The following is a 72089-nucleotide window of genomic DNA, read 5'->3' as shown; positions in this document are numbered from 1 at the left end:
ACGGTTGAAGTACTTGGATTTGTCACCTGTCCGGGCTTGTGGACGCTGACGTAGGTCATTCTGATGAGACCACCGGTGTAGTAGGCTTTTTGATTCGCTTGGAGCACCGGTTTATCAATTCTGACCACATGGCTTGCCCCTACTTAGTTGAACAACCCTTTAGACAATGCCAAGGGGCGCCAAAGTTTTCTGTGCCTATATAGAGGCGCCGAAAGCATTAATCCGCCTCTGTTGAGGGGTATGGACCTGGTTGATTTGACCTGGAATGACTCCAGTGGATTTTGTAAAAAGGTACCATTATTTCAACAAACACTATATTAACAGAGACTTGCAGGTCCTGGCTCTCGGAAATATTACTTCTTGGTAATTTCCTTGAAGATGTTTTATTGAAGCGTCTATTGAATAATTATTATTCTTTATCAGCTTTTTCGGCTAGTCTTTTTTATAAGCTCTACACATTTTAATAAGCCTCGCGAACTACAACACCGTAGCTTAGTAATGATCCATCATTACTTAAAAATAATTAATTCCTTCTTTTAACGTTTTATTTCAGCTCCCGTATAAACTTACTGCAATAAAACGATTAAAAATAAGTATAGTTGTAAGTTGAAAAATTAACGTGGCCTTTTTTCTAGAACATTTTCCGTATTTTTCAGAAAAAAAGAAAAAAAAAACGTTTTCATTCCATGATTAGCCTAATATTGTTCTCAAATTTAAATTTTGCGGCATTTTCACCTCATTTTATCGAATCCTAAACCTTTAGACTAGACTAGTCTAAAATAATAACCCTGAAAAAATAATATGTTTAATTTTTTTTTCCGATCCGCAATTCTGGAAATTTTCCACATTTAATTTTTTCGGGAAATTAACAACTCTAAAAATAAGGCAAATTTAGTACTTAAATTAGTTTTGTGGCAAAATATAAAACATTAATTCATTTTTTTGGGGTTAATAAGATTAATAAAAAGTACACAAATTAATTATTGATTCAATAAAAAATACACAAACCATTTTTAATCTTAAAATTAAGCCCAGTTCACACTATACAATTAATTGGGCCACTTTATTGAAACCAACTAGTTGTAAGCAAGAAAATTGAATAGTGTGAACAGAAAAAGTGTAACCATTGTTCCAACTTTTTCTGTTCACACTGTAGAATTTCCTTGCTTACAATTAGTTGGTTTCAATTAAGTGGCCCAATTAATTGTATAGTGTGAACTGGGCTTTACTTTGAACTACATAAATACCATAGAGTAATCCACTCACATAAAAATAGAAGGCTATCAGAGAAACTTGTTAACAATTTTCGTACGCAACTTGTGAAATTAACAAGTTGGCCTAAAGGTCATGTACAATATCTGGATAAAAAATATAAAAACAACACCATTGCTCTTCGGACATTGATTCACGCCTCGAAAACAAGTTGCCCCGTTAGGATTAATGTTTCATGCGCTTCAATAGAGTGTTGTCGTCTGATACGTATTTGAAAACTTGTAACGTCACAGCTGTAGTGTTAATAGTGGCCGCCATGACAGTTACCGTTTTTTATCAATAGGCAAATTACAATGGTGACGTCGCAGGGTTTCAGATGACAACACTCTATAGGGCCTTCCACTCTATGTGAGTAGTTTTGTCTATGATCTCGGCATTAAATCTCAGCATCCCATACGTTTGATTTCGCCCTCGAGAAAAAAGTCACAAGCCCAAGCGAACTTCACTTTAATCGGTATCTTCGCGCAATAGCATTTTGGCCATTTTAATTTGGTCTATCTTTCCGTAACTGGTCCAGCAAATACGATCATTGAAAATGTAGTGCTTATATATTTTATCGAACCACGTTTTGTTATCGGCATTGGACGCGTATTCGAAAGAATCCAGCCATTCAAATAATTCCCTTCCGATGTCGCATCTAATTGTTTAATAGTATGTTCGGTTAACGAATGCTGTGGAATTTTCTTCGGTACTTCTTTTTCCGTTGTTTGACGGTTGTCTAGGTAATCGTTTCGTACTTTCGGAACGTAACTCTGAGGCATACATCGGCGGCTCCGACCTCCAGTCTCCAGTCCTCCGACCTCTGAGGTCGGAGACTCAATATTCCTGCGGAGACTGGAGGCCTGGAGACCGGAGGTCTCTTAGTCGCTGCGGAGGCCTCTTATTCGCTTCGGAGATTGGAGACCAGAGACCGGAAACCCTAACCGAAAATTGTCGTCTGCCGTCTCATTCCTCAAACTGAAGTCGCTGCGTTTAGCTCATATAGAAGTATATAATTTAGTATATGCGGTAGCTACAACATACGTCGATGTAAATAATATCAAACATTTATAAGATACGTCTACGAGAAAAGTCACATGTTGTTAATTTAAAAAATTTAGACCATCCTATAGCTAAGATCGCAAACCACATACCCCAATGGACCCCTAGTGATTCGAAACCAGATCTTGCAGTGAAGAATGGAGGAATGGAGACCGGAGACCAAAGTTCCTGGTAGAGGTCTAGAGACTGTAACGCTTTTCTACTACTAATATAGGCCTATAGGTGCTCAGCATTGACATATAATACTACTATGCTACTAGATTAAAATGGTTAGTAAGGACGCTAATGATTTATTAAATAAGGACAAGTTTTTGCCATACCCAGATTCTGATTTAATGATCAACAATTAAATTTACTATTAGACAAACATATCGAATCGAACTACTAAATAAAACACAAACAATACGGCTAACAAATAAAATACTACTAGATTAATTTACAAGACCCCCAAAATAACTACACGCAGCATGCACTCGATCAATGCCAGACTACTAAAAATACGCGGTTTACTATATACACTAATTGCGCCATATAAAAAGTACTCATCACTATTCTTGATTATCGTTTGTCTCGAGACTTGAAAATAAATGAAATATGTAGATGCGAGGAGAGAGTTCGTAGAGTTGAAGAGACGAGTTGAAGGCTTGAGACGATGGAGATACGATGAGGCTACTACTATCGTCTACGAGGTGTCGTGGTGGTGATCGGCAGAGGAAAACCATGGTCCGGCGATAACTGATCAATTGGCTGGAAACATTCATAGATTGCGACCAGCGCGAAAACTAGATTCCTTTTATTAAGGTCATCTGGAGCGGTGGTTTAAGATCATCCTTTCCTTTCGGTGCGGAGATACCATTTTTTCTTCTTGTCTCGCAGTTTTGTTGTATCAGCCACGTGACTTTTTGGGTCTATCCTGGTTTTTAGTTACCCAATCGAATTACTATGACGGGCTGTCACGTGGAGGGACACTATGATTTGACCAATCACCAAATTTCAACGTAGGGCTTTATTTCAAGCGCCCATGTGTTTCACTTTCTTGAGATCACAAGACGCGCACACATTCGGTGACAATTACACCAGACAATAATATCGAGGCGCACTACTATAATTGTAAGCATTTTTCGAGAAAATCTGGCAAAGGTTCGAGTTCAATAATAAATACACGTGGCATGCACACTATACGCTAGTCACCGTCGATTCTAAAGACGATCGTAAAACTATAAATCAGTGGCTGGGTTGACAGGAGGACAATTTCGGGCATCTATAGAGATTCCTTTTAGCAGAGTAGTAACAATGGAAACACGTTGGATCCCTCTTTTGGCCTTTCGCTAACTACTTCCCATTCCTACAAACTATCCAACGCGACCATATGGGGATGCCGAGAGACGTAAAATAATTGTTTCCCTAACAAAATCTAATAGAGGGGTAACGTATTGGAAAATATTCGTTACAAGACTGGAGACCAAATCTTCCAGTGGAGGCTAGAGAACTGGAGACCGGAGACTAAATCTTCCATTGATGGTTGGAGTACTGGAGACCGGAACCAAATCTTTCAGTTGAGGCTGGCAGTGGCGGCGTAATTGGGGGTGAGGGGGGTGGTCCACCCTGGGTACCAGGGTAGCTAGGGGTGCCATTTGCCTGTCAAAACGTTCGGTAGAGTGGCGGGCATAGCTAGGCAGGGGTGGGCGAAGAGGCCGCTCCACCGACGAAACATTGCCGCGCCGGGAATCCAGCCATCTTAAGCCGCCACTGGAGAACTGGAGACCGGAGACTAAATATTCCAGTGGAGGCTGGAGGACTGGTGACCTATGCTCTGAGGATAAAATGTCTTTAGAACTGCCGGAGTCCTCCATAAGCTGAGTGATATTCCAAGAAGTGAAATTTATTTGAGCATCCAAAATCGATGTTAGGCATTGGTTTGCTCATTTCACCACTACCTGAAGCCATCTTCTAAAACAAAAATAAAATATCATCAATTTGAGTAAGTGGTGGTTCTAAGGTGGATGTTACAATGTTGTTTTCGGCTATATGTCCAACCCGAAGATTGTTTCTCATGCCAAAAATAATTTACAACTCGTACCCTAGATTCGAAATGATAGCCTAGCGCGTAGTTAATAGCGTTGACCCACTTCCTGCCGGAACTCCGTAAATATTAGCTCCATAGTTACCATGGTAACCAACTATATATATAAGACTTATTTAAGGCTGCCTTAACTTCCAATATCCGTGACAATTGGAAAGCCATTTGGTCACACATTAAACGTTTCCGCACTACCAGAACTCCCATTTCCGAGCTTAAACATTTTGATGGTACTTTTACCACTTCCGTGTCTGAGGCGGCCTCGGTGCTCAACGATTTTTTGGCCTCCACTGTTAGGTCTATTGGTGTACCTGCATATCCTTTACCCCAGCCTACCAATAACGTATCTGCTTCTGCCCTCACTCTAACGAAATTCACTTGCGAACCATCTGACATTTTTCTTTTGTTTAATAAAATCAATACCGGTAAATCTAGTGGCCCTGACAGTATCCACCCTTTTCTTCCCAAGCAGCCTACTGTTGTCCTTTCTTTTCCTTTATACATTTTAATTTATCGTTCTTTTGCCAATTGTGAACTTCCTTCTTCCTGGAAGGAGGCCAATATCACCCCATCTACTTATCGCCTAATTATTAACTTAAATCAAGTGCTTAAATTTAACGAACAATTTAGTACGGGTAAAGGAGGCCCTAAAAGGGCACTCCAGCGGCAAAATTCGTCCCAACTTGCAATGTGGCCTAAAAATTCCATTGTGGTGTCTACTTGAGCAATGTTTATACAACGTTGGAGGTGTAAATGCCAATTTTATAACTTTTTGAAAAAAGCACCAATTATGTTCCGCACATTTGTCGTTATACGTTGGAAACGATTCATCTTACGGACTTTCGGTTGGTCTCATTCGATTCGGCACTAAATAATACGTAAGATCCGAAAGTATGGTCGGTCCTGGCTTAAATCCTGATATAACCCTTCAATATTTAGTGAAATTTCGCTCCAAAACTATTACTCCTAGTGACCCGCGGTGTGTCACATTTGACTCAGCGTTAAAACATGCCTAAATTTAAAATTTTTGGATTTTTTTTGCATAATAGAGAAAAAAACCACGTCGTTCAGTACAAATTCGGTCATAACTCGGAAACGGTTCATCCGACGGACCTGTGGTTGGTCTCATTCGACTCAACGCGAACAGTTTCATCGGGAACAACACCAAACATGGTCGAATTCGCAACGGTCCACTCTTGCCCCCCTTTCCCCCCAAAAGCTATGTTGTCCACCCCGCATCGCTGCGGACTCATCGGATCCTCAAAGTAGACACCACAATGGAATTTTTAGGCCACATTGCAAGTTGGGACGAATTTTGCCGCTGAGCTACCCTCTTTTACCCGTACTAATTCACTCATGCTCAAATTACTTCCTTCTTCCGCGCCAACAAGTTCTTTTCTATCTCGCAAAACGGTTTTCCCATTAAGTGGTCTTGCCTCACGAACTTATTGCAGGCCACTAACGCAGGTCTCATTGGTTTGACGAAGGGTTCAGTGTGGATGTCATCTTCCTAGATTTCGCCAAGGCCTTTGATTCCATTCCCCATGTGTACCTTCTTGAGGCCCTTCTCTTTGCTGGTATTCGGGGTGATACCTTATCTTGGCTTTCCGACTAACCTTCTGGTCGTAAGCAGAGAGGTATTCTGCAGGGTCAAGCCTCTTCTTGGAGTGCTGTTGCTTTTTAACATCTTTATTAACTATTTGCATGCTGTTGTGTTCCCTTATCTGGAGCCTGCGCTCAGAATCTAATAAACTTCAACTCCAAAAAGCCCAAAATTGGTTCACAAAACTTACCACTGAACTTAATAAACTTCCAGTGCCACTTAAAATTTCTCAATATTCAGGCTACTCGGACGGGTACTTGTTAATTCCCAGGTTTTGTAATTTAATTTATATTTTAATTGTATTTGTGAATTCCTTTGCCCCGTGCTTAACTTTTCTTAAAAATCTACTTTGCATTTTTTGTTGCAATTTTCATGTATCAACATTATTTTTCTTTCAGTTTGATCTCATTTATCTATTATTATGTTGTATCTTTTTGGTATGTTTGTACCCAAACCGGGAACGTCTTAACCAGTGATGCCAGGTCGCGAAAATGGAATTTCCCTTTCTGACCCCTGAAATTTTCCTTTTTGGACAAAAATTTTCCTAGTTTTCCAAAACTCTAAAAACAATGATATTTGCGTAAACAAATTACTTGGGACGTTGTAAATCAAAATAAACAAATGTCCCGAAGAAATTACTATTTTTATTTTCATCTCGCAATGAATAAAAACTAGGTACAATTTTACCAATAGTAAGTTTTCTAATAAATAAAAACGTCGTTACATTTGCATATATATATTTTTAAAATATTTTTCTTTTTACAATATTTACATGAGCGTCTGACCGGTTTCGTCGAGCTTAGCCCTTCATCGTATGAGACCAAAAAAATGAAAAAATGAAATGACGTTTTTATTTATTACAAAACTTACTAACAACGCATATAGTAACAACTGTACGATTACCTAAGCCTTAATTTTACCAATATAAAAAATACAGTTTGTACTAGGGATAGAGCGGACTCGTTCCTGTGGGCCAGTTATTTAGCAGACGACTTTCCAAATTGCCATAAAACATTTCAGGTGTGACAGCCAAAGCGAATCCGACCAAACACTTATGATGGTATTAATTGAATCTTTCATAATAAGTTAATTTAATGAAGGTGTGCCCAATTTTTAGTTCCACATCGATATATATATATCGAAGTGGGACTATTGCTATGGACGGAATGTCACATGTCGTTAAGTGTTGTCATAAGTGGATCATTCTCTCTATGTATACAAATTCCGGGTCTCAACCGGGTATCTTAGTCTGAGTTTCGTGACGTCTGAGCTTGTATAGAGAGCAAACTCCAGAGAGAAAAAACTAATATTTCGGCGGAGGCGCCACCGAGTGGTCAAGACGGTAACTAAAGGGGCGTTTATTGAACAAAACTCTACCCTTGGATCTGAAACTGACCTTGAACAAATATGGTATAGGTTTTTTGGGGGGGGAAATTCGAGGAGCCAACCCCCAAAATTTATCTCTCTCGGCCCTCGAGACACGTTTCAAACGTGAAACGTACCATAAGACATGTAAGAAACGTGAGATTCGGCAGTATAATTTCAGAGTGAAGTTGATGTGATACACAGTATAGGGCAGTTGTAAAGGGCTGCCAGACCATGGATTAATTAACTCAGGGATATCTGCTCCAGGCGCACCCTGGTGACCAAAATTGTCTATACCGGAAGTTTCCTGTTTTACCGATACAAGGGGGTAAAATTAATTAATCCATGGCCAGACCGACCCCGACAAAGACTCTAGTCATAGGTAGCATAGCGTTTTGTTTACTTAGAGAGAATGATCCACTTATGGAAATCACATGGCCTCAATAGCTTTTGTATTGGTTAATTTGGTTTGCCCACCCGGGTATCCTGAGGGTGGGCGGTGGCCACTCTTTAACATAGGATGGTAAATTATATATCAAACGATAGTAAATCACATGGCCTCAACAGCTTTTGTATTGCTTTGCCCACCCACGTATCCTGAGGGTGGGTGGCGCCCAAGTTTGAATCCTTCAACTTAGGATGGAATTTTATATATCTAACGATAGGAAATCACATGGCCTCAACAGCTTTTGTATTGGTTTGCCAACCCGCGTATCCAGAGGGTGGGCGGTGTGCACTCTTTAACATAGATTGGTAAATTATATATCAAACAATAGGAAATCACATGGGTTCAACAGTTTTTGTATTGGTTTGCCCACCCGCGTATCCTGAGGGTGGGTGGCGCCCAAGTTTTAATCCTTCAACTTAGGATGGTATTTTATATATCGAACGATAGGAAATCACATGGCCTCAACAGCTTTTGTATTGGTTTTCCCACTCTTTAACATATGATGGTAAATTATATATCAAACAATAGGAAATCACATGGGCTCAACAGCTTTTATATCAGTTTTCCCACCCAGGTCTCCTGATGGTGGGCGGAATCCACTCTTTAACTTAGCATGGCAATTTATATATCAAACGATAAGAAATCACGTAGCCTCAACAGCTTTTGTATTAGTTTGCCTACCTGTGTCTACTAAGGGTGTATGGGTTTGCCCACTCGAATACACTGATGTGGAACTAATATTACGGCCTGGGCCGACTTGTTATGTTAGCTTTGAATAAAATAATTTTTTCCCTCGAATTTCCCTAGATTTAGCTAATTCGTGTTTCCCTTTTCACCGTTTTTAGGGTTAAAATTTCTCTAAATGTGGGAAATTTCCCTCAATCTGACATTACTGGTCCTCAATCTGACATTACTGGTCTTATCATTAAATAAATAAAATTTCAAAGTTGGCACTGCATTTTACCTGAGTGTACTCTTATTTTCGCGTTTTCACGATAAGCAGGCTGGTCAAAATGAACCCCGCAAATCACGTCTTCCTATTGTATACCAGGTGTCGCATCAAGTTGTCTTATAGCCTCAAGCCATTTCTTTACTAAAGTCGGTGTTTTAATTGGGAATCTAAATATTAAATCATTGCTTCTGATAAATTCCTTCTATTCCTTATTTCTATTTCTTATTATACACTGTCTTACTTATGCATTGAACATTTTGGTTTCTACCGGTTTTAACACAACCTTTAACTAAAACCTTCGACCCATTATGGTGTAAACAATTAGAATAGCTTATAAAACCATTACATTAGCTTATTAAAAATAATCTTTTGACATTAATTTACTTTGTCTAATTAATCACTGTAACTTCGAGACGTGTTTAGTTTTCGTAGCCTAATTCTCCGTTTCAAATTTTACACGACCAACTTTGATTACGTGCTGTTTGCGTTGTGGGTAAAGAGCGAATAGCGCGTGATCACAGTTGGCCGTGTCGCCCTTGAAGAGAGCTGCTCTGGTGTACTAGCATATGTAACATAATTACTCATAAGTATGCCACTGTACCTTTATTCCATTCAATAATCTTCACTAACGGTTTGTTTCACCACGAACCAGTAAAAAGGTGGACTACGTTAGATTTTAACCTTTTTATTCATCCTAGTAATTTTGGGAGTCACACTATTGGCTACTAACATATTTATTTCAGCCAATGGAAAACCTCTAAATTGATAAGGAATTTTTTGCGTCGGAATTTTAGTCCGCCCAATCTAGCTTTATTGAAATTTATAAACTCGCTCGGTTTGTGCGGATGAAGTTAAATAATGAGTAGTTTAGAAAAATAAAAGGTTGGGAAAAATTACCAATACGGTTCAGTGATCGCTTTCCAAAATGGAACAAGTCGTCGAAGTGGGATATTCCACCAGCGTTTTAAAACCCATACCGAGCCTAGAAACGTTAGGCCTAGGCTCAAAAGAATCTGCAAAGAGCCAAAGACTCCAACCCACAGTGTTTCGAAATCGACTTTTTAGTGACAAAATTAAAAATCAACTCAATATAATAAATGTATATATATTTTAAATTGTTGTTTTAAGTTGTATCCGAAAATATAAATTATATTTCGCTATCTGCCACCAGAGGGCCAAACGTTCCCTACATGGAATTCCATAGAACTTCTTTTTGCAAAGAGTGTATAGAACTATGATATACATAAATTTAAAATTTGGTAAAATTCGGTTGAACAGATCTTCTGTAAAATGCAATCAAAGGGCCAATTTTGACCAAAATACGGCTTTTTCTAAAAGCTTTTTATCCAAAAGTTGCAAGTTGTTGCAAAATATTTCATCACTGTCTTGTAGAACCGTTCCCGTAGGATAACCTACAAAAAACCCGAGCACCAATCACCTCCAAGTTTTTAAGATATATCAAGTTTTATCACGTTTAAAAATATTCCTTGAAATAGCTCATTCATGGTGTCTCTGCACATCTTGTTTGCCTTTTCGTTACTAAAAAACTTACTACGAAGGAGAAACCCCTAGCTAGTTCGAACCTATTTGAAGCCAGGCACGACAAAATCCTACTAATATTAGAATAAGCTTGGGATTTCTCCTTAGAAGTAGATTTTTTAGTAACGAAAAGGCAAACAAGATGTACAGAGACACCATGAATTAGCTATTTCAAGAAATATTTTTAAACGTGATAAAACTTGATATATCTTAAAAACTTGGAGGTGATTGGTGCTCGGGTTTTTTGCAAGTTATCCTACGGGAACGGTTCTTCAAGACAGTGATGAAATATTTTGCAACAACTTGCAACTTTTGGATAAAAAGCCTTTAGAAATAGCCGTATTTTGGTCAAAATTGGCCCTTTGATTGCATTTTACAGAAGATCTGTTCAACCGAATTTTACCAAATTTTAAATTTATGTATATCATAGTTCTATACACGCTTTGCAAAAAGAAGTTCTATGGAATTCCATGTAGGGAACGTTTGGCCCTCTGGTGGCAGATAGCGAAATATAATTTATATTTTCGGATACAACTTAAAACAACAATTTAAAATATATATACATTTATTATATTGAGTTGATTTTTAATTTTGTCACTAAAAAGTCGATTTCGAAACACTGTGCAACCTTGTAGATTCCCTAGAAAAGCTCAACCTGAATTTCAACTATTTATTCCAATAAACCTGCTTCTTTTATTTGACAATGCGAATTTATTTTAGAACGTGAGTCTCCGAAAACTTCATTAATTTGCAAATTCATTGCATTAACAGCACCGGACACTATTGTATCTCATTTTAACTCCTAAGCCTTGGTTGTTCAAACAGGTTTGCTTACTAAAATAATGGCCGTCGATTTATCAGACGTAGAGCTAAATGTGCGATGGCATAATCGGCATTTGAGATTCGATGACGTCAAATATTGGCTGCGTTCAGAAACGCTCACCGGTGAGTCCGCTGAGCCACCGGTGACACCGGTGTTTTACTGAACGGCATTTTAATTTCGGGTATTGACGTCACGATAGTCATCGGTGAGACACCGAAGTCACCGAAAGAGATAGTCGGTTTTTCCGATGACTGACGTCATTACTGACGTAAAACTACTATTAATGCTACGCTATTTTAAAAAACACCGATGACTGAATAAAAGCGTTCAGCAACTTACGACGTAATTATGACGAAAAAGCTCATCGGTGGAAAATATAAATCCATCGGTTTTTTTTCCGTTGACTGTTTCTGAACGTACCCATTACATCAAACATGACGTCAAATATTACGTAGAGTACGGATGACGCAATATCTGTGAAACAAACCGTTAGTGAAGAAATAGAGCTAGTGGCATACTTATGAGTAATTATGTTACATATGGTACTAGGTTAATACGGAAACGTGATTTCACTTAATCGTTTTCTGATTGGTCCAAAGTAAGAATTTTCGAAGATTGTTGTAGTGAAGAGAAGAGAATACCAGACCTGGTCGCCCGGCTGTTTCGTTTGACTTAGGATTTATATATCAATATAAAAAAATATTAAAACTTCAAAAAGATATTAACAGACAGAAATGAGCCCCGCCAGTTACGCAAATTCTTATGAGATTATCTTTGATGAGACTGACACGAGCCCTTGTTAGTAACATAAATAAGTATGAGCCCGAGACAAGCTCAAATGTTTAGGGAGAGGAATTGTGAGTTCGAGACGAGCTCTTGTGTTTAAAAAAAATATTGATGAGCCCGAGACGAGCTATCGTATTTAGAAAAAAAAAACTTATGAGACCGAGACGAGCTCTCGTGTTTTTGGGGAAATTATTGTGAGACCGAGACGAGACTAATGACAAACAAAAATTTTGTCTCGACATGGTATAGGGCATAGAAATCTCATAGGTAACTAGAATGCTGCCGTGTAACTGGCAAATGTACCAAACGCCGTGGCAGACGATAGCCAGATCTCAGCCAATCAGAGCTCAAAGAGTGGTTCTGCCAAGAATTTAATGTCACCAGAGAGAATGACGTCACCTATCTCCCGCTATAGTAGCGGAACCAAGGAGGATTATTATCCTCCTTGGCGGAACCACTCTACGGCCTCTCATTGGCTGAAGGTTCAAGGCGAACTGGCGTCAAGCTCGGCCGTAGACGGCAGCATTCTAGTTACCTATGAGATTTCTATGGTATAGGGTTTCGAGATCGAATTCCCATTCGATTTTTTACAAAATCGCCCCCCAGAACTTGTCATGATCTCATAATTTTTTGTTTCTTCGTGGTTTTCTTAATGTTTGTATTGGTTTTGTTTTTTTATTATTGGTCTTAATCTCTATATTATTTTTTTAACTTCTTTTTAACTCTAAAATAATTTATATTGTGTTCATTGCTAATCCCGCAATTCTGTATGTCTACGCATAAGTTGGCCTTTGTGGCTTTGTAATTTATACAAAACTATGTTACCAAACCTAAGTGGGTAAACAGTTAACAGAGAAAAAGTCAATAGCGTTAAAAATGTGGAAATAGTTACCTTAGTTCCAAAATCAGGTATAGCTAAATAAATTTACCGAAAAAAAAATAATATAAAAAATTAAAAAAAAAAATGATTTGATGATTTTGAAACTATGTGGGCACTATTTTTAATGTTTTAGTAAAAACCATCTTTGAAATACTTGACATGATGGGTCATTGACCTTTTGTGAATACAGAACTAAAGAACTCTTTTGAAAAATGCCAAATAAAGCAATTCAAGTTACCTGGTTTTGGAACTAAGGTAGCGAAATCTTTTTGGCCGTTTTATAAACACAAAAAATAATGTAGGGGGCAGCACGAACAAGGGCAAGGTTTAAATTTTTAATTTAAAACCGCGAACTACCAGATAAAAAGCGGTCTTATCAGTCTCTTGTTTCCTTTTAACATAGCTGTTTTATAATTGGAAGTTATGAAAAACGTCCGTGGGATTTAGGCGTGTTTGATAATTCTTGTTTTGTTTACATCAAATCATTAATTTCAAATTGGAAAATTATCGTTAATATTTCAGAGTCGAAGCCTCGAAGGGTTCCCACTGACGCAGACTGCTACTGGTTTTCAAATTTCAAATTACACTTTTAAGACTTGGTTAGTATAATTATTAAATTATTCTTGTATAAACAGTATAACTCTAACTAGACTAAAATATATATTGTAATCAGGCTTTGCCTTTCAAAAGCCAGGGTGGGAATGCTTTCTTTGAAGCTCTTAAAATCCTTTATCCTCTTTTAAAGTTTGAGGGGCTGGTTGGGTTATGTGAATTGTGACACCGTAGTCCTATTATTAATCCAAGGTGACACTGTCTTAAACCTAATTTTATTAAACGTTTTGTCTATATAATTTCAAAAATTTGGTGCAGGGCATCTCTATTGTTAATCCTATTTGGAATTGAATCGCTAGAGTGCCTTAGCTTGTCAATAATCTGGAGCAAAAAATGCTGGTTGTTGTGTATTATTTTGTGCTTTTTTATAGATAAATACTTTCACAATGAATGCTCATAAAGGAATTCTAATTTACAATGATGAAGATGCCAGCGTTGCTTCCACGCTACTCAAAACCTCAAATTCCACTTTACCAACAACCAAAACATTTCCTAATGAAAAAATTTCAAATGATAAACAAGGAAAGAGAATAGCATTAGCTGAAATTGCATCATGCTCAAATAATTCCAACATTGAAAATAAGATAAAAATTATTCTACCTAACTCCAAGAAATTGAACGCAAACTCGGGAAGCCTGAACTACATCAAAACTGATATTTTGGCGAAACCAGAAAACAAATTTTTCAAGTACAAAAGATATCAAGTTGAGTCAGTCAAGGTGTCCGAAGAAGATGAATGTGGGAAGATTGGAAGTTGTGTGTCGGATCTGGAGCCAACTACTATATGGTCACCTTTAAGAGATGACTCTATGTTATCGGGTATTGTGATGATTCATAATGAAAATAACAAAATATTTATATACTTAAATTATTTTATAGGTTCCACTTCTCCCATGCTTTTAGACAGGTCTATTTCTTCAGAATTTATGCACAATGACGTGAAAGAAAATTATTCCGTAATTGAATCTCCTGATCTTTATCTTGTCCCAGAATTCACGACTGAAATATACTCTCATCTTTTGAATTTAGAGGTAATTACGTGCTATATTTTACATTATTAGAATTCCATTAATATTTTTTAATTTCAGGTTAAATTTCGTCCAAAAGCCAATTACATGAAGAGACAGCCAGACATTACTAGCAATATGAGAACTATTGTTGTAGATTGGTTAGTTGAAGTATGCGAGGAGTATAAACTAGAGACCGAGACGCTTTACCTCGCAATTGCCTATGTTGACCGATTTTTGTCTGCAATGTCAGTCGTACGCTCAAAACTTCAACTTGTTGGAACATCAGCTTTGTTTATAGCATCGTAAGTTCAATCTCCCAATTTTATTTGTTATTTAAAATAATGTGTTTTAAAAACTAAGTTTCATTTTCAGTAAATATGAGGAAATTTATCCACCAGACTTGAAAGAATTTGTGTACATAACTGATGACACATACACTAAACGCCAAGTTCTGAGAATGGAACATCTGTTATTGGAAGTATTAGCCTTTGATTTAGCCATACCCACTGCATTTTCATTTATTCAAAGGCTAACTTCCCTCTACTATTCCAAAACTACAACTTTGGAACCTCAAAGGACTACAAACTTAGCTCGAGTATGCCATAGATCAAAATATTTTACAAAATTACTGTAATTTTTATAGTTAATATAAAATTTGCTTCTAGTATCTCTGTGAATTGAGCCTTTTGAATGGAGACAAATTTTTATGCTACCTACCAAGTCAAATAGCGAGTGCTGCATTTTCACTTGCAAAGTATACAATGGGACAAGAGCCTTGGGTAATTAAATATAGCATAGTGATATTAAGAAAAACAATTTTATTTACTCTTCTTTTTATTTTTAGAGTGATTTGCTGGAAGATATATCGGGATATGAAGAAGACAGCTTTCAGGATTGTGTTTCTGATTTGTACAATATATTCGTCAATGCAAGGCAGCTCAAACACAAGGCAATATATGAAAAATATAAATCGCCAAAGTAAATTAAGTCATTTTTTAAATTAGAGTGTCCAATTACATTGTCTCTAACCAATTTCCATCTCTTAGGTACAACTGTGTTTCTTTAATTACACCTCCTCCAAGAAATGGGAATTAAAGTGTGCAGGGTTACGAATTAAAGAACACGTTTATAGTTAGGCGGAATTTCTTTTTACCTTTTTAACCTTTCCTGACATGCAAAAGATTATTTTGCCTTGTTTATGGTTTTTATCCTTTTAAATTTTGTATATATATATTTACGATATAATAAATTTTCTGCATTTAGGTGTACAAAGTATGTGCATTCCAATTGCAACGAAAATAATAGTACTATTATATTTTGTACTATGTTTTACAAAATCGGTACTTTTTGACATGAAACATTCGGCTAGAAAGATAAAAAATAAAGTATTTTGTGTATTCAGCTTTTCTTTTTATATTTTAAACATTTGAACAATATTTTGTATTAAAATTGTTTTGTAATAACTTTGTCCTTGATACTTTTGATTATAATACACTAGAGTTGCAGGCAGCCAAGTGTCCCTGTAATACTAACAAAATTCAATATTTTAAGACCCACCATGGACCTACACGAACTCCAACTTATGTTTTGGAAATCTCTCTTTAGCAGCATAATTTGCGACCAAAAACAATTGCTAGACCCTGTTTTGGTAGCTGATTGCCTCCTCTTGTGAGAAATGGCAATTGAACATAAAACATGGTTAAAGGGAGTACATGGGGAAAGTCTAGCTTTCACCAAAACTAACATGTGCCAGTTAGTATTTCCGGAAGCAAGTCCTTCCCATTTGTTCGTTTCTTAATTTTTCTAAGCATTTTTGCTTAAATTTGCTCAAAAATATAATCCTATTTTTCCTATAATAATATTTTGTGACTGAAGGTAGCGAAGGTGCTCAATTTTCATTGGACTAAACCAAGAAATTTTTATCAAGCAAAAAACAATCTATTTTAGTAACTTTACTTATTTTTCAATTTAACCAAAACACTATGTTAATTGGGATACCTTGCTACATTTAGTTTCCTCACAAAAAGAAATAAGGCATTAGCATATCATAAGACTATTTATGGACCTCGTACCCTAGATTGAAAATCACTTTTCCAAGTAGCGCGTAGTCCAGTCTCCAGCCTCCGTGACCGAAGACTTGCTATTTCTATGGAGACTGGAAACCTGGCATCCTTCCAGTGGAGACTGGAGCTGGAGGCCCAACCTTCCAGTGGAGACTGGAGCTGGAGGCCCAACCTTCCAGTGGAAACTGGAGGCCCATCCTTCCAGTGGAGACTGGATGCCCAACCTTAAAGTGGAAACTGGTGGACCGAAGACTGGAGGCCGAACCTTCCAGGGGAGACTGTAGGACCAAAAACTGGAGACCAAAAGTGTTGCCGACTTATGGTAGTCAATATATAGCGTTTACTCGTCGGTTTACGCACTTCGTGCCAGTGTTGGCAGATTACAGTAAAGAAGCGAAGTCAGGTGACCTAAAACGTGCCTCAAACTCCAAACGCAAACATTCCCCACGTAACATTATATTGTTTCAAATGTTGATTCAGGGCCGTAGCCAGGCTATAGATGTAGACCGGGCGAACCGTAATTTAGGAGGGGCGAGTATAGTATTCAGTGCCGTCTTTATAGATTTAGTTCGAGGAACGCCAGGTCGGGCGAAAAAAATCCCAGGCTACGGGCCTGTGTTGATTGTGTTGCATGCAAAGCGTATGAACGATGGGATCTTTTGACAATACACCCTCTATGGCACGATAACGTTTGAAGCTATCGATTAAAACACCGATTTGTCTGCAGGCTCTGTAACATCATCACACTCTTCACGCTGAACTCATCCCCCCGTCTCCTTCATAAGTTCGATTCCTCACTAAATTTTATAATGGCCCATAACACTGCTCTTGAACTGTATTTTATCACTCGGGCTCTTATAAGAACAAGCCTGACCTCCTTCGTCTTCTTCGGCACATTGACCTTTACGTCTCAGCTAAAAATATTTGCCCCACCTCGTTGGAGACTTCTATAAACTGGACATTATTGTCCCATCCACAAACAACGATGGACGAAGATACTTTCTCTCTACACTTTCCCTACATTGGTTCCTCCAGTTTGTCTCTGAACCTACCCGTCTTTCTAAGACGAGTGATAGCACTCCGGATTTGCAACTGTCGTCAGATTCTCTACTATAATCTACAATGTCGAATATCTCCCCTCTCTGGGGTCCTCTGATCATAACATTGTCTCTTTTCAGCAAACGCCATCAGACTCAATCGATTTCCTAGACTCAGACTACACTGCTCTAAATGTGTAAATTTCCAGGCCAAAAATGCCTCCGAATGCTGGACATTTTTTCAATCAGAATGACTATTTGCAGCCACCGCTCAACTTAAACCAAGAACCCTCGCCTAGCCAAAGTTGCTAAACAAAGAGCATGAAAATCATTCCGTAGACATCAGTCAAGTTCTCCCCGTGTGACGTCACTATAGCGGGGTGGCTAAGAGATCGGTTTTGGCACCTCTACTCTTTGTGATCTATATCGAGAGCCTTCCCTCCGCTGTCCTACATGCATTACCTGGTTCCTGCAAGTCTCTTTGCCGAAACCAGGGACGTCATTTGGGTCTCCCCCCCCCCCCCGGTATTTTTGGTCACGAGTAAATTTTGCATATTACTACATTAGAAACGTCCTGTTTAATTTCATGTATTCATTGTTTTGGTTTGAATGTTATTATTGCTATTATGCAATAGCTATATCGATTAAAAATTCCAAAAATTTTAAATTTTGACGCGTTTTTGCCCCTTAAAAAACATTCAACGCCTCCAAATCACCACATTGGCAAGAACAACCGTATCCATACGATTTATAAACGCGCAAACCATTTCCTCTCACTTAAAATAACACCACTTAACAATTAACAGAAACAATAAAATTTGAAAGTACTGCATTTAAATTTAGAGAGCGAGATAGTTTTTTTTAATTAAATAAAATACCCATCAAGCCCAGTATAGATTTTGTGCTACCGCGACTGGACTTACAACATCTTTTTCGTTATACTGCCTAAGATATCATCAAAGTTCTGTTAGCAGTGTTAAAGGGAATATAACCTTTGGTATTTCTGTCGCCCTGCGAGGGTTCCAATATTGTCCGCTGCCTCTCATGGCTTTTCACACCTGCGGCGCTGATAATCGCTGATTGTGAAGGGAATACAGGAAAATGATGGGGTCTTCCATAAAGAACGCATTTGAGGTTCTATTCCCTTTAAGCGTTGGGCAAGACAGTATGAGATGATTTTATATAAAGATCTATTAAACAGTTTCGGTAATTCACGCAAATGAGGTTGTCGTGAACGTCTAAAGCTTGTTTTCCACTGGCGCGCGCAACGACGCGTTTCTCAGCTTTGAAACGTTCAAACGTTTTTACGCGCGTAAAGAAAATAACATTATGACGCGCGCTAGTGGAAAACAAGCTTTAAGCTTGTTTTCCACTGGCGCGCGTAACGACGCGTTTCTCAGCTTTGAAAAGTTCAAACGTTTTTACGCGCGTAAAGAAAATAACATTATGACGCGCGCTAGTGGAAAACAAGCTTTAGAATCTCCCCGATCTTGTAGATGTTCGCGTAAAAGTAATTTTCATAAGTTGTAAAAACTGTCTATAAATTGCTCAGTAGTGGCGACATGCTGCCATCTACATGTCACCATGTAAAATTAGAGCGCGAATTTTAAACTTAAGCTTTCTATTCAAAGATCATATCTCTGAGATTCTCAGTTAATTGCCTTAACTTAGTTATTTTTGAGTGCAATGAACATAGAGAATTCCTAAGTGGAGTACCGACCAGGATGGTGAGGACAGTAAATTTTCAGCCAATAGGGGCTTAAATATAACCTCTTCAAGGAAATCGCCAAGAAGAAATATTTCCGAGAGCCAGGACCTAGTTACTGTTCATAAAGTACTTGTTGAAATACTGAAACAGAACGTCTTAATAAGTAAAAAAAGCTACCTGGTTAAAAGGAAACACTTGTTTCATAACGAAAAGTGGCCATTATTTCCACATGTACTATATCAACAGTAACTTGCTGGTCCTGGATCTCGGAAACATTAATTCTTGGTCCTTTCCTTACAGATGTTTTATTGAAGCGTCTATTGAAGGTTTTACCCCCTGTACCCCGCTAGAGCTCCTAGGTTTTCAGTAAACAAATCTGCAATAGGGCAATATTAGAATATTCAGTGAGTGGCATCTGGTGCCAATTTGTTTGGTGCGTTGTGTCACTTTCTCGTTTCCAAATGGTCGACTTGCTCAGTTCTCGCTTGAGGTCTTTCAGTAAATTTTCAATCCATAATGCTTCTCTGAAACTTTCTGTTAAGGTGACATTTGTGTGCAACCGAGCTATTCGCGACCAAAACTATCACTGCGGCCAATTTGGTTGTCATCAATAGATAGCTAGAGCAATAGCAGACGGTTTTTTGCCTTTTGCAGACCATGGCTACGTTCAGTAGCTTGCAACAAATTAAGCGTTGCAGTATTTCGGAACCGGTTTTATACTGTACGCTTTTTTCCATTTCCGGTGTGACGTAGCGTTGCTGAACCGTTGCTGAAACATTTGAACCTGCTCTACCAGCTGGTTTCTTCGTTGTTAAACGGAATCGTGACGTCACAGCACGCGGGAAGGCTAGCTGCGGACGATACAGCAGACGATATTTTATAAAAATTACAACAATCGTAAGAAAGCGTTCAACAAGACAGGATAAAAAGTCTCAACGGAATCAACGCAAACGTAAAACGGTATAAGACCGTTAAGCTTCACTGAACGTAGCCAGTATAGCGTAAGGACATTTTACGGTGCCCAATAGGCAGAGCCGTACCTAGTCCAAAGATAATTTAAACTCGTACCCTAGATTCGAATACTGAGATCTTTCCCATTGACGGTTTTGTTACGAAGCGTTTACCCTCTTCCGGCACGTGACCTCCATCGGTTGCGGTAAGGCGCAAACCATGGACCGAATTTTTTCTGAGTTTCAGTGGGAAGTGGGTAAACGCTATCGGCAACGCGCGAGAGAGTGATTTCGAATCTAGGGTACGAGTTTAAATTATCTTTGCCTAGTCCAAATGGTGCCCTGGGCCAAAAACCAAAATGGCGCCCCCAGAAGTAGAAATTTTTAAATTTTCAATATCTAATTTAAATGAAAATCATCGATTTTTCGCCCCTAAAATTTTGGCGCCCTGGTCCCCTGCCCCTCTCGCCGTACCCAAGAGACGGTTCTGCCAATAGGTGGACACTTTTCACTTGTTCTAGAACAAATGTTGTACACCTTTTACGCTAAATTAAACTGTTAAATTGTTCTGGTGGAGAAAATTACTCTACACCGCGAACTATTCGTCAAAGTCAGAGTATTGGGGTTACACTTTTTACTCCTTAATATCCGGAGTGAAGAGAGTAAAAAACTGTTAAAATCGTCTGCTTATCCAGAAGGTATCTGGTAAAATGGCCACAGGCATAAATTTTGGAAGAACATTTTTAACAGGTCTCGAACTATTCACCACCACAGAATCAATTAAGTAGAATGACGTCATGCAATACTCTGAAATCCCGGAACAAGCGAAAAGGTATAGACGTCATGACGTGTATTAGAGGGTTATGTTGGATGCCATAGAAGCTATAAAAGGTTAATATTTTCATTTTATTATAATCATAATTATAACCATAAGTATGACACTTCCTGTTGTTTCAATGCTAATTAATTTTATAATTAATAATTAATTTCAACACTGACGACCCTCCCGCCCAGATCCGTCTTGGACTCACAACTGAAATGAGTAGTATATTATCGTCTTTGGCAATATTAAATTTCTATTTGGACATATTTTAGACACTATGGGCAGTGCTTCCACTTTGAGGGATTTTATCCCTTTTTAGGGATTTTCCGACCTAAAAGTTATTTTATTTTGGAAGAGAGGGAAAAAGGGAAAATTGAGGGATTTTTTGAAAATAAAGGATTTTGGGAATTTTTATAATTTCCCTTAGAAATATTTTGGTCTTGTACTTCAAATACCGAGCCTCTAACTTTATTGGAATCCAAGAATGAAATTAACTGGGATTTGGAAGTGTGTCATAGATTTTAAAATATTTTTAAGAAATATTTTTTCTTTATATAAGGCCTAAAAATTATAAATGTTATTGTTTTAGTACAAAAAATTGCGAAAGGGATTAAAAGGGATTTATTAGAACCGACAGAGGGAGAAATGAGATTGTACAAGTGGAAGCACTGACTCCATATGGGGCTCTGTGCTGAATGAAACCTGCATCAGTTCGGTGATAATCTAGGCTTTTTCTCATACTTGTAGTTATTATGTTACTTATGTTATAGTTTTACATTGTTTTGTGTTTCCTCCATTGTAACACAGAGAATTACGATGCCGAGACTTAGGCAATTTTCTCTAATTTGACAATAGCAGACGCTAGATCATAGATGCTACCTCGGAACTTCGGAAGAGAATTCAAGAGATTGGAACCGTAGCGCCATCTAGACTCTTTTCGGTTTCGAATTGCATTACATAGCCCGACAACCTATTAGAGCATATGCAACATAATAACATCAAGTATGAATCTTGTAGCCTTGTCCCTGCATTTTTTCTCACAACCACTTTTCTACGCCAGAGACAAATTAATAGAAAAATATGAAAGTTCATTATTCTTTTGTTAGTATTTACATAAGTGTATAATATTATTACATAAGTGTGACACTTATTTTTCTTCACATGCAAAAGTTTTACTGCGAGCTATTCACAAGACAGACTACAGTACGAGTTTCATCGTCGTTTTGCGTCCGCTTGTTAACGCGTCTCACGTAGCCTTTGACAGCGCCTCGCTAGGGTTAGATTTTCTTCTTGTGATGACGTCACTCCGTTACTAGCTCTCAGTAAAATATCCCCCAAAGTGACAAACTTATAGAATAATATTATAGACTTATGGTATTTACAATAATGTATTCATTTCAACCATGATTAGCGAACTGCATTAGGTAGTTTGCCGTCAGTCGCTAGGATGGGAGGGGCTTCGTTAAACTGGCTAGTTTCATTGTTAAGGCTTAGAGCGAAATTTATCCCCTAAATTTTAATGCGCATCTTTTTGACTGAAAGAAAATGCCTAAAAATATTACCAGCAATTTATGATGGTCAACTGATTTGGCAACAAAGAAGGTTAAAACGAGCAATCCTAGAAACGCTTCGTGGATCAAGTCATGATTGGCTATAAGGGTCACAGAATCATTCGAAAGATTCGGTCCGAATGTCAGCAGAACGACCAATAAAATTTTGTAATTCTTCAAGTCTTTTTTTCGGAATTCAAACGATTTTGTATGGAACGCCATCCAGGTCAAAATTATGAATAAAAAAAACCAAACTGTAGGGAAAAATATAAATTTGGCAAAAACAAATATTTCTGTTGAGAAAAAAATATTTTCGTTGGGAAAAAAATATTTTCGTTGGGAAAAAAAAACTTTCGTTGGGAAAAATATAGTTTTTTGTGATTTTTTCTAAATAGATCTTAAAAGAAATTGATTTGAAAATCTTCATCGGTTCATTGTGTAAATTGGCGCGTGCTTGCTCGGAAGGGATAATCTTATTGGCTAAGACAAATGCAGATAAATATTGCTAAGCCCACGTGATTCTATTTTATTATCAGAATAAATAATTACACGTGCGACGAAAAAATGGGCGATATCATCGAGATTCACGCGTTTTTAATTTAAAAACCCTTCCTTTTGACGGTTTTTATTTTGGAGCGAATAATTTCTTTTAGCGTCTATTCCAAAGATATAATTGCTAGTGATTTTCACGGCAATATACCAGTGTTACCGAACCCAACCTAACCTATACTACGCGTGAAAGCTAGGATATCCATAAGTAACCTTATCAAAACGGTATCGTACGCAAAGTATTGGCGCCTTACGGCGCCGCACGTTTGCTGCGCTCTCGTGTTCGCCATCAGAAAGGCGAAACTAATTTCCGGCCACTCTGAATTTGACCCCCTTCACTAACCATCATATTTTCTCGACGGACCTTGCATGGTGTCAATTTTTCCAGGCGCCATCTGCCGCTGCAGAAAGAAATTCCTACTTCTTTGCCAAACAATAAAATGCAACAATAGGTACTTGGCAGCATGACGTATATAATACGTCACCCATGCAGTTGCTTTTTCCAGTTGGAAAAAAATATTACCAGCATGGCGGCCATAGCCAAAAGTACGGCGTGACGTCATGCTACCAAGTTCCTTTTAACAAAAATTATTAAAAATAGTTAGTTTGTATAACCATACATCTGGGGGAAGTGTCATACCTATGGAAAATATTATAGACTTACGCTATTATATTTAAAAAAAAGCCTTTCGAAAATTTTACAATTAATCAAATAAACATTCTCTTAAACGAAAGTTTTAATTTGTTCATGATATAAAAAAAATTACGACGTAATTTACTTCAATCAATTTTGTTCATTAACTAGATTATATTCGTTAATTTATTACACAAACATTTGATTTAACAATTACCTAAATTGTATTTGAATTTATCAGTTCGTTAAATATTCGGTCGTAAAAATCGTTGTTTGTTGATAAAGAAAGATTGCGCGAGAAAAAAATTCCCAGATATCGAGCGCGGTTGGTGAGAAATATCGACTTTTATCAGGGCTTTCAGTAACCGTCTCTAATGCTTTATCTGTTCCGTTGGAAATTACGCGAACAATTAAGTTGAGGGCTGACGATAATAATGAGGGTCGCGCGACTTTCGGTACCAGTAATTCACCGCCAAACATGGTGGCCCAAAGTTTTCAAATAAACGGCGGCGTCGCTGTTAAAATTGAAGCGTTTACTCGCTTGACCAGGCGTAGTAGAGTCGAAAGCAGCCAGGTGCGCGGATCAATGAGAAGCTGCGGATCGAGTCACGTGACCCTCAACGGTCCTACACTTTAAGCCAGTGGGCTCGCAGCGTTTCCACCACCGAAATTGTTGGCATTCTTTCGAGGTACGTTGGCTTCCTCCATCCCGGGACGAGCGCTGATGAAAACTAGAAAGTTGATTACAAAGTTCATCTCCGCTTGGTGTACGCTCCGGATCAAGATGGTCACTTGAGGATACCTACAATATCAGGTAAGATTCGTTCTTATAAGTATCAATATGGCATTTTAAATTACATTAAACGTTTCAAATTAATTTGAATTGTAGTAACTTTTTTAAATCCCCGTTCGGGGCCTCGTGATATTCCGTGGAAAGACGAAATGTATTCTGACGTCGCTGCCCCCCCCGCTCTGCTCCCCCTTTAGTTGGCTTCCCATCTTGTTGCGCGAGAATTTCATTATTATCGGAAAAGTTTAAATGGGCATTTCAATTTTAAATTACTAGATACTAATTTATAGAATGAATGTATCGCGAGTTACTCTTTTGAACACGTATTTTTCCGGGGATTCTAAATGAAATTGCCAATGATAGCTACTCACGTGCACAGTGCGAACGCGAAAATCGAAACCCGAATTTTGAGAGTAGCCGTCCTCGGTTCGGCGTCTCGAAGTCGGCCCCATTTTTTGTTTATTATTGAAGAAAAGGAGCTTTATACATTTACTTCGGTGTTTCGAAATATTTAAGCTTTGTAAAATTTTTACCCTTTATGTCGGAAATGTCCCACCTACTACGTCAAATATTTCAGCTTTTTGTTATACTTTGATTTTTTTTGGTTCAATGGGGTACGCCAATTTAAAAACCCTTCGATACGAGATACTCCTTTATTTTTAAATCCCCTCATTCCATTCCTAGATGATAGAAACTGGACAGTGTTCCTACAAATTAATATAAGTGGATATAATATATTAAATAGGTTATTTTTTTAACTGTACTACTTCAACTTGTTACTTTGACGCTTCAGATCGGCGATAAGTTATTCATAATGCAATTTTATTTATCGTTATTCATTCGGCCAAATTAATAAAAACTTATTATAATGGTACTCTATATGATGACCTGTGGCCAAATTAATCCACATAATTATGATTAATAACAATTAATAAAAATTAATTGATCTATATTATGAACTGCGACCAAATTAATCAAAATAATTATGATTAATAACAGTTAATAAAAATAATAAAACATCTATATTATGAACTGCGACCAAATTAATAAAAAATGTAATAATACTACTGCGCATTATGAACTGCGACCAAATTAATAAAAACAATTTTAATAATACTGCTCTTTATTATGATCTGTGGACAAATTAAATCATAGTGCTACTCTATACAGTATTATGAACTGTGGCCAAATTAATTATATCAATTTTAATAATACTATTCTATATAATGTACTGATTGTTATAAAGATTAGTTATAATAATAATAAAATTTGTTATTTTCAGCCCAGTCTCTAGAAAATATAAAATATGGCCAGTGGTAGTTTTTGAACGAAATAGTCTTTGTTAGGCTGCGCGTCAATACGAAAGAGGAATCGCCCGTAATGCATCAGCCGAGGCGACGGAAAAAACGGCCCAGTTACGGGGTTCGAACTGTGGAGATTTCTCGGGGCAAAAATGGCTTCGGGTTCACGATCTCGGGCCAGGCACCCTGCATTCTCAGCTGCATCGTCACCGGGAGCCCCGCCGAAAACGCCGGATTAAGGCCGGGAGATTTTCTGATCGCCGTCAACGGTACAAACGTCTCCAAGGCTCTCCACGATGACGTGGTCAGGCTCATGGCAGCCACTCCGGGAGTTCTCAAACTGCAAATCGCCGAAAACTACTTTTCGGACTCGTCGGACGAAGAGATCGTGCCGACGACGAGAACTAAGCCTAAGTACCCGCACCGTTTGAGGCACAGGCACCATCAGACTGGAAGTCGGGCGGAGAAAGTTGTGCGCGATTTGCAAACGGGCGCTTTGTTCATCGACCATTTGCAAATAGCCACGCAACCGGACGGTTCTCAACGACCGTGTCTTGTGGTCAAAAGATCGGGCTTCGACGGGGCTTTCAGACTGAGCAGTCGCTCTAATAAAGCCTTGCTCGACTTAATACTCCACCAGAAATTGAAGGAAGTCGGCATCAAACCGAGTTCGTCGCGATCCTCCAATGACCTAGCGGCGCCCACCTACTCCAAACAAAGGTTAAACGCCCGCGGTAAAAGACATTTCAAAGCGCCCAAACGAATTCACAATCCCAACAATGGCGCGTCGAGCGCTTCGACGGACAGTACCAGTCAAGGAAGTTCCTCCGCTCGGGTCTTCAGTTCGGTTTTCAGCGAAAGGGAGCTGAACAATATCCTGTACCCTTCCATCTTCCAACACGACAACGTCGAGGAAGAATTGGACGACGAAACGCACGCTCGAGCCGTGTTGAGGGCGGTGGTGGGGTACCTAGGAACCATCGAGATGCCCAAAGAGCCCCAATTGCCCAGTTCCAGGTTGCAAGCCATTCGCAATTGCATCCGAAGACTTAGAATCGAAAAAAAGATCCACACGCTGGTTCTGCTATCAGTATTCCCCGAAAGCGTACTGCTGACCAATCCTCACGGCTTGATGCTGGCCGAATTTCCCGCCGAAAAAATAACCTTCAGTGGCGTGTACGCCGACGACAAGAAGTTCTTCGGCTTGGTGACCAGCCACGGGGCCAGCAGCGACGAACTGAGCGAAGGGAGCCAAGAGGGTCCCATTTCCATCAGTAGTTCCTGCCACGTCTTTTTGGTGGATCCTAAACTGCAACCTCACCACATGCACTTGAAAAGGGCCAAGGCCTTCCGAATTACTTGCACGCCGCACCCTTTGACCAATCGCTGCCGCGAGTTTCCCGAATCAGCCGATGTCATCCTACAAGCCATTGTCGGTCTCTATCGAAATAGAATGGGTCTCAACGTGGACGCGTCGGCCGTCGGTGGACTCGTCGAATTCAACGGACACGTAGTTTCTCCTCAACCCAGCAACACTAGCAGTAATAGCAGCAACAGCGACAGCGGAATTGGCTTCAGAGACGAAGGTAAGTTTGCCGCCTTTATTCGCGTAAAGATATAGTATATCATTCTCTTAGGAGAGAAGTGACCACCTAGGGTATAAACATTGACGGCTATTAAAGTAGATTTCGCTATCTTTGCTAAGCTCGAAGCTGAAAAATCAGTGGGAATCAGTTTCAAGCGAATAACATGATCAGTTGAGGGAGATTAATAAAAGAGCTATACTATATATATTCCTGACTTAACGCGATCTAATAATCTTCTAATTTCAATCGTTTCTAGGCAATACGAGCGATCGCGTGTTTGTGGTGGATGTGGAGAACTATAACCGTTATCGCACCAACAGTTTAGACCGCCAAAGTTTCTCAGTTCCTAGTTACAACCACCTGGCAGGAGCTAGCGTCAACGTTCCTGGCGTCAATGGCGCCTACAGAACGTGCAATGACGTAACGTCCCAGCAATCGAATTTCAACGAAACGGAGGAAGACGTTCAAGCCTTGCCCGGCCTCAGTGTCTCCAACAAGACGCGCGACGTTCGCGAAGAAGGCGTACAACAGGAACCCGTGCCGGATATTGTACTACCGTGCAGGGAAACTACCAAGACGTCTCCTGGATCGTCGAAAGGCTTATCGGCGTCGTCCTCGACGGACAGACTAACGGTCCGGGTCATGCCAGACCCTTCATCCCCCGAAAAGACACCCCCGCCTCGAACGCCACTCGTGGGGGGCTCTGAAATGAACCTTCAATCGAATTTAAGACCGGGAGTGACCCCGAGGACTACCGGAGACCAGATGGTCATCCACAAGCCGGAAAAATCAACGGGCGCCATACCCAAAAGTAGAGGCAAAGCGACTGCTCCATCGCCGGTGAAAGATTTGGACAGTAGACTGAGTCCCAAAGTGTACGACCTCGAATTGCCGGCCGCGGTGATCGGTCAAAAAGGCGACATTGGGGGTAACGCGTTATCTTCGAAACTCGAGCGGAGGAACTTTGGCGAAACTTTCGAGAGAAGGATGAAGACGCCGGGGGGATCCAGAAGCTTGGACGATCTCCATTTGCAGTCCGAAGAGTCCGAAATAGGCTCTTGCGAGGGCTTCGTCTATCGAAGGCACCAAGCCAACAGACGAGGCCGAGATCCCAATCCGTACGCGTCCAAGGACGACTCCGATTCCCAAGTAAGTGCCACCTTTATTGCTAAACCGAATCTGGTAACTTTTTCTCCGTACGTGCTAGCGAGAGGCTGATCACTTAAGAGTTTGTACGTACACCAATTACCACGGCGTACACCAAGAGTACGATGAGCACTCCGTAGAATACGCGGATTACGACAATATTTCGTTAGGATTAAGCGGATTACTTGGATTACGTAGAGATTGCGTACATATTACGAGTGATAAAATCCGTTGGTAAATATTATAGAAGCGTAACTTTGTTCTATTTAGTAATATTAGATACCGCCAGGAAACCATACCTCCAGGCCCGTACACGGGGGGGGGGGGGGCGCCAGGGGATGCTCAGCGCCCCCAAATGAGTACTTCAGCATCCCCAATCCGACTGACCCAAAAAAAATCGATTGCTCAATTACCGAATGATATGATCTAAAATATTTGTATATTAATCAAAAAGGAAAATTACTTTTACTAGAGAGCTAGTATCAGTAAATATTTGAAACCATTTTACTAAAGTTTTTGAAAATTGCTTTCGCGCGTCTCACTGCACCAGAAAAACTTTTCAATTGTAGAAATATTGAACCAGCTTATCAAAAATGTTTGACGGATATTTTAGGGCTACAACCGGATTAGTATATTTACTAATTACATAGGTGGGGAGATAAAAATTACTCAAGGTATTGGCACCCCCAAAAAGAATTTGAGCGCCCCCGAGTTTTGGCGGCTGTGTACGGGCCTGCATACCTCTACTTGGAATTCTTATACTGCCCTATCGCGTATGGTAAGATCAGTCGGACTGCTTTGGCCCCACCTATTAGAGAAAAAAAATCCCCTTTGCGCGCGCTTCCCTCTCACGTTGTTGTTTGTTAAGTTAACATAGTGACGTCAAAAAAACCGTCATCCACATCGAGACGAAAATCTGCCGCGATAAGCATTCCAAATAGAGGTATGCATTCCTGATACCGCTAATGGGTGTCTATATATTTCGCCATCACAATAAACTACTTAATTTTCTATTATGGAGAATGTGTGTATTTGTGCGTAGGGAGAGTTACCATTTTTAGCGTTACTAACTTACCCTCACGCTCGAAAAGTAAGTCCCTCCCCCCTAAAAAAATCACATCTACTCGGCATTTCATTGGATCCCCAAAACCTGGCCTAAGTAGAAATAAATAAATCATGGTATTAGCATATTTATAATTATGTTTGCGCATAAGTGTATCCGTTCTTCACCTTCCGCGTGCTAATTTTTTCAAGTTGCGCCATATTTTTTTCCATTTGGGTATACATCAATTCTACGTCACTCCACACATAGCTATCAGTAACTACTAACTGGCTCACTGTGACACTTACGCAGTATAATATACACAATAACTTTCCATTGATAAAATAAACACGGAAATTACCATTTGAACAACATCCTGTTTCCTCAACTACTTCCGATTTTATAAAAATTAAATTAATAAGTTTACGTCTTAGTTAACGAATAGGCAACTAGCGGCCAAAGCGGGAAACTCTTAGCTCTCTCAGGCCATTTTTATCCAACGCCACACAGCGGATAGATTTTGGTGACGCAACGATTTGTTCGTTGATAATCATAATAATTCGTTTAATAATTAATATAATAACTAGATATTACTTTAATTTTCAAAGCTCTTATCAGTAATAATTCCCCAAAATTTTAATATTAATTTAAAAATTAATTTATGAAGCACCTTTGAGAACATATGTCGCATCACTCGAGGCTACTACGGGCCGCCAAACAGGGAAAAAGAAATATGAAAAATAAAATAAAATCATAAATATAGATTATAATGTTTTAAAATATATATTATGAACTTATAAAATTGAATATAAATATATATATTAAGAACTTATAAAATATAATATAAATATATATATTATGAACCTTTAGAATATAATATAAATATATATATTATGAACTTATAAAATATAATATAAATATATATATTATGAACAGGGTTGGCAAATTTTAAACAAAATGTTTAAAACAAATGTTTAAAACTTGTTCTAAACATCGATTTAAAAAAAACACCAATTTGTTTTAAACGTTTTAGACTAAGAGTTTTAAACAGGTTTTTTTTAATCGTATTTTAATCAAGAGTTTTTATAAGAAAATTCAAGAATGCGTTGAAAGAATTCTTTATTTCTTTCAAGTAATGTACAAACTTTAAACTTACAAAGCACAAAATTATACATCTAACGTTTCACATGTGTTATCTTTTCTGTTGAGTTGTTTGAAGATTGTTACCAGCTTGGATGCCTTTTCAGTCCCTAATCTGTTTCTCAGCTTTGATTGAACTAAACCAAAAGAAGAAAATACACGTTCTAAACCTGCCGAAGATGCGACTGCACTATGAAGCTGTTCAACAAGTTCCCACGTTCCTTGTTTAATTTGACCTCTTAAGGCTTTCCACCATGTCAATGTATTTAAGCCTTCAAGGGAGAGTTTGGAGAACAAATATGACTTAAATGGAGATGTTTGCGCTCTGAAACGAATTATATCTGGCATTGTAGTTGGATGGAAAGTGTTTGCATATTCCAAAGCTGTTTCTACCTGCTCTTCTGTAAGTGTTAAGGTTGTGTCTTGATATCTTGGATCTAGCAAAAATGCTAAAAAGTGAACGGCCGTCATGGCCATATTAAATCGATTCAAGCATTTACGTTCCTCAGCCACTCCAAATTGAATTTTAAATTCGTCCAAAAGATCGATCCAAATTTTAGTAGCTTCGGAAATGGTGCATTTATCTCCCTGTACTTTATCTAGTGCCACTGCAATAATTTTCAGTTTCTTCAGGTAATCTTCTGTGTTCATTTTCAGATTCATGTCAAACACTTTTTTCGATATATCCTTATCGATAGCTACTCGATTTTCGCTGCACACCTTAGATAAAATATGCCAATTTTTCAAGTACGACTCTAGACAATCAGCCAACGTGTTCCATCGAACATCAGAGGGTAGAACTAATTTATTTCCGCCCGATTCTTTATATTTGGCAGCCGGAAAATGAGTGTTTCTAAAGTACTTTATAATTTGTTTAACATGCTCCTTTATTCCTGGGTTTTCTTTATCAATGTCGTGGGCCAACAAGTTGAATATGTGCGCAGAACATCCGTAGGTAATAATGTCCACTGTACCGAGATCTTCCGAAGTTGCCAAACGTGTTCTCATATTTACCATGTTTGATGCGTTATCGGTGACAAAACTCTTCACAATACAGTTGTATTTCTGACAATTTTTTATAGATTTCACAGCCAGGTTATATAAATTTTCAGCATCATGCTTTTGTGCTCCAGTGTCAATAGTTTCGACTAAATGGCATGTATCATCTAACAAATCGGTGACTGAAACACAAATCACAGGTTCCATGTGAACATTGCTCCAGCCGTCTAATGACATGCAAACTGTTTTTCCATTCAGATTGTTCTTCATTTCAGTCAAAACACTTTGGTATACTTCATCGAGTAACTGGTTTCCAACTTGACGACGCGACGGTGGTGTATATCCTGGTCTTAAACTATTGATCAATTGGATGAATTCTGGATGTTCAACGTGACGAAAAGCCGAATTGGTTGCATACGTATATCGCGCGATTTGCAAATCAAGCTGTTTCTTTTCGGATGCGGATGTACGAAATACAAATTTACTTATTTTAGCACTCGATGACCCTGAGTTGGAGATTACTGACTGAGATTTTCTTTTGTGATTGGAGAGTGACAGTTCAGACGGAGTAGAGGATCTGGAGGTTACAGATATAGTAGATCCACTGGCAGAACTGGTGTTACCAGGAGTTAATGGTCGTTGGGGAAGGGCCCGGGGTACTACAAATACCAAAGAACAAAATAAATATGATAATTATTAAAATAAATAAATGAAGTAAAATTATTAAAATGACACCAACCTATTTCATTTTCAGAAGGCGACGTCGAATCAAAAAATACGTCTTCTTGTCCTAGAGTTGATAAATTAGCTAGGGGTATGTCATCTTCATCCAGATTATCCTCATCTGTTTTACTATTATTGTCAGAAATATCTATAGCACTTTCCAATGTGGAAATACAAATGTCAACGTGTTTCTTCATTCTAGCAACCAGTCCTACCATCTCCGTATGACACTTCTTGCACCTCGCTCTAGTTGTTTTAGTTCGGAAACTTTGGTTATTTTCATTTGGTTCAGTAATATTAAAAAAAGTCCATATTGGATCTTTTTTTCGACCAGTTAAACTCATTATACTAGCCGCTTTAAACAAAATCCGAGATTAAATCTAATTACGACTTTCTAATTTCTATTCGAGTCAGTTCGACTTCCTAAACTTCCGAAATTCAATGTAAAAATAAAACCAAAACCAAATATACACCTCGTTCCCTCGCCTTTCAACCTTAATACATCTACCTTAATGACTCACACGGCGTGAGAACTTTAACTGACGTTTGAACCCACGACCGAGGTAAAAAGGTTAACTTTTTAAGATTGTAACGCCATCTACAAGCGTTACTACAAAGAGTTTAAAACACGTTTAAAACAATTATTTAGTGTTTAAAACGTGTTTTTTTTACTTAGAAATAAAAACAGTTTAAAACTAAGAAGAGTTGTTTAAAACAAAAAAAAACAGTATTTCTGTTTTTTTTTTAAAAAACTCAAATTTTGCCAACCCTGATTATGAACTTATAAAATAGAACATTAATATAGATTATGAACTTTTAAAATAGAATATAAATATATAGATTATGAACCTTTAGAATATAATATAAATATATATATTATTAACTTATAAAATATAATATAAATATAAATATATATATATTATGAACTTATAAAATATAATATAAATATATATATATATTATGAACTTATAAAATAGAACATTAATATAGCTTATGAACTTTTAAAATAGAATATAAATATATAGATTATGAACTTATAAAATAGAATATAAATATAAATATATAGATTATGAACTTATAAAATAGAATATAAATATAAATATATAGATTATGAACTTATAAAATAAAATATAAATATATAGATTATGAACTTTGGCAAACATAAAACATGGACTTAGAAAAATGTATATTTGTAAACTTCATACTTTATATTTTTAAATTTCACACAGTTTATTTATTACGTACATTATATTTGTAGATTTCATACTTTATATTTGAAATATAACGTATGAAATCTACAAGTATAACGTATGAAATCTACAAGTATAACGTATGAAATCTACAAGTATAACGTATGAAATCTACAAATATAACGTATGAAATCTACAAGTATAACGTATGAAATCTACAAGTGTAACGTATGAAATCTACAAGTGTAACGTATGAAATCTACAAGTGTAACGTATGAAATCTACAAGTGTAACGTATGAAATCTACAAGTGTAACGTATGAAATCTACAAGTGTAACGTATGAAATCTACAAGTGTAACGTATGAAATCTACAAGTGTAACGTATGAAATCTACAAGTGTAACGTATGAAATCTACAAGTGTAACGTATGAAATCTACAAGTGTAACGTATGAAATCTACAAGTATAACGTATGAAATCTACAAGTATAACGTATGAAATCTACAAGTATAACGTATGAAATCTACAAGTATAACGTATGAAATCTACAAGTGTAACGTATGAAATCTACAAGTGTAACGTATGAAATCTACAAGTGTAACGTATGAAATCTACAAGTGTAACGTATGAAATCTACAAGTGTAACGTATGAAATCTACAAGTGTAACGTATGAAATCTACAAGTGTAACGTATGAAATCTACAAGTGTAACGTATGAAATCTACAAGTGTAACGTATGAAATCTACAAGTATAACGTATGAAATCTACAAGTATAACGTATGAAATCTACAAGTATAACGTATGAAATCTACAAGTATAACGTATGAAATCTACAAGTATAATGTATGAAATCTACAAATATGATGTATGAATTCTACAAGTATAATGTATGAATTCTACAAGTATAATGTATGAATTCTACAAGTATAATGTATGAAATCTACAAGTATAAAGTATGAAGTTTGCAAATATAATTTTTCGCGGACGGAGAGACCATGTAAATATTTGCAAAAGTTCATACTTTATGTTTGCAAAAGTTCATACTTTATGTTTGCAAAAGTTCATACTTTATGTTTGCAAAAATTCAAACTTTATGTTTGCAAAAGTTCATACTTTATGTTTGCAAAAGTTCATACTTTATGTTTGCAAAAGTTCATACTTTATGTTTGCAAAAGTTCATACTTTATGTTTGCAAAAGTTCATACTTTATGTTTGCAAAAGTTCATACTTTATGTTTGCAAAAGTTCATACTTTATGTTTGCAAAAGTTCATACTTTATTTTTGCAAAAGTTCATACTTTATTTTTGCAAAAGTTCATACTTTATGTTTGCAAAAGTTCATACTTTATGTTTGCAAAAGTTCATACTTTATGTTTGCAAAAGTTCATACTTTATGTTTGCAAAAGTTCATACTTTATGTTTGCAAAAGTTCATACTTTACATTTGTTTATATTATATTTTAAAGGTTCATAACATAAAACGTCATAATCAATATATTGGATTATATTTTATTTTTCGTATTCCTTTTTTATCCGGTTTGGCGCCCCATGCGTTTCTACGATGAGATTTTCGACTATTAAACGGACAATTTGTGTTTTAAATTGAATATAACCCCGAACGCCTTCTTTGCGCGAGACCCCAACAAATTTTGGGGCCATCTCCGTAACAAACCACTAAGCCGCGCCGAAAATGGCCAAAACCATAGGAGGGAGTGGCCAATATTGGAACCCTGGGGCGACAGAAATTTTAGAGGTTACGTTCCCTTTAAAAACAAATCTTTCGTTTAGCGGACCCAAATGCAACGGCTAATGAACTTCTCGCATTGGCCGCTACGTGGCTCTACGTAATCTGAAAAGGCTAATTGAAAAGCGAGCGTAGCCGTATGGTCGAGCTTTGGTACACTAGAGCAAACGGCGAAAGCCAAAAAAGTACAGCCTAAAGTCAATCGCGAGAAGGGAGGAATGTAATTGGAAAGAATTCAAACGGTTGGTTATTAATCAAATCGTCGACGATGAGAGAGAAGTTTTTCCTCGAATGGAGGTTTCGCGGGCGGCGTCCGGGCCAGGGAGGCGACAAAGTCTCTTGGTAATCATCAATTCTGGTAATTAACGATCCCGCGAAAGGGTCGTCCTCGTCTCCGAGACGTCACTTTTGAGCGGAGTGGAACCGGCCTACTGTTTATCAATTGGCGAGTGTCCATTCCACGGGCCATTTTAGGAAACGCTCGACTTCGAAAGAGCTCTCCTTCGGGGGAGGGTCACGTGAAGGGCGTGTTACGTTATAGTACATTGGAAATCACGTATTATTCTTTCGAGAACGTAGACGAAAATAAATACGGTTTCGGGCAAAGAAAGTATTTTCGTCGGGGTGGGGCCTTCGCGCTGCACCAGGAAACCGACATTAAATTGAGTAAAAAGTGTCGCGAAAATTAGGGACTCGTAATTGCGGGGGCACTCGCTTCATTTCAAACTACAAATCCGCACTCCGGTATACTACTACGATAGGATTTTTCCTCCCAATTGTACGCGGTGAGTTGTTTAGCGCAATCTCGTTATAACGAAAAAGACGCGCGAATTTTGCATCAGGTGGTGGGAATAGAGGCTCCTACTAACGTTTCGCCCTAAAAAGTCAGTTAACAGCGTTCCTAGCGGGAAGAACGTGAAATTGGTTGATCCAGCTACTCGGATACTCCCTTTAACGACGGTGGAAGTAAGTCGAACGCCCCCAAAAAGAGGGGATGCCGCGATGATTTATGTCAATTTTTTTGGTTTATCATTTTTTCTTAATATTTAATCCCTTACGAGGCAACCTCAGAGGTAGAAATAATAGCGAAAGCGCGTAAAATTCCTCGCTAATTGGTCGAAACTAGCTTCAATTTTCTTTTCATTTTCCCCCTTCCCGCTAAATTATCAAGCGTAGCTAATAGTTTTCCATGGCAAATGCGAGGTCTTCTTTTTGTACAGGCCCCCATAAGCGCAAATTGTATTAACAGAAGTATATAATGTATCTCTCGCGATAAGCCTCTATCACGGGTCATGCAAATTAATCGCGTACCTTCGCCAGTTCACGGCAGTTACCATGGAAGCATGCGCACTCACTACAAGTGTTACTCCGACTAATCAAAATAATATAATATGAAACTAAATTAGCGAAGTAAAATATTAATGTATTAATTAAATAATTTTATTAAGTTTATTTTTTTAATCAATTTTACTGTTCTAATTAAGTAGTTTCATGTTTATTACTAATCAAAATAATGAAATATGAAACTACTTGATTAACAAAGTAAAATTAATTTACTATTTTAATTAAAAAGTAGGTTGCCAAAAGATTTATGGAATAGAAACTAAACTACTTTACATTTTTCTTGTTCATTTGATCATGGGCTTTCCGAAAAAGTAACTCGCTTGATGAAATACCGTCGTTAAGTTTATTTCATATTAAATTAAATTTACATGCAGCGCCCCACATCGGATTTTATTTTGAACGATAACTTTATCGCGCCTAGTTTGTGACGTCATTGTCTACGGTTTTCTCTTAATTTTTCCCACTGCATCTGGTAGATTAGTTAGTTCCCACTATCCTACCAAGATCATACCTTGGTAGATATGGCGATGTCAATTTAGCACGCGCGTGATTTAAAAAAAAGCACCCGCGTACAAAATTCAGTAGTAGAAAATCCCATGGTTCTCTAGGAGATTTTTCGGTTTCGGCCACGGAATCAGTGTAGCATCTACGTGTAGTCATTGACGTCAATCACAACGCTAAAATTCAAATTGTTTCGGCATTTTACTAATTATTTCTAATTAACTACGAAACGGAAAGTAACGGAACTTTATATTTGGGTATTTTAAACGTAAGCGCTTCGTTTAATTAAGGCGGTAACAAATAATTTGCAACTTACTCTTTAAGTAGTTTCATATTTTACCAATTTAATCATAATATCCGCGGGAGTCGGTTTTTAATTAAATGTTTATTACTCCAACTAACTATACATAACGTACCAATGAAACTGAGTAAAGATATTTATTTATTAAAAATCTTATTTGATCTCGAGAATAGTTTGAGTTAATCACTATTGACGTATTTCGACCCGAGATATTCTCCCAAACGCCAAAATCCGCCTGCGAATAACATTAGCAGTACAAGCAGTATAGAGAGGTGGATACTTCTCGTATTTTCACTTTTGATGCGACGTACGTGTAAGCCCCGTTTCTCACCAAAAGGGACGCGCGTACTAATTATTCATCACTGGTTTAGCGTAGGATGCGGCAGTAGTGTTGGGCATTTTCGTCGAAGAGCCACTCAGCTCATTCCCCGCTCGCTCACGGTAAAATCGGCACTCCTCTCTTTTCGCTCTTTTTTGATCGGTAAAATCGGCGCTCCTCTCTTTTCGTTCTTTTTTGAGCGGTAAAATCGGCGCTCCTCTCTTTTCGTTCTTTTTTGAGCGGTAAAATCGGCGCTCCTCTCTTTTCGTTCTTTTTTGAGCGGTAAAATCGGCGCTCCTCTCTTTTCGCTCTTTTTTGAGCGGTAAAACAAGCGTTCCTCTTTTCACTCTTTTTAAAGCGGTAAAATCGGCGCTCCTCTTTTCGCTCTTTTTTGAGCGGTAAAATAAGCGTTCCTCTCTTTTCACTCTTTTTAAAGCGGTAAAATTGGCGTTCTTTTTTGAGCGCTGAAATAGGCCCTCCTCTCATTTTCGTTTCGCGCTCTTTTAAATAAACATTTTGCCGTAGAATTTTGCCCATAATAACAAAAGCGCTCACAATGAGAGGAGCGGTGCCCATCGCTGCGTGGCAGAGGGTTTGGTCTGAAAAAGAAAAGCGCGTTTAACTTTTGAAATCGGTTTGGTCGGATGAGTCGGCTCCCCTCTAGCCAGCTCGAATATTTGGAAAACCCCTCGTACAAAGATACGAGATATCGATTCCAACGCGACATTCCTGGCCATTGTTTCGGAAAATTATAGTCGCGTGATGGGCTCGGCGTGTTTTAAAGAATGTTTGCGGACACCGATTGATTTCCTTTCTTGTCCGTTGGCGAAAGGAGTCAACAGTCTCCAGCTGGCATCAATTCAATTCCTAATCAGCGAACCTAACTGGTTACGAGCATTTCCGGGTAACAACGACAATGCGAAGGCTTGGAGAATTAAAATATACACCCTTAAGGGACGTACTAGCGTCAAATCTAGGAGCAACAAACGCAAGGAGAACGCAGCTAGCCTTTAAACACGCTAACGCAGTGTTGTGTACAAATTTCATTGGACGAACATTTACGCTGAACGTTTTACGGAAAGGGGGAGACAATTTTCCCCTTCCGACGGCAGCAGGCGCTAAAGCATCTATCCAATGGAAATTGTACATAAGAAAATAGACGACTTTTGACGGGTTGCGTTCTCCTTGTGTGAGGTGCTGTGTTTGTTGCTCCTAGGTGCAGTGGCGTAGTGAGGTTATTTGGCGCCCAGGGCAAAACTGCAAAATTTGCGCCCCCGCCCTCCCCACCTACGCCGGCCCCAATTTCCACTATAAAATTCCTTGTTTTTAAACGAAACCTAATCATTATCAATAACAAAATAAATATTAATTTAATTGATATATTAAAAAATTTCCAAGTTTACAATATCCGCTTTAATATCCCCCCCCCCCTCACTACGCCTCTGCCTAGGTGCCGCAAACCTCTGTTATTTCTGTCACCCCGGAAAGGGTTGATATTGTTTCGTAAAGAACCCGTTAGAGGTTATATTATTTTTAAAGGTTGTGGAGAGTGTTTTTAACATTGGCGAGTATTCGTTATTTGGGAAGTAATTTTAATTTCCAATCCCCATTTCACACTTAACCAAATTTGCACTACGGTATAGTATAATAGTGGTTTACTCATCGGCTTGTTTAGTAGAATCTTCTTTGAACAAATCATCTTGGCCACTAAGCTAAGGAGAGTACCCGAGGTGTTTATTGTGTGCTTGCTCGTAGCGTCGTAAGCGTACGTCATAACTAAGACCCGCCTTGAAACGGCCGCCATGGCATTAATTTCACGTCACAGATCACGAGCCGAAACGACACGATTCTGCGAAATAATCGCGTGACCACCGTGGGTGTCTTAATGTCATGGCCGACTATACGCGTTACTATGGCAACGAACAAAAGCCACACCTACGAGCAAGCTACGAATTGCCGATGTTGTTCAAAGTCGGGTGTAATATAGACCTATATGAGGTATGAAATTTCCCAAAAGGAGACGTTGTACTACCCATTCGATTTGCCATGGCAACCGAAAATATTTTTGACCACTTAAAAAATCTCCATTTAAAAAAGCATGGGATTTTCTCGGTAAAAAATTTTAAAATCGCGAAATGGGTAATTTGAACCACATATAGGTAAATTTCCTCAAGTTTGGGTAAATTGGAATTTTTTTTTGTAAAATAAGGAAAAAATCTTGTTTTAACATTTTCGGTTGCCATGGCAAATCGAATGGGTAGTGCAACGTCTACTTTTGGGAAATTTGATATCTCATATAGGTCTACATTACGGCCGACTTTGAACAAAATCGGCAATAAACACCTCGGGTACTCTCATTGTCAGTGGAACGGCCGCGGAAGAAATAGAGGCTCCTACTAACGTTTCACCCTAAAAAGTCAATCAACAAATTTCGTTGATGTAAAAAGGGGCTATTGCGCGTAACTTGATAAATCCGTGAGAAATTCCGTTGAAAGAGTAAGGTACTTAAACTTAAAACAATTCGTAAATGATAGTAAAAACATCATAACTTGAAAAAATCTAGTTTAGAGAAAAATCGACCTGGAAGTTTTGAATCCTTTTGGAAATCGGGAAAATTTCTAAACAGTCAAAAAAAAACATGTTACAACATTAAAAAAGATAAATAATAGAAAAAGATATTTTGTGGAAATAAAAATTATTAGGACAAGTTCATATAAAAATTAATAGATTTATAATATACAATAATAGTAGACAAATAATATCGTCACGCGCGGAAAATTCGAGATCGAAAAATTGTCCCCTTATAATGTATTGTATATAGTGTTTTAAAGCGAATACATTTCTGAATTGACTTTTGAGCAGTTTGGTTGTTTTGGACTTGTTTAGCGGCTTGAAAAACTTCGCGGGTGTGGCTGTTTATGACTTTCGGATGAGTTTCATTTCGTAAAATAAATAATTCCTATGATACAATTTAGCGAAAGATTTCGGTAAAGTTATGAATTTTGGAGTTACGACGTTTCCGTATTCGAGCGAATAATGATAGAGAAAATATCGGGGCCAAAATGAATAAAAGGAACGGGCACATTTCGGGAGGGCACGAAAGTCCAAAAGAGGCGGCGTAACCTATTAAGCTAGCGATTGCCATTGTTTCTGGTCGTTTCGCTGATATTTTCGCGGATGAAAGATTCCCGAAGCTGGAGGCGCTTAATTTGAGTTTCCCGCGGAAAAAAGCGCCACTCTTTATTTTGTTTTAATACTTTGGAGACAAAAAGCACTGGCGAGTGGTGGGATATGACAATTACGGGTCGTAGCCGCGTTGGTATCGAGTTTCTGTCCGCCCTCCCTCCTCCCAGATCTCACTTCCTGCCAGCTACGAGCTCCCAGGACACGCCGAAAACATCCTTCGCGTTTTTGAGCAACATTTAACTTTCCGCGTTTCCTTTCTATCGTCATTTCTCGTTTCGCGACAAAAAGCCGCTGACTCTGGCTCGCCGTCTCGCGTTGCCGTCCCGAAAGATCCTTTCCCACACTTTCCCGCTTTTCTCACGTGGCCCGTTGGGGTCCATCGCCGGAGAGACCACATGGCCCTTTCGCGACCTCCAAAAATTGCGAGGGGTGCTTGAAACGGACACTTGACTTTTCGGCACTCGTTCGCGTCTAGTCGATTTCTCTTTGTCCTCGGTGACAGTCACGGACCTCGAATCCATGGATTATTTTCGCGACGAAAGTTATTCTTTAGTAGCGGTTTGTGGAGAAACTTCTTTCAAACTGTTTAGGAATGATGACCGGTGATCTGATTGCGAAAAAGAATTGGGTAAGCGTCAATATTTTTGCCCTGATTTACGACGATGCGGAATTTAAAATGGTTTAGAATTGACCGCGATTGTAGTAGATTTTTTTTTTAAATAGAGCTAATACCCAAGGCACCACCTTCGACCACATAAGCAACTTACTCGATAACTACCGTAATATCTTGATATTAACTTAAGAAAGGTTCTACCGGGACTGACGAGGGAGTTAGGGAAGCCGGTACAAATTACCAGAGCGAGGGACTCGATTTTAAATAAACGGTTTCTTTCTTCGAGGCTGTCTTTTGGGGCCCGGAATAATTGTTAAAATGCAAGCCGGAATAACTCGGTTTTTTAGTGGGAGCAATTCCCTCCCTTCAATATACCCTATTTTCAGTCGAGTTCAACCGTTAGGGAAAATACCAAATGTTGTATTTATTTGGATTTAATCTTAGGGTAACCATTCTGAAAATCGATTTTCATTAAAATCTTAAATTTTAATTGATTTTTGGATTCTTAAACATTTAACGCCTCTTTTTCTCGATAAATTGATTCATAATTTGCGATAATATAAAATAAAATCGAAATTAATCTTAGTTGAATTTAATAATTATTTGTGATTTAGTTTGTTCTAAATTGGCATTACTTTTACACTTTTGAATAAAAACATTGAAGTGAAATTGTTTTAAATCGGAGAACCCTGAGAAATAGACAGCGAAAAAACCAAATATTCGCGCATTTTTGGCTCGCAATTCTGCCATAAAAATCATTCTCGGATAACTAGGGGTATGGGATAGATAATTACATTTTCCGACTAAGATAGCGCACCTTTTTGTCAGCACCTTTCAAATATTTCAAAAAAATGAAAAAAATTATCCGCCTCAAGAACCTCAGCAACATCTACGAGTCGTGAAAGAAAAACATTTCAAAAAATGCAGTTCCGGATTCGCCATCCTTCCTCGATAAAGAACGAGGCTCTTGCCTTCAAAATCATTTCTCTTGAAAAACGCGCGCACCGTTCGACCTCCCCCCCCCCCCCCAAAGGTTGAAAAGGTCATGTTACGAGCGGGGGAGGAATTCCCGGCACTTCCCCCTTTCTAAAACTTTAGCACCTACCCCGCGATAACGTTTTAAACATTGACTGTGTGAGTGTGACCAGGGTTATTAGAGTAAATATGGTTTCAGAGTTTCGAGTATGAATAGCCCCGTGTAACCTCGAGCTTTACCGAAGAACCAACGAGCAGTGACATCAGCGCCACCGTATTTTCGGAATTTGAAATAACAGTTCTGTCGTCTTGCCTCGGGTTCGGTTCTCGGCAATATTATTTTTTTTATATTTTAGCATAAGCCTATCATAAGTTATCCATAAGCAAAGGTCTACCATAGGGGCCCATGTTAACGGCGTTGTCCTGGATATAAGAAAATGAACGTACGACAATAGGGCAGTAGCGACATCTTCGTTTTCCAAATTTCTACATCTAAAATATTCTCTTACTTGGTAGAGCAGCCACGCTCGGGTTGATAAATGCCACACAAAACGCGTCTAAATCTCAAATCTGAAAAATAAATATCTTCAGAAACCGCAGTTCTCTTATTTCCAAAAGCCAGTTTTAGGTTCTGATGAATAATTTTGCCGCGATAAGTGTTAATTTTAAGTTTGAAAGTTATAAAAATGTGAATAAGCCTTGGCTACGGTGCTAAGGGCTCGCGGCGGAGATTTCTCCCGCGTGGTTCTAAGTTTAAAAACGTTCGCGCACGCCTTCTGCGCAATCATCATGCAACGCGCGAAATTCATTTGGGGAAATGCCTAGTTGAGAACATAACCACTAGGAGCTGCAGATTTTGAATACCTACCTCTTAATAACGGGTGTGTGGTCGTCAAAAATTTGGACTAGACCTTATGATAGGCTTATGATTTTAGTAAAAAGATTTAAAAAATATATATTATTTAACTATATAAACGTTTTGACGATATTTTATATTTTTTATGCATTGAATTATCATTTCATGTTTAATTAGAATTAATAGGTTTTACAAAATAAAACATCAATAAAAACTGTTGACTGCCGAAGCCATGAATCGAACCCAGGTCAAACAACAAACGGTAATTCAAATAATCAGCTAGGCTAATACCCAAGGCACCACCTTAGGCCCAAGTCATCTAATGACTTATATTGCCTTAATAGCGGGCTATAATGCGTAGGCAAACCCTTCCACGCGAGCCAACAGCGCCCTACACTAACTATTACCGTTAACCTCAACAAGTTTTTATGAGAAGGGGAATACCCCTTTAACCAGTGGGGAGATTACTTGCAAACTACGCAAAAGGAGTGGTTCTGAGTTTTCACCCAGTGCCCCAAGTTGGAATCGAACCCGACTCCTTGCTGCGAGGCCAAAGCGCTAACCACTCCGCCACAGTATATATTGTAGCGCCATCTACGTCGGTTTTTTTTTTTATAAAAGCAGATATTGTTTGGATTTTGTAGAAACAGGGAGAAAATGAAATTAAAAGAAAAACTAAGCATTTATCTTTTCTAACAGTAGATGGCGTGTCAATCACCGCGTTTGGGTAGACTGACGTTATGTACTTTCCCGGGCTTATGAACGCCAGAGCCATCTAGTAGCGACTGAGCAATGAAGCTGGCCAACCAGTTGTACTCTAATAACCCTGCTAAGACGATCCCTAAATGTCGCGTTGTCGTTACCGACCGTGAGGGTCGAAACGTATGCGCCCATTATATATGAATTTATCCGCGCAACGAAGCAGTCATAATTCTTCGTTCAACATCCGCCATAGCCCCAATCGAGTTGAATAAGCAGAGACTAAAATATTCAGAGGTCAATATAAACTTGTAAATCCGTGGATTTTCGGTACCCAAGCATCCAGAGTTGACATATAGTTTTTCACCAAAGGCCGGGAATATAAAAAAAAATATCAATTTCAAATAGGAAAAAAACTGACGGTCTTTTCAAAGGAGCGATTCTAAAATGTATTTTGAGACTGCCACCATGAGATGCTTAAAAATGCGGGTAAATTCTCCCGCTAAACTCAATAATGTCTAAAATAATAAATTCCCCATTTTGGGTTTGACTAGATTTCAAGTTGGCAACCTGGCAAAATCGTGTTGGTTAAATAGACCCATAACAAAAGAGGGGCCAAATGCTGAGTTGCAAGATAAAAATGTTAATTTTTGCCCCCCCCCCCCCCCCCCAACTTTCATCATGGGTCTATACGAGGGACGGACATTTGGAAAAATCCCGTACCAAATTTAGATAAAATCCACAAATCCCACATCCAAGAATTTCCCTCTCATAGACTTTACAAATACATTGGTCAAAACTTCTTGATATTTCAAATAGCAAAAATCCCGTTCAAAATAGAGGCAAATGTCCTACCCCTCGAATTAAAATATGCTAGATATGACTGCTAATCTAAATTCAATTATCGGGTTCATTTTTAAACAAATCCTAAAGTTTAATAAAAATATTAATTTCGTTTACAAAGCCTACTCGGGGTGCTTACCAATAATTTATAAAATAAGATCAACACTCATTTTAAATTTACAAAATATTAAACTAAAAACAAACAAGATATTGACCAATAATTTAAATTAATCAAATAAAATGCTATGCGTGTATAGAAATAACGACATCTAATTAACTATGTAAATATACCTTTTATAATATCTCTATTTTTGTACGATATAGCACAATCGACTTTATTAAAAACTACGTGTAAGTTAGTTTTTGGTATACTTTAGATATTTTGTTTTACACTGTTCCATATATGTTAACTATTTTGAAAAATTTGCTTCCTAATTAATTCTATTTCTATCGTGATAAGCTCCTTTTCCCCCCCTAATAGTTTTTTTGTTCTCGAAATGTCGGTGGGAACCTGCAAGAACGAATTCTTTAAAAATTGAGCATAATGTTCTATCTGGCGATTACATACGCGTGTTTTAGAAACAGAAATTAGTGAGATCCAGAAAATGGTTCCCCAACAAATACATTTTCTTAAAACTAAAGGTTTTTTTTAACGGGGGTTGGGGGGTGTTGCGTGATATTTCTTTAAAAAAGTTACATTATTCTTCGCCAGCTATAGATACTCCATTATTTTTATTCTTTTTTCGCATCTCTCTCTTTCGGATTGGTGTACCGGTTCTGAGGAATGTGAAAATGAAGCCCCCCCCCATCTCATTCCCCCATTTCTCTCTGGGGGAGGGGGGGGGAGTTGGATATAAATGCTCCCTCTGATTCAACAGTATCCCCAAGTTCTTTAACTTTACCAGAAACAGATCTGAAGGAAAAACACGCTAGGCTGCTAGGGAAAAGGGGGTTGCTGTAGAAACGATCAGAAAGATTGGAGGTAAATAGCGAAAAAACGTTGCTCGCGAAAATGGAAAATATAGAAGAGGAATAGCAACTTGATCTTTGACACGGCTTAAAAATGTATCGCCCCGTACTTCCGCCCAAGATATGTTTCCATATACGAGGGTTATCACGATTTTACCGGAAGTTAATAGGTCCTGACACGATAAATAGGCAGAGTTTCTTTTCCCGTTCTCTATTTTCTAGGGAGCTAGACAAGCGGAATTGAGATATAAAAATACTGATTTCTTTCCGTGTTGTTTTCCAGTACAATTTTCGTTCGGGAAAATATTTTAGAAGAGTGATATATATTTTCAGAATTACTTAACAAATAAAAAATTTATATTATCTTTTAATATATTTCCAGTCGTAGAATCATAAGTTTATAATTATCTTTCCTATCTCCCGCGTGTAAAATTTTTACTGATAGGTATTTTTAGAATGAGCAAACATTTAGGGTGACTTTCAGACCCAAGTCAGTTGAGCTAATTCTGTCTCGTCTTCATTGCGAGTGCGTGCGGGGAGCTTCAAGTTTCGTATTTTTCTCTTGTTGGGAATTTTACGTCATTCCACACGTATTTATCGGTAATTATTTCGACTAACAGACACACTTACGTAACATAATTATATACTTATGGTGGAACTAATAAGGCGGAGGTGGCCAACACCTTTAAAGACCCTCGATAGAGTTTGAATTGACCTATTCCGTTACTACAGAGCCACCAAACAGAGAAGTCCGCTTAGTTTGCAGTTAAGCGAACGTTTAGAGATAGGTGACTCGGTGGCAGCCCAAAAGTATATTTTGAATACTTTTTATAAAATAACCTTGGCCATCTTGTTGAAATGTTGCCTCCCCGCTTCAGCTGTGGATCCGTTTTCTCTCCCACTAAAGAGTTTATGAACTCATTATTAGGCATTGGCTGAACTATTCCAGGGCAACATTTCAACAAGTTGGTCAAGCGTTAAGACATTTTATAAAATCAACTATTGCTACCTTGGAGATAGAAAGAGCATCCTCCCCCAACAAAGAAGGTACCTGGAAATTGAACCTTGATTTAAAGTCAATCCTCGCAGCGAAACGTTTCAGCAACACTCCAAAGTAATCGTATCGGAAATCTAGCCTGGTTTTACAATGTGAACTCATCCACGATTCAACTAAGATAGTCCTAACATTAAAAATAAATTACGCATTTATTAAAGCTAAATTCACTCTCTTTGACCGTTTCATATCCTTGTGTGATACCAGCGGTGAGTTCCACATTCCAACGTAATTTCTTATAGTGTTTTTCTTCCACCCCTGTAATAATCGTAGGCTGCGCTTCGTACTAGAACACCGGCCCTGGGCGGGTATCGGCCGACACACGCGAAAATAACCGGATAATTGCCTCTCGAATAGTATAAGCTCTATAATATTTCACCGATCCAATTAGATTTTACATAAAACCTCTGTTCCGAAGAAAGTAATCTATGATATAAAGGAACCTGTAGAAAAAACATCACCTTCCGAGAAATATTATATCCTAGAAATCTAGGCGGACCTCAGTCAAAATCGTGACTTTGGAAAAGCTTAGAGGTAGGAGAGAGGAAAATCTTCAAAAGAAAGATAAAAATAACTCCCACACAACCAACGCGTAATCCGACTAAAGGCAGGTTTTCACTACGACTAACGTCGACGTTAAAAAAATGTATTAGGTTTAACGGAAATTTTTTGCGTCTACATTCGCCGTCACTGCGATTTTACCTTAGTGAAAACCAACCTCGAAGCGCGTTATAAGGTTGAGCGTAAAAAGTTGACTCCCTTGACTAGATAATCGGCCCTAGGAAATGGTCAAGCTGTTTTTTTTTAAATTATGGAACAGACACAATATTCTAATAGACTACTAGTCTGATTCTTCAATTAAAGGGAGTATAAAGTAGGATGCGGGTTCAACGAATTTCGCGCCTTTTAGCGCTGTTGATTGACTTTTAAGATTAAAATTCTGTTTGGGGGCTTTAATTCGGACGAGTGTGCCTTTCCCGCGAGTCTTATTATTGGCTTAGATTTGTTCAACGAAGATTCTACTAAACAACTCTCTATGCAGTTACATACCGGAGTTGTCTGAGTTTGAATTGGGTATTTCAAATGAAATTACTACCCCCAATTTTACACTTAATTGCGTATAGATTTGTATGGGCCGCGTTGAGGTTGAAATTTGATGTTAGTATCATTAGCTCGCGGCCGTATTTCCACAGGTTCCACTTTGGTGATGAAATATATTTTTTATTGTATAGTTATTTTTTTTTTTCGGCACTTAATGTTTATTTAACGTAGACAATTTAACTGTATTGATTATTAAATATAACTACACTAACAATTAAGCTTAAATTGTCCTACAGCACGACTCTATGTTCGTGCTAGATTAGCGCGGGCTACTTAAACCAATTAAGGAGTTTTCAATTAAAACGTACGGTTTTTAATTATAGAAAAAAGGGAAGAAATTGATATTTGCAAAGATAAAAGAATATCGGCCAACGAACTCCACGTCTCTAATCCCTGTCTTTGAAAAAAATGTATTACAGAAAAAAATATATAGTACAGTCTTTCGATATAGAAGGGTATCGCCAAATAGCGGAAAATTTGGGCTAAGAGGGAAGTACCAGGGTGGCTTTAGTCATTTCGAGGCCTGAAGTTTTATTTGGGCTTTCAATTATCCCGGGGCAGGTGTTATTTAGAGGGAAAAGATACGACTTGGCCGTTCCTATTTAATTTGTGTGGTTCACTCGCAGGTGGAGTACAGTTTCGATGCGACGCGCAAATGGGCCAGAACCTCGTCGTTGAGAAGACACCTCAGAAGAAAAAGGAGTGTTCATAGATCCTCACACGACGTAAGTCTCTTTATGTTATTTTTCAGTATACGATAATTCGAAATAACGGGTTAAAAAATTCGCCGACCATCGTAGGATAAATATGAGACGGCCAATTTCGGTGTGTGCCAAAAAAGAGCAGTGTTGTCAAATTAAAATGACGTTTTTTTTTAAAATAAACCTAAAAAAGCGAATTTTCGTTTTCTTGTCAATGTGGGGGCTAGAAATGAATATTTTGGGGTGTAGTAACGGCTAGGACTATAATCGCTTAATAGTTCGTGCGAGATAGGAATTAGTACACCGCGCTGAATTATATTCTTGTTCAGAAAGTTAATTATTTTGGCAGCGGTCTACCTACACGCGCGGGGGCTCCATCTGGAGAACCGGTCTCTTTTTTCGAGTGATGTACCATTGCTCCAAAACCCATAATCTCGGCGATCTCCGCGGTTTTTACGAGTTTCGGGTGCACCAAACACTTAAATAGATGTTGGGATAAAATGTTTAAAGTTAATAATCTTTGGTGACAGTTAGGAAGGTTACAGCCCTGTGTGATGTGATTTAAAGGAATTTGAGTAACCCTTACCTTCCTACAGGCCGGAACCATGTCCGACGGAGAGATTGCCAACGGAAGCGTCGGGGTGTCGTCTTGCAGTAGTTTCTTGGGTGGTCTCGACCGCGTTAGTGACACCGCCAGTTCCGGTAATTTGGGCATGACGGAAGCCAACGAATACGGTGGTTCCGAACGGGCGGTAGACGTCGGACGTGTCGGAAGCTGGGCGGCGTCTGGATTCAATCACCTACTTCAAGACCCCGCCGGGTTGCACACTTTCTCCGTAAGTAATGGTGGTATGGTGACTACGGTCCTACGTGACGGATGCTTTATTATGTTATGTCGTGGTATACCGCAGGAATTTCTCAAAAAGGAGTTTAGTCAAGAAAATATATTGTTCTGGATCGCCTGCGAACGTTACCGTAAATTAACAAACTGCGAGGAAATGAACAACCTCGCCCGCGAACTCTACGTTAAGCACTTGAGTGTCGGAGCCCTCGAACCCGTCAATGTAGACAGTCACGCCAGACAAGTAGCCCAAGAAGGATTGCAAAAACCTACTCCCGATATTTTTCTACTTGCCCAGAAACAAGTAAAAATTTAACCTCCGTGTAGGGCATATCTTCGTAGCATCTTATTTCAAATATCTTCGCTCTCCATTACAGATATTCAACTTAATGAAGTTCGATTGTTACCAACGTTTCCTCAAATCTCAACTTTTCAAAGAGTGTATGATGCTCGAGATGCAAGGGCGCCCTTTACCATACAACGGCGAAGATGCCGCCATAATGTCTTTGGGTCGAAACAACTCAGAGGCCAGTTCCAACGGCAAGTCGTACGGCAAAGGAAGAGGTCTTGCTGCTCTGAGAAACAATAGAGACAAGGAAGACCAAGAGGAGAAGAAGAGAAAATCTTTGCTGCCATGGGGAAGAAGTAAGAGAAGTTGATTATAACGAAGAATTACCGCTAACAGTTTTGATTTTTCCGTAGACAAATCAAAGAATGGACAGTCTGAGCCACAAAACGGAAAGCTCAAAGTCAACAACGAAAGAAATTCCATACTAAGACGTTCTAACAAGAAAAAGAAGAAAGATTCAAGCAAATCCCAAGCAGTGACAAATGGAAATATTGCTGGCGAAGACGGCGCGTCCGATCTCACTGGAAGTCGATCCTCTCTAGCATTGAGTGAACCCAGCAGTAGTGGCGTTGATCGAGGGATTACTCATTCCGCATCCAGAGAGTCTCTAAATTCAGTGGATCTCTCTTCATTTGCTAATCAATGTGGTGGAAGGGATGGCGGATGTCACTTGTGCAGGGTTATTCTTCCAGACAGGTCAACAACGGTAGTTAAAACGCAGACTGGGGAGTCAATTGCAGTCATGCTCCAAAGACTCTTGGAAAGGAGAAGCTTGACATATACAGCCATAGACGCCTATGTTGCAGGTTCAGAAAAAGTATGTTGTTGAGTGCTTCGCGTAATTTTATTGTTGGTTTATAATGAAAACGTTTTACTTAGGCGATTGACCAGAACTTGGATGTCGCTTCGCTGGGTTGTAAAGAAATCAGAGTAGAACAAAGAGTTCTTTTCCGTCTCGACTTACCTAAGGATAAGACAGTAGGAGTTAAAGCTAAACCAGGAAGGGTTTGTGGGGATGCTCTCACCCCCATTCTGCAGAAATATGGATTGAAGATGGATGATGTATTTATGAGAGTGGTAGGTATTAAATTATCTCTAATAATGAAACTAAGTTCAGTCACCTTTATTGATTTTGTCAGGCTGGAAGTAATCGTCCTGTGGTGTACAGCACTCCAGTGCATACCATAGACAATCAGAGAATCATAGTTAAGCTGAAAGAGGACTTCCATGGTAGGAAAAAGTTATATATTGAATTTGAAACAAGAAATACATGTTTTTCCTTTTGGTTTAAAGGCTGGGATGATGACAATAACAACAACAATGACAATTTGCGTTCCAAACGTCAGCTATCAACCCCTGTTTCTGATGAGGTTACAAACAGAATCTTTGAACTACTCCTCAAAGGAAAGTCCCAACACCAACTTGATGAGCTTGGGATTGTAGACTTTGAGGAAGGAGGTCGAAAACGCTATGGAATAATTGACACCCGAATTAGTGGCCTCTCGAACCTCGGTCGTCGCAATTCTGTTGGAGGGGAAAAGGGGGTGTTGAATGTAAAAGCGGAAAAGTCTAAAGTTAAATTACAGGAGATTGAAAGAGAGCGCGAGAGGAAGTTAGCTGTTGGAGCAATGCCAGACATAAGCAGGATGTCTCTGTTAGAAGCATTATCAGTTCGGGCTCATTCTCCACCCACTCAACAGTTTGTTCAGAATTTGGTTGCTGGAAAACCAAATCGAAAAGGTAATGTCTTAGCGTCACTTCTCAAAATACTGACTTATTGATTATTCATTCCTCAACAGATTTATTGGAGGTATGGAAAAGAGCGCAAAGTAGTCGTTTGGATGATCAACGGGGCACAGAAATTAATTCAGAATTGCCTGACTTCCTCAAAGTTAACAAAGAAAAACTGGCAGGAAAAGAAAACTGTTTGAAAAATCCAGGAAAGAGAATCCCCTTTAAAGGAAGCAAGGATAAACTGGACTTGTCTACCAGGGGTTTATTGAACCATTATGGTGACCAAGACATTTCACCATTAAGATGTATAGATTCGAGTTTCATCACAGATGGAATTCTACCAACAACATTACAAGCTGAAGAATACTTTTCTACAACCCACATTTATCGTCCTAGTTTGGAATTGGCGAACAATATGGGCTATAACAAGCGCGTAAATGATTCAAGTACTTTGTCAGATATGAGGCTTTCACCGAGTGTAGGTTTGGGGGCATATGCAGAACTTAGAACGCGTTCAGCTTCTTGCATTCCAGGACAAAATGGAAACACAAAAAATAAAATACAAAGACCTGCGTCAAATCCACTACCTCATTTGATGTACCCTCGACCACCTCCCATGAGGCAAAGTCCAGAATTTTATCCCTATGAACAATACTTTTGTAGTAATCTAAGATCTTCCGAAGGACTTGATAATTTGCTTATGAGTAGCATGGAGGGATTGGACTTAGACTTTGATTTGGATGTAACTCTCAAGGCTTCCCCACCAACTACAAGTGATGACAGTTTTACCCCTACAAAAATTCCACACCCTGATTTAGACAACACAGCAATACAAGCTGATGAACCTAACTTTTCTCCTCCACCTATTCTAGATTCTGTCATGAGGCAGTTTGTTCCTACTTCAAATGGTAGGAGGTTTAAAACTGATCCCCCACCACTGCCACCCAAAGTCAAAACCACAAGAGGCCCTCCTCCAAGACCACCTAGTAGGCAACAATTAAATGTAACCCCCTCATTTGGACAATCATCAAGTGATGACCATTATATTTCAAATATTGGCTATGCTGGAGTTTCTCAAGATGTTTTTAGGCGAAAATCTAAACAAATGGATACTAACTGCATTAGAGATGACAAATTCAATATTAGTTTTGTATAATTAATCATTTTGTGCCACAATTCTTGTGCCTATAAAAAAATGCAATTTCTAATCTAAAGCAGAGGGTTAATATTGTCTCTGCACTAGTCAAATGAAACAAATTTGTCCTTTTTTATACATAATTTTTTTAAACTTTCCATAATGTTAAAAAATTTAGTACAAAAGTAAATATATTTCATACTATATGTTCGCAAGCTAAATGGTGAAAGTAAAATTTATAAAAGATTTTTCTCATCACCATGGAAATTTAAAATGTTTTTGGTATTATGTTAAAAATATTCCAAGAATTAATAATATATTTTTACTATTGCTGTGATGGTGATTTGTTTTTATAAACTTTTAAGAAATTAGTAAAGTACAGGGTAAGAATGCGTAATTTGTCGACCATATTTTAAGGGTTTCTCCCAACCAATCTACATAGAAAATCATCAGAAAAAACTCTTAAAATTTTACTCAAGCAAATACTACAGTGCCATACATTATTCTTTACCAGCCATTTGATAAAAGATCAATTTATATATTATGTATCAGCAATACATATCAAAATAGGCTTCAACTTTCACTTCTCGCATAAACCCAAAAATAAGATAATATACAAACTGATTTATGTATATTGTATAATTTGTAAATACTATACAATAAAATTGTTATTCATTTCAATCACAATTTTTTTATGCCACACACTCTTAAAATATAATTTTAATAGTATTTTAACATCTTTCTCTTTCCACTAACAAGGTTTTGGGGCATAACTTCATGGTCTAAAATATCACATTAATATTTAAAGTGACCATAGGCATTATTAGATTTCAAATATCGGCTTGCATAATTATTTAAGGCACCTATAAGCCAAATGTACTTCCAACAATAAAATAAAGGTAACTCTTTCTTGCGAATTTTCCCTCCCTTTCATTATAGTTATTTTTCCATGTTACCCGAATGCCTAATTCGTACTTTAAGGAAAAAGGCAAAGTTTGTAACTTAAAATGCTTCAACTAGGTGCAAGACCACCGCTCATTGTATAAAAATAAATATACCCGTACCTAAATAAAACAGTGCTTATAATTTTGCAACATTAGTGAAGTTCAAAATATGACACATTTGGTGTTCATTTTTGGGCATTTTGAGTGATGACGTGTTCCCATTTATCGGAATTCAACTCAATAAGCTCCTTCCGGAAGAACGGTTCTTGCTCCTGGTACCATTTAGAGACATCAAAGTTGGGGAAGAAAAAAGCTATTTCACGCAAAGCTGAATCCTCAGAGTCTGTAGGGGAAAAAAAGCAAGTCAGTTTTGAGAACATGAAAAAAAAGATAAAATTTTGCCTAACTTTGAGGGAGTATCTAAACCTACCCGCTCCATGTAGACCATTTCGTGTATCTGTCAAACCAAACTGAGCTCTCAAAGAATTTGGTTGTTCAAACTGAGCTCTGAAAGTTGAAGAACCAAATTATCAAAGAAACTATAAATAGAGCCAATACGCAATACTTTCATGGCAGTTAAGAAAGCATAATTGGATATTAGATCTTATAAAACTAACTTATAAACACGCGTAGGTCCCAAAAGCTTTCGCCATTGCTGTATAGCATCTTCGTGGGCTAGAATATGAGCCGCTATAGGACCACTAAAATTTAATATAGAAAACCGTATTGAATTTGCTATGAAAATTAGCCAATATTTTATAGTAACCTGCCTTGACATAAAAGTGGTAAGGCGTTTGAAGAAAAATTTACCTACCAATACAAAAAGAATATTAATTATAAAATCTATAAAAATATTTTGTGTAATCATTAAGTTTACTTTTGTGTTCTTGATAAAATTTCTCAGCTTGTAGAAGACTTAAATTTGTTGTCGTTGAACGAACAAAATAAAACTTATTATCCAATATAATATTTCTAATTTCCTATTAAATAAACCATTATGGTAACACCCTTCATTGAAAATGCTATAACTAAACTTTGTTCAACCTTTACCTGAACTCTTTCAGGATTTGTATAAACATCTGGTTTTATTATAGCAAGTGTAAGTTTCAAAGAAGAGTTCAAGATTCTTCCATTCATTTTTGTCTAGTATCAAATATCTAAATCAACTATCAGCAAGTCAATTTACATGTGGGCTGGGGAAATTATAACATTCTTCTTATTCTTAAAAACGAAAGTAAATTGAGTTATTTTTTTGAGAATCTCCCACGCTTTTGAATTATATATTTGTTAATTTAGAAACATCTCTTTTCGCACTACATGTTTGGGTCTAGTAGGCGAGCTGGCGAGGGTGGTACCAGAGGTGGGGTCGTTTTATTCAGGGCAAAAAGAGCAAGTACAAATTATTGGGGCCCTTGGATCCTGGGGCCCTAGTTCCTTTTAACCCCTTCTTAAAGGTTGATCCAGAAAGTGTATAGTATTGTTATCTCCAGTAATACTAATAACGGCTCTCTTGGGACCCTTAATTATTGGTTCGTTCGTTCGGCGCCCAGATACATTAATTAGTCCATGGCCCAGGGCTTAGTTACCTGCTTTATAGATCCTAACATGTAGTGGTATTTTTACATGCAGAATGGTTTTTAAATCGCTAGATCATTTAAGTAAAAGATGCAAGATGATCAACAACACCTTTATGAATCTTGACCGTGGTAGTGCACTTATGACATGATTACTTATGTAATATCTTTATTACAAATTTACAAGTAAATAAACAGTCCTCGGAGGAAACCACTGCAGAAAAAGTATTTAAAATTGAGATCGCATTGCCTAGTTGAAAGGCGATCACGATTCGCTGTGTCTCCCTCTTTTATCGTGATTGCACGTTAGAGCAAGTATCCAAAGGGCAACGGATAGTTTCTTGGCCAGGCCACGGCCCCCTGCACGCGCTCACGCTGCTCGCGACGATAGCGGCCCCGGCAAAGAATTTCCTCCCCATGTATTTTCGCGACAGCGATTTTCCGTCGCTTGGAACGCTGGTGTAACAACCGGAATCTATCAAAGAGGCGGGAAGTTTAACATACGTTTCAATGGCGATGAATTTGCATTAGTGAAGTTTTTTTCCAACTGTTTTATTGAATTTGGAGAAGTTTGTAACAAACAATTAGTAATTACACTTTTTAAGTATGTAAGTTTTCATTTCAAAAAATTTTTTTTAATAAATATTTCAATATTTTGAGTGGTAACATTTTATTGCTAAGCCTAACCATAAATGGTTTAAGTTTTGTATTGGCAATGAGTTTTCAAGTTATTAAAAACTGTATTTTGTAGTTATTTAAGACTATAATTATGATAACTGCTCATAATTTTTGTCATATTCACCAAACTTTGTTCTTTATAATTTGCATAAGATAAAACATTAATATTTGCTCAAATGCCATTACCCTGGCTGCGTTACATCCTGTTTTTTTAATAAGTGAAAATTACCGGGAGGGGCAGGTTACTTCCATTTTGGGTGCGTCTTAATCATAGTAAAATTATTAAATCAAGGTAATCGTGATTAAATCAGCGTAATTAAAATTAAAAAAATTGTTGAAGTTTTCAACAGCAACACGGAGCAGAGCGCAGATACCGAAATAAATCCAGTGACATCAGCTACAAGTAATGAACGGTTTATTTTCGACTTGGTTAAAATATATATATACATAGCAATTAATGAAACGATGGTAGTACAACAGAAAACTGACTAGTAAGAACGGACTAGTACTGTTGAATGACTTTGTTACAAAATATCTTCATTGTTTTTTATTTCTTCAACAAAAATTAATCAAGATTAGAAAATCTAACCACGCTTTAAACGAGATTTAATCATTCTAATCAGGATCTAATCTTTTTAATCAGGATTTAATCATTTTAATCAGATTTAAACATTTTAATTAGATTTAATCATTTTAATCACGATTTAAACATTTTAATCACGATTTAAACATTTTAATCACGATTTAATCAATATAATCGGTCGAATCGAGATTTTATCGAGCGCGGTAAATACGAAATAATAATTCTAATCACTTAGTAAATTATTCTAATAAGCTCGATAAAATCACGTACAATTATAATCATTCCAATCACCAATATAATCATTCTGATTCTCGTTCTAATTTCTAATCGCGATTTAATCATACTAATCACGATTTAATTGTTTCAATCAGATTTAATCATTTATATCAGATTTAATCATTTAATCATGATTAAATAGATTTAAAGATTATATTAATTAATTAAACATGATTTAATCAACATAATCGTGATTAAATTGAATTTAATCAAAATAATAACGATTTAATCTTTTGAGAGGTGCGTCGTTAATCAAGGAAGTGACCTGCCCCTCCAAATTACCCATTTAAAAAATACCAGCATTGTTCTGTTCCATTGTGTTCATCTACTTTTAAGAAGACCAAAGTGTCATTTCATCAGTTACCCGCTGATGAAAATTTATGCAAACTGTGGATTAAGAGCATCTCTAGGAATGATTTTGTAGTCAACGAAGCATACACTTCACATGGAAGATTGGTTTGTGGTTTGCATTTTAAGGAACTTCAGTTAATGATAGTCTGTTGTGAGGCTAATGCGTAATCGTAGGATTTGGAACCAGATGTACGTCACTACCTATTACTTAATTGGTGGCATTACATATGAGCCAATATACGATTAGGTCTCAAATTCGAATATAACTACCATCAGAAACGAAAAGAATGTTTATCCACATCATCCAGCATATTTCAACCTCATCCAGCATATTCCTACATCATCCAGCATATTCCTACATCATCCAGCATGTTCCTACATCATCCAGCATGTTCCTACATCATCCAGCATGTTCCTACATCATCCAGCATGTTCCTACATCATCCAGCATGTTCCTACATCATCCAGCATGTTCCTACATCATCCAGCATGTTCCTACATCATCCAGCATGTTCCTACATCATCCAGCATGTTCCTACATCATCCAGTAATTTTAATTGAATCTTGATGAATTTTACTTGAAAAAAGCTGATTACTTTAATGTGAGCGTGGGACTACTAAGTTATCGAGATTCTTAAAAGCAATTAACAAAAACCAATTTTAACTTAAATTATGGTAAAAAAATGGGAATCTCTACATTTAGACCTAAACCATATTGTGAACTGTGAGTGAGACTAGTGAGTCTGTGATTTAGAATGCTTACATGTCTCATACATAGATTTTCAGCAATCTTCAACATTGTCTGACTTTGTTAACTGTAAAAATAATATTCTAGTTTTATAATCTGCATTACATTTACTACTTATTTACTTAAATTGAAGTTAACTTTGTAAATATTAAAACAACTTACTATCAAAGAACTGTAAGAATAAAATCGAAAAACAACAGCTGATAAGCGGACACATGACTAGTTCTTTTGTTTAAATTATTAACGTCGACAGCGTCTTCTTTGTCTGGTTTTCTCGGCGCGTATTTTGATTTAAAAAATATCCAAACGTATTTTACTTATTTATTAATAAGTAATTTAAAGATTACGGAAAGAAATTATAACCCTAAAATTACACAATTAGTAATAATTAATGAAACTCTAAAAATTGGAACGTTTTCGCCATATACTCCAGCCATTTCTTAGTTGTTACGTCAGCGCCAAAGGTCGATGTAGGAAAAAAGTTAACTAATTTCACTTTCGCAATTTTCAGTCGATCGCCGGGGCCGCTATCGTCGCGAGCAGCGTGAGCGCGTGCAGGGGGCCGTGGCCAGGCACAGGGTAGTGGGAAAAAATCTTTGAGGAATAGAGCTTGCCAAAGTTGCCAAAGACGTTTAAGCGTTACTGTAGAGAACGGGTGACGAGTTCTGTTTCATAAATGAATGAAGGAACTGGGTAGCCCCGCCCTCGGAGTCATGCCAAAGACAATTACGTACCCTAGAATCTGATTCGAAATCAAGCTCCTTGAACGTAAACGCCGGCTCTTACCACAGCCAACTTCGATCGCGCGTACCGCACTTTAGCGGCGTCGTAAATCGCCTGAATAGGCGCATAAATAAAACATCAGACTTGGAATTAGCGGGAGTCTTGGGGCCAATGGCTCTTAATAAAAATCAGTGGGCTCTTAAAATAAATCATTCGAATGGGGGTTGCGGGCCACCATGGCTCTCAATGAAATTAAAAAATATTTATTACACATTTTACAGAAATTTCTGGAACATGATTTGTACGCCGTTTTTGAAACTCTGTTTTCCTACCCTATACGAGAGCGGGATCTAGCCGAGGGGCTAACCACTCTTAAGGCTCATTTTCATGCTCGCTGGTAGCGGATAAAAATCATCAAAATTCGCATCCGCCACTCGCAAGCGTAAAAATAAAGCTAAAATATCTGTTTGAAACAGATCGACGCGGAAAGTCAAAAAGTGTGTAGCGGAAGCGGATTTTGTCGATTTTTACTCGCTACCAGCGAGCATGAAAATGGAGCTTTAGAAAGTCTGTACACCGATTACGCCGGATTACGCTTAGATTAGCACTGCCAAAGGCAGGGACTTCAAAGATTACGCGTAATCCCATTAGTACAGTCAAAGGTACGGCTCTGTAAAAAATATCACTATTTCCAAGTCTGTAAAACATCTTCCCAGAAATTGCCAATCAGTAATATTTCCGACAGCCAGGACTCATAAGTTACTATTTATATAGTGCTTGTTGAAGAAAGCTGGAAACTTTTCTCGAACATAACATCGGTTTTTTGCTAAGCCTTAACATGCCAAAAAAGTTACCTGGTTAAAAGGAAACACTTGTTGCATACCGTACTGCAAAAACAAATACATTTAGTTCTAAAGGAATTCGTTTTCATCTTTTTCCGAAAGATAATTTTATACGAAATGAATTAACTCTGCCTCCATGAGAAACCTTAAAATTGCCCGGTAATATAAAAATATTCCGTATAATTTTAATTATTTATACCATAAGAGGATGATAATAATAATAAGAATATTATCTTCTTATACTTAGTTTTAGTAACATTATATATTTTACCTTAAAATATATTATCGAGAATTAACATTAGTATGTTCCTTATACACGTGAGCCGACGCATTTCTTATCTGACGCAAAATTCTCATGAGGGCAAAAACGCGTCTCCAATTGGCTTAAATCTAGGAGGATTCAAGTGTACACTCGAATCCTCCTAGATCCTGGTATCTTGAAAACCGCAAGTCAAAAACTACGGCGCAATTTTCACTAAAATCTTTTAACTAGATATCGGTAGCCCTGCCAGCAGCGTTGGAGCCCGATTTTTCTGAGGTCACGTGCCGGAAAGGGGTAAACGCTTCGTAACAAAATCGTCAATGTGAAAGCTCTCAGTATTCGAATCTAGGGTACGAGTTTAAATTATCTTTGATAAAGTCTAGATAAAATATTTCAAAGGGATTGAATACGGAGGTGACAGCATAGAAATCTCATAGGTAACTAGAATGCTGCCGCCTACGGCCGAGCTCAGTGCCGGATTAAGACCATTGGGGGCCTCTAGGCACTAATCTATCGGGGGCCCCTTTAATACAAGTAGAGGACTCAAGGATGGAGTAAGAGGGTAGCTAAGCAAACCAACTTTTTCTAGAGTTGACACAATGACCATTTTGAAAATGGGAAATGGTTTTTTTCCATGGGCGCCCGCAGAGGTGTGCAAACGGGGAAATTGCTCCACCCCCCTTTCTTTAGTCATACCTCTTTACTCCCCCCCCCCCGAATTGGGCCTTGCCCTGTTGTTTTTTCAGTTAAACTTTTTGGGGAGTGCAGTGACGAAGAAGAGTGATCCAGTTACTTGAAATGTGTGTTACATCAATTTCGGGAAACTTATATCCCTATTCCTACTAAGCTTTAGCTATAGCTCGTTCATTTATCGGATCGTTGTGTGTGTAAATGTTGTATATTTCATCGGGCGAGTTCGCTATATGACTTGAAATTATTTCTGCCGGCGTCCATGCTCTCAGTAGCGTAGGGGGTGGACTTGCCCCTTGGTCCACCCATCTGGCTATGCCACTGCATGCTCCTCTCTATTTGAACTCTGTTTGAACCCAAAAACCAACCTTTTTCTATTTTACTAGGCAAAAACCTAAATTTTCGCCCTACCACTCTAAGACCAAGCACTTAATTACATACGTTCCTGAATTCCATATGTGACAATTCACAACGTAACTTAAACCAAAAAATAAATAAAAATGCCATAGCACCCACTTAAAGGAAGTAATAACTGGACCATGATTATCCAAATTATAGTTCGACTATTCAAATCTGTTTAATGCTGGGAAAATGTTGTCAATTAAAATACTAACGATGTTTATATGAAAGACTATGTTGGGGCCAAACAAAATGAACAGGGGTGGGGCAACCCCCTCTCTGCTGAGCGGCCTGACACGGAGTCACAGAGTGGACAAGAGATTGGTTATGCAAGGATACAAGATAGTCGTTTTGGTACGGTTCTACCTCTATAGATCACCGTAAAACGAAATAGAGGCTACGCCGCAGTAGCGGACTGGGTCTAAAAATGTGGACTGCCAGGGGTCAAAGGGGGCCCATCCAAAACCAGAGGCGTAGACAGGGGGGAGACACCCTCCGAAAAAGGAACATTCCCCCCTGAAATATTGTTTTATGTTAATAATTTTTTCGCTTTAATTATTTTTACTCAATTGTGTGCGAACTACGCTACTGCCGAAAACTAGAAGGATAAATGCTGAAATATTTTTAATTAAATCAAGGAATACCACTGGGCATGCCTCAGGCTGGAATCAAACCAGCGACCTGTGGGTTGTGGTCCCAACGCTTCTTCCATTTGGACTACCTAAGCCCACAATAAAGGTGTTCCCTTGTTTCGCGTAAAATATATCCCGATTTTTTATTAAGCCATACCATTTTATAAATCACCTAGTAGTAACAGTTCCTTTCAATTGGAATACTCTTTGAAACGGCAACTCATAGGTCGCTGGTTCGTCGCCATTTATAGCGATATAATGTTTTTAATAATTACAGATAACATATTAAAGGCAATATACAGTCGATACTAAATGTAAACATAATTATACAGATTGTTATTATTAGTTTATATTTTAGACAAATGCTAGCTTTTTAAATAGGTATACGGTGCCGAAATTTTACTTATTAACCGGTTGTTTAAAAGCATGTTTCATGTTCCACTATATTTTGAGTAATCGTTGGAATACACTAGATGACTGTGCGAATCTGTCCATAATTGCTTTTACATCCAATTCATCTAACAATTATAAATACTCGGGCTTAGCCAAACTTTTAAAAATGTGTTAAAAATGGTTAAAATTGTTTTGAAACTGAATCCACGCTGAACCGCCAGCGCCTCGGCACCCCGACGATGTCATTGGAACTTTTTTTTTAAAATAAAATATTAAGTTTTAGTTTTATTCAGTAAAAATAGAATTTAATATTGAAAGTTTTGGAACTTCTATTATACTTTGAAGCTACTATAATGTTGACATATTGTTGAAGGTTTAAGGTGTCCCACTGACCAAATTTATCATGGGGCCCACCTGACATCGGGCAGGCCCAGTCTATGGCCAGTCCGTCACTGCTACGCGGTACCTTATCTCGACTTACTCGAATTCGTTTTTCAGTGTTTTTCGGAAGAGTATTTCATATTTCATTTATATTATAAATATTAAAAAAAGAATCAATATAGTTTTAAAGTTATTGATTGTTTTCATTTTAAAAAAACCTGCCGTAAAACTGTTATTAAATTTAAATAAGCTTAATGTTTTTTTTCAAATAATTTATTCTTTGAACTAGCGTATTGACGTGGGATCTTTCGGGGCCCCCTGACCCTCGGGGGCCCCTAGGCAAGTGCCTAGTGTGCCTAATTCTTAATCCGGCACTGGCCGAGCTTGACGCCTACAATGAGAGGCCGTAGAGTGGTTCCGCCAAGGAGGATAATAATCCTCCTTGGTTCCGTTACTATAGCGGGAGATAGGTGACGTCATATTCTCCGGTAACATTAAATTCTTGGCAGAACCGCTCTTTGAGCTCTGATTGGCTGAGATCTGGCTTCGTCTGCCACGGCGTTTGGGCCATTTGCCAGTTACACGGCAGCATTCTAGTTACCTATGAGATTTCTATGGGTGACAGCTAGCAGAAACGCGTAATTTCTGCAGGCTATCCTTATAAGGCGCTATCTATCGGTAAGAAAGATCGTGCTATCGTCTTGAGAGCCATTGTCTCCTGCTTAAAAATTATACTAAAAGTCACCAACAGATGGTGTCTGCGGAAAGGTCAAGCACTTGGTACTAAAATGCAAAGAGAGCTCGCGCTCTTGGTCACGTGCCTTCCTTGGTGTCTGCTAGGTGTCAATTCCGTATCATTGAATTGGGAATAATACTGCTAGAATTACAATAACGATTTCGGTTGCCATGGTTACGCGGGACCTGTTCTGATTAGGTAGTAGCGCCATCTATATTTTGTAAAGTTATATGGCTAAGAATAAATAATTATTAGCTAACTCACCGTAACTTGTGTTAAAAAGGATCGTGTTGGCAGAATAAAATTATTTTTACGCCGTCACGAAGAGCGTGAAGAGGGGTATATTTCGTGGTAGTTTCGTTAATTTCCCTCCACCGGCTTAAACGTTATAGACAAATTATTCTATTTATTCTAACGCGTTTTCGGTATGCTTTTTGTCGTCAACGCGTTATTTAGCTATTGAAACGTATTCTATCACGTTTTATATACTTCCCATTCGAATACCTGAATTATTTTTACGCCGTCACGAAGAGCGCGAAGAGGGGTATATTTCGTAGTAGTTTCGTTAATTTGCACGGACTGGTTTTAAAAATTTAGCGAAATTATTCTATTTAGGCAGTGCGCATAAATTATACTGAGTAATTTTAAATAAATTCAAACTACCTAACTATAAACTGTCTTAATTAACAGCTGAGAGCTGTTCGCTACTAATTACTTCCAATCTCCTTAAATAGCCTCACAGGTTGAGTTGATAATTTCAAGGGTATAATTAGGTTATTCCAATTCAAAAAATAATAACAATCAATTTTATCTTACAATTACTTTAACACTTTCAGTCTTAAACACGCACTGTTCATACACTTAAGTCCATTCACTCACGTTCCAAACGCGAAACACAATTTAACTCTTTTCTTGACCGAAGACCGAACATACTAATTAAAACCGCAAATTTACCTCATAACTTTTGACCGACACCAGGACCTCGTCCTGTAGTAGTTCGTCTGACAACCAAGAACTAAGATAGACTATATCTTCTATATTGACGGCAACGGCCTTATATACTTTTATTTTGTGTTTTCTTTTGCCCCGTCGAGATTTGACTAAAGTTCGAAAAATTGAAGAGATTATATTTTTTACCCGGTTTGATTGATAGTTCTCCACACGGTGGCGCTATATTATTACTTTGATATAGTTTCCGGGGGAGTTTTGAATAATTATCCTTTTTCTAAGCGTTATTAAAAGGTAACAATGAACTACTTTTTGTGTTTTAACGAAATTTGGTTAAGAATTTAACAAAAATTTAAAACAAAACAAAACACCGTACCAAAGAATAAACAAACAAAGTTCATTAACAATATATACAGATATTGTATTAATCCGTTTAGTAAAAAAACCCGCCTTATCATAATGGTTCCTTTACTTTAATATTTTCCCTAAGGAAAAATTAATATAATTTATAAATATTTAATTAAATATAAGATTAATATAATTTACAAATATTTAAAATGATGTAAAATAAATTATAGTACCTAACGTTATAACTTTGTAAACGACATTCGCCAAAGCTGTTTTTTAGAAAAACACCGTAACTTAGCAGGCGTAGGTGGCTGAGTGATTAGAGTAAATCTCTTCCACGAGACAGACCCGGGTTCGATTCCCGGCCGGCGCAAATAAATCGCTAATTGATACTAGGACGAATACCGTGTGCAATTGGTGGAAGCCCTGCCATTGGACGTTGAGAGGTTGCATAACACTCAGCACTCGGTCCGTCCCAAAGTCATTAAAGGGGCTCCAAAGTTCGGTGGCTAAATGCGTGTAAAGTCAGTAAAGTGCGAAATTTACTCTGCCCGCATCTGCCAAGGGTTTGGGGGGGAATGAAAAGCATGCTCAATTTTCTTTATATTTTGCCCCTTTAAGAAGAAGTTGGAGAGAAAACGTCCGTACAAACACAACAGACTCAACATCCACAACCATCATCACACAAACACAACAAACTCAACACCCACAACCGTCATAACACGAACTCAACATCCACAACAGTCATAACACGAATTCAACATCCACAACCGTCATAACACAATCTCAACACCCACAACACGAACTCAACATTCACAACCTACACATAAACATTACAATAACGAAATATCTAATCAAACTGTCGCGACGGTGAGCGTTGACGAACAAAAGACCAACCAAACCAAACCCAATCGCAAATCAATCCGTTAACGCTCACCGTCACACAGTGGTTTTGCCAACCCTTCGAGAAACTGCGAACGCAGAAATTTCGAGAAACTGCGTACGCAGTGAGTACCCTTTGCCCCGAAAATGCGACGGCGTTCGCAGGCCCGACAGACAGACAAACAGACAGACAGACACGGTGGTTCTATAACCCCTCCTAGGGGGGTACTCGGAACAGAGAGGAACTGGAATAGCGCGTAATCGGAATAGCCAGTAATGCATTTAACCACGGACTGTAAATTTTAGAGGACCGGTATTCCCGAGGTATTTTACGCCCCGTTCACCGATCAGGCTGACGGGAGTCGCTCAAGGTCATAAAAAAAAACTAAAGCGCGTGTCATTCGGTTGGCCAGATTTCCAGATAACATGCGGGGGGGGGGGTCTATCTCTATGCGTGGTACAAATGACCTTGACGGACTCTCTCTCTCTAGTTCGAAGTGATTGATGCTCGGGGAAACCAAAATTCTACAGGGGAAGGCTACGCTTTACTCGTCCTCTAAAATTTACAGTCCATGATTTAACAGCCCCATGTTTTATTACGGAATAGTCAGTAACCGGAATAGTAGGTACTGTGAATAACCAGTAACGAGAATAGCGCGGCTGCCCCATGGCAAAACCTTATAACCAACAAATTTTTGAAAAATTAGATTTTTACGCATCAGTATTACTAAGGCATGTACAAAAGTACTGTAAAAGTTTCAGGTAAAAGTCAAAAATATTTAACTATTTATGACTTTAAAAATGGTTTTGGATTTTATAACTTTTGCATTAAAAACCACGTTAAAATCTTATAACTTAGGTTTTGAAAAAGTCAAATATCTCAAAATTACGATCGTGTTGGTTAAAAGGTTTTGCCATGGGACAGCCGAGCGGGTACTCGGAACAGAGAGGAACTGGAATAGCGCGTAATCGGAATAGCCAGTAATGCATTTAATAGCCCCACGTTTTATTACGGAATAGTCGGTAACCGGAATAGTAGGTACTGTGAATAACCAGTAACGAGAATTGCGGGTACTCGGATCAGAGAGGAACTGGAATAGCGCGTAATCGGAATAGCCAGTAATGCATTTAATAGCCCCATGTTTTATTACGGAATAGTCGGTAACCGGAATAGTAGGTACTGTGAATAACCAGTAACGAGAATAGCGGGTACTCGGAACAGAGAGGAACTGGAATAGCACGTAATCGGAATAGCCAGTAATGCATTTAATAGCCCCATGTTTTATTACGGAATAGTCGGTAACCGGAATAGTAGGTACTGTGAATAACCAGTAACGAGAATAGCGGGTACTCGGAACAGAGAGGAACTGGAATAGCGCGTAATCGGAATAGCCAGTAATGCATTTAATAGCCCCACGTTTTATTACGGAATAGTCGGTAACCGGAATAGTAGGTACTGTGAATAACCAGTAACGAGAATTGCGGGTACTCGGATCAGAGAGGAACTGGAATAGCGCGTAATCGGAATAGCCAGTAATGCATTTAATAGCCCCATGTTTTATTACGGAATAGTCGGTAACCGGAATAGTAGGTACTGGGAATAACCAGTAACGAGAATAGCGGGTACTCGGATCAGAGTGAAACTGGAATAGCGCGTAATCGGAATAGCCAGTAATGCATTTAATAGCCCCATGTTTTATTACGGAATAGTCGGTAACCGGAATAGTAGGTACTGTGAATAACCAGTAACGAGAATAGCGGGTACTCGGAACAGAGAGGAACTGGAATAGCGCGTAATCGGAATAGCCAGTAATGCATTTAATAGCCCCATGTTTTATTACGGAATAGTCGGTAACCGGAATAGTAGGTACTGTGAATAACCAGTAACGAGAATAGCGGGTACTCGGATCAGAGAGGAACTGGAATAGCGCGTAATCGGAATAGCCAGTAATGCATTTAATAGCCCCATGTTTTATTACGGAATAGTCGGTAACCGGAATAGTAGGTACTGTGAATAACCAGTAACGAGAATAGCGGGTACTCGGAACAGAGAGGAACTGGAATAGCACGTAATCGGAATAGCCAGTAATGCATTTAATAGCCCCATGTTTTATTACGGAATAGTCGGTAACCGGAATAGTAGGTACTGTGAATAACCAGTAACGAGAATAGCGGGTACTCGGAACAGAGAGGAACTGGAATAGCGCGTAATCGGAATAGCCAGTAATGCATTTAATAGCCCCATGTTTTATTACGGAATAGACGGTAACCGGAATAGTAGGTACTGTGAATAACCAGTAACGAGAATAGCGGGTACTCGGAACAGAGAGGAACTGGAATAGCGCGTAATCGGAATAGCCACTAATGCATTTAATAGCCCCATGTTTTATTACGGAATAGTCGGTAACCGGAATAGTAGGTACTGTGAATAACCAGTAACGAGAATAGCGGGTACTCGGAACAGAGAGGAACTGGAATAGCGCGTAATCGGAATAGCCAGTAATGCATTTAATAGCCCCATGTTTTATTACGGAATAGACGGTAACCGGAATAGTAGGTACTGTGAATAACCAGTAACGAGAATAGCGGGTACTCGGAACAGAGAGGAACTGGAATAGCGCGTAATCGGAATAGCCAGTAATGCATTTAATAGCCCCATGTTTTATTACGGAATAGTCGGTAACCGGAATAGTAGGTACTGTGAATAACCAGTAACGAGAATAGCGGGTACTCGGAACAGAGAGGAACTGGAATAGCGCGTAATCGGAATAGCCAGTAATGCATTTAATAGCCCCATGTTTTATTACGGAATAGTCGGTAACCGGAATAGTAGGTACTGTGAATAACCAGTAACGAGAATAGCGGGTACTCGGAACAGAGAGGAACTGGAATAGCGCGTAATTGGAATAGCCAGTAATGCATTTAATAGCCCCACGTTTTATTACGGAATAGTCGGTAACCGGAATAGTAGGTACTGTGAATAACCAGTAACGAGAATTGCGGGTACTCGGATCAGAGAGGAACTGGAATAGCGCGTAATCGGAATAGCCAGTAATGCATTTAATAGCCCCATGTTTTATTACGGAATAGTCGGTAACCGGAATAGTAGGTACTGTGAATAACCAGTAACGAGAATAGCGGGTACTCGGAACAGAGAGGAACTGGAATAGCACGTAATCGGAATAGCCAGTAATGCATTTAATAGCCCCATGTTTTATTACGGAATAGTCGGTAACCGGAATAGTAGGTACTGTGAATAACCAGTAACGAGAATAGCGGGTACTCGGAACAGAGAGGAACTGGAATAGCGCGTAATCGGAATAGCCAGTAATGCATTTAATAGCCCCACGTTTTATTACGGAATAGTCGGTAACCGGAATAGTAGGTACTGTGAATAACCAGTAACGAGAATTGCGGGTACTCGGATCAGAGAGGAACTGGAATAGCGCGTAATCGGAATAGCCAGTAATGCATTTAATAGCCCCATGTTTTATTACGGAATAGTCGGTAACCGGAATAGTAGGTACTGGGAATAACCAGTAACGAGAATAGCGGGTACTCGGATCAGAGTGGAACTGGAATAGCGCGTAATCGGAATAGCCAGTAATGCATTTAATAGCCCCATGTTTTATTACGGAATAGTCGGTAACCGGAATAGTAGGTACTGTGAATAACCAGTAACGAGAATAGCGGGTACTCGGAACAGAGAGGAACTGGAATAGCGCGTAATCGGAATAGCCAGTAATGCATTTAATAGCCCCATGTTTTATTACGGAATAGTCGGTAACCGGAATAGTAGGTACTGTGAATAACCAGTAACGAGAATAGCGGGTACTCGGATCAGAGAGGAACTGGAATAGCGCGTAATCGGAATAGCCAGTAATGCATTTAATAGCCCCATGTTTTATTACGGAATAGTCGGTAACCGGAATAGTAGGTACTGTGAATAACCAGTAACGAGAATAGCGGGTACTCGGAACAGAGAGGAACTGGAATAGCACGTAATCGGAATAGCCAGTAATGCATTTAATAGCCCCATGTTTTATTACGGAATAGTCGGTAACCGGAATAGTAGGTACTGTGAATAACCAGTAACGAGAATAGCGGGTACTCGGAACAGAGAGGAACTGGAATAGCGCGTAATCGGAATAGCCAGTAATGCATTTAATAGCCCCATGTTTTATTACGGAATAGACGGTAACCGGAATAGTAGGTACTGTGAATAACCAGTAACGAGAATAGCGGGTACTCGGAACAGAGAGGAACTGGAATAGCGCGTAATCGGAATAGCCACTAATGCATTTAATAGCCCCATGTTTTATTACGGAATAGTCGGTAACCGGAATAGTAGGTACTGTGAATAACCAGTAACGAGAATAGCGGGTACTCGGAACAGAGAGGAACTGGAATAGCGCGTAATCGGAATAGCCAGTAATGCATTTAATAGCCCCATGTTTTATTACGGAATAGACGGTAACCGGAATAGTAGGTACTGTGAATAACCAGTAACGAGAATAGCGGGTACTCGGAACAGAGAGGAACTGGAATAGCGCGTAATCGGAATAGCCAGTAATGCATTTAATAGCCCCATGTTTTATTACGGAATAGTCGGTAACCGGAATAGTAGGTACTGTGAATAACCAGTAACGAGAATAGCGGGTACTCGGAACAGAGAGGAACTGGAATAGCGCGTAATCGGAATAGCCAGTAATGCATTTAATAGCCCCATGTTTTATTACGGAATAGTCGGTAACCGGAATAGTAGGTACTGTGAATAACCAGTAACGAGAATAGCGGGTACTCGGAAATGAGAGGAACTGGAATAGCGCGTAATCGGAATAGCCAGTAATGCATTTAATAGCCCCATGTTTTATTACGGAATAGTCGGTAACCGGAATAGTAGGTACTGTGAATAACCAGTAACGAGAATAGCGGGTACTCGGAACAGAGAGGAACTGGAATAGCGCGTAATCGGAATAGCCAGTAATGCATTTAATAGCCCCATGTTTTATTACGGAATAGTCGGTAACCGGAATAGTAGGTACTGTGAATAACCAGTAACGAGAATAGCGGGTACTCGGAACAGAGAGGAACTGGAATAGCACGTAATCGGAATAGCCAGTAATGCATTTAATAGCCCCATGTTTTATTACGGAATAGTCGGTAACCGGAATAGTAGGTACTGTGAATAACCAGTAACGAGAATAGCGGGTACTCGGAACAGAGAGGAACTGGAATAGCGCGTAATCGGAATAGCCAGTAATGCATTTAATAGCCCCATGTTTTATTACGGAATAGACGGTAACCGGAATAGTAGGTACTGTGAATAACCAGTAACGAGAATAGCGGGTACTCGGAACAGAGAGGAACTGGAATAGCGCGTAATCGGAATAGCCACTAATGCATTTAATAGCCCCACGTTTTATTACGGAATAGTCGGTAACCGGAATAGTAGGTACTGTGAATAACCAGTAACGAGAATTGCGGGTACTCGGATCAGAGAGGAACTGGAATAGCGCGTAATCGGAATAGCCAGTAATGCATTTAATAGCCCCATGTTTTATTACGGAATAGTCGGTAACCGGAATAGTAGGTACTGGGAATAACCAGTAACGAGAATAGCGGGTACTCGGATCAGAGTGGAACTGGAATAGCGCGTAATCGGAATAGCCAGTAATGCATTTAATAGCCCCATGTTTTATTACGGAATAGTCGGTAACCGGAATAGTAGGTACTGTGAATAACCAGTAACGAGAATAGCGGGTACTCGGAACAGAGAGGAACTGGAATAGCGCGTAATCGGAATAGCCAGTAATGCATTTAATAGCCCCATGTTTTATTACGGAATAGTCGGTAACCGGAATAGTAGGTACTGTGAATAACCAGTAACGAGAATAGCGGGTACTCGGAACAGAGAGGAACTGGAATAGCGCGTAATCGGAATAGCCAGTAATGCATTTAATAGCCCCATGTTTTATTACGGAATAGTCGGTAACCGGAATAGTAGGTACTGTGAATAACCAGTAACGAGAATAGCGGGTACTCGGAAATGAGAGGAACTGGAATAGCGCGTAATCGGAATAGCCAGTAATGCATTTAATAGCCCCATGTTTTATTACGGAATAGTCGGTAACCGGAATAGTAGGTACTGTGAATAACCAGTAACGAGAATAGCGGGTACTCGGAACAGAGAGGAACTGGAATAGCACGTAATCGGAATAGCCAGTAATGCATTTAATAGCCCCATGTTTTATTACGGAATAGTCGGTAACCGGAATAGTAGGTACTGTGAATAACCAGTAACGAGAATAGCGGGTACTCGGAACAGAGAGGAACTGGAATAGCGCGTAATCGGAATAGCCAGTAATGCATTTAATAGCCCCATGTTTTATTACGGAATAGTCGGTAACCGGAATAGTAGGTACTGTGAATAACCAGTAACGAGAATAGCGGGTACTCAGATCAGAGAGGAACTGGAATAGCGCGTAATCGGAATAGCCAGTAATGCATTTAATAGCCCCATGTTTTATTACGGAATAGTCGGTAACCGGAATAGTAGGTACTGTGAATAACCAGTAACGAGAATAGCGGGTACTCGGAACAGAGAGGAACTGGAATAGCACGTAATCGGAATAGCCACTAATGCATTTAATAGCCCCATGTATTATTACGGAATAGTCGGTAACCGGAATAGTAGGTACTGTGAATAACCAGTAACGAGAATAGCGGGTACTCGGAACAGAGAGGAACTGGAATAGCGCGTAATCGGAATAGCCAGTAATGCATTTAATAG

The 72089-nt window shown here is 38.5% G+C and overlaps 3 protein-coding genes across 9 annotated transcripts; 2 read left to right on the top strand and 1 right to left on the bottom strand.

Annotated features, from left to right (window-relative positions):
- Nucleotides 1–13168: 13168 nt before the first annotated feature.
- LOC149936470 (cyclin-A2-like) lies at nucleotides 13169–15713 on the top strand. The gene is made up of 8 exons (XM_090153308.1): nucleotides 13169–13388; nucleotides 13773–14220; nucleotides 14281–14432; nucleotides 14490–14713; nucleotides 14784–15006; nucleotides 15077–15190; nucleotides 15256–15389; nucleotides 15458–15713. Exons 2-8 carry the CDS (start codon nucleotides 13788–13790, stop codon nucleotides 15504–15506), a joined length of 1329 nt encoding a protein of 442 aa, XP_090009434.1. The 5' UTR covers nucleotides 13169–13388; nucleotides 13773–13787; the 3' UTR covers nucleotides 15507–15713.
- An 8416-nt stretch (nucleotides 15714–24129) lies between these two features.
- On the top strand, nucleotides 24130–53521 carry loco (regulator of G protein signaling family member locomotion defects). Of its 2 annotated transcripts, XM_090154440.1 has the most exons (13): nucleotides 24130–24539; nucleotides 25798–27402; nucleotides 27659–28551; nucleotides 48773–48871; nucleotides 49444–49683; nucleotides 49759–49992; nucleotides 50066–50333; nucleotides 50391–50854; nucleotides 50917–51114; nucleotides 51177–51267; nucleotides 51331–51777; nucleotides 51837–52544; nucleotides 52644–53521. In XM_090154440.1, exons 2-13 carry the CDS (start codon nucleotides 25896–25898, stop codon nucleotides 52925–52927), a joined length of 5433 nt encoding a protein of 1810 aa, XP_090010566.1. In that variant the 5' UTR covers nucleotides 24130–24539; nucleotides 25798–25895; the 3' UTR covers nucleotides 52928–53521. The 2 variants fall into 2 exon arrangements, with proteins under 2 accessions (XP_090010566.1, XP_090010565.1); XM_090154439.1 differs by having other exon boundaries at nucleotides 24131–24539; nucleotides 51837–53521.
- nmdyn-D6 (nucleoside diphosphate kinase 6) lies at nucleotides 53181–56736 on the bottom strand. 6 transcript variants are annotated; one of them, XM_090154445.1, is made up of 7 exons: nucleotides 55437–56729; nucleotides 54895–54993; nucleotides 54728–54830; nucleotides 54621–54660; nucleotides 54468–54551; nucleotides 54281–54357; nucleotides 53184–54193 (listed from the first exon to the last, which is right to left on the bottom strand). In XM_090154445.1, exons 1-7 carry the CDS (start codon nucleotides 55455–55457, stop codon nucleotides 54036–54038), a joined length of 582 nt encoding a protein of 193 aa, XP_090010571.1. In that variant the 5' UTR covers nucleotides 55458–56729; the 3' UTR covers nucleotides 53184–54035. The 6 variants fall into 6 exon arrangements, with proteins under 6 accessions (XP_090010567.1, XP_090010568.1, XP_090010569.1 ...); XM_090154446.1 differs by having other exon boundaries at nucleotides 53185–54193; nucleotides 54901–54993; nucleotides 55437–56726; XM_090154441.1 differs by having other exon boundaries at nucleotides 53181–54193; nucleotides 54468–54660; nucleotides 54901–54993; nucleotides 55437–56736.
- Nucleotides 56737–72089: the final 15353 nt, after the last annotated feature.

Source organism: Leiobunum rupestre, chromosome 7 (genome assembly GCF_980474605.1).
Source record: "Leiobunum rupestre chromosome 7, qqLeiRupe1.1.hap1, whole genome shotgun sequence".
Lineage (NCBI taxonomy): Eukaryota > Metazoa > Arthropoda > Arachnida > Opiliones > Sclerosomatidae > Leiobunum > Leiobunum rupestre.
This window is presented reverse-complemented; position numbering and strand designations above follow the sequence as displayed.

Excerpts from the sequence above, each read along its gene's own strand:
- LOC149936470 (XM_090153308.1), top strand. The coding sequence starts at position 13,788 with ATGAATGCTCATAAAGGAATTCTAATTTACAATGATGAAGATGCCAGC. Across the intron at positions 14,221-14,280 it reads AGATGACTCTATGTTATCGG|GTTCCACTTCTCCCATGCTT; the intron begins GTATTGTGATGA and ends ATTATTTTATAG. Across the intron at positions 14,433-14,489 it reads CTCATCTTTTGAATTTAGAG|GTTAAATTTCGTCCAAAAGC; the intron begins GTAATTACGTGC and ends TTTTAATTTCAG.
- loco (XM_090154439.1), top strand. The coding sequence starts at position 25,896 with ATGCATCAGCCGAGGCGACGGAAAAAACGGCCCAGTTACGGGGTTCGA. Across the intron at positions 27,403-27,658 it reads AATTGGCTTCAGAGACGAAG|GCAATACGAGCGATCGCGTG; the intron begins GTAAGTTTGCCG and ends AATCGTTTCTAG. Across the intron at positions 51,268-51,330 it reads GCTGAAAGAGGACTTCCATG|GCTGGGATGATGACAATAAC; the intron begins GTAGGAAAAAGT and ends TTTGGTTTAAAG.
- nmdyn-D6 (XM_090154441.1), bottom strand. The coding sequence starts at position 55,457 with ATGTTAGGATCTATAAAGCAG. Across the intron at positions 54,994-55,436 it reads TGTTAGGATCTATAAAGCAG|ACAAAAATGAATGGAAGAAT; the intron begins GTAACTAAGCCC and ends ATTTGATACTAG. Across the intron at positions 54,358-54,467 it reads GGACCTACGCGTGTTTATAA|AGCTCAGTTTGAACAACCAA; the intron begins GTTAGTTTTATA and ends TTCAACTTTCAG.